This window comes from Coffea arabica, chromosome 2c (genome assembly GCF_036785885.1).
Source record: "Coffea arabica cultivar ET-39 chromosome 2c, Coffea Arabica ET-39 HiFi, whole genome shotgun sequence".
Taxonomy (NCBI): domain Eukaryota; kingdom Viridiplantae; phylum Streptophyta; class Magnoliopsida; order Gentianales; family Rubiaceae; genus Coffea; species Coffea arabica.
The window spans coordinates 59363830-59435918 of record NC_092312.1 but is presented as its reverse complement, the minus strand read 5'-3'; the positions used below and the strand labels follow the sequence as shown (position 1 = coordinate 59435918).

The 72089-nt window shown below is 39.6% G+C and overlaps 3 protein-coding genes across 3 annotated transcripts; all 3 read right to left on the bottom strand.

Moving 5' to 3' along the window:
- Positions 1–46335: 46335 nt before the first annotated feature.
- Positions 46336–47448, bottom strand: LOC140035717 (uncharacterized). Its single transcript, XM_072077056.1, has 2 exons — positions 47364–47448; positions 46336–46874 (listed from the first exon to the last, which is right to left on the bottom strand). The coding sequence occupies exons 1-2, from the start codon at positions 47446–47448 to the stop codon at positions 46336–46338; spliced, it is 624 nt and encodes a 207-aa protein (XP_071933157.1).
- A 2408-nt stretch (positions 47449–49856) lies between these two features.
- Positions 49857–50405, bottom strand: LOC140035716 (uncharacterized). The gene has a single exon (XM_072077055.1). It carries the CDS (start codon positions 50403–50405, stop codon positions 49857–49859), a length of 549 nt encoding a protein of 182 aa, XP_071933156.1.
- Positions 50406–50612: 207 nt separating this feature from the next.
- LOC113722472 (uncharacterized) lies at positions 50613–51464 on the bottom strand. Its single transcript, XM_027245780.2, has one exon. The coding sequence runs from the start codon at positions 51462–51464 to the stop codon at positions 50613–50615; it is 852 nt and encodes a 283-aa protein (XP_027101581.2).
- Between the last annotated feature and the right edge of the window lie 20625 nt (positions 51465–72089).

Here is a 72089-nt window from a genome sequence, read left to right as displayed (position 1 = left end):
ACAGAGAGTTTGAGGAATCATCTTATTTCTATCGGACGTCCAGTGCAAGCTCTTTATGCATCTGACAGCAAACAAAGAGATTTGAGAAATCATCTTGTTTCTATTGGACGTCCGGTGGGGACATATTCAGCGTCCGATGGTTTCGTCAACTTTGAAGATCCTATCGGACGTCCGATCCTGTCTTCTTGAGCGTCCGATAGCTTCAGCATACTTTGTTCCTTTCAAATGTGCTTAATTTTTGAATCTGATTTGTTTCATAACTGAAAGTATTTCTTGAAGAGATATTAGTATTATCCATTATTTTGTAAACATAAAATACTAGGGACCAAGGTCAATATTCTCCCCCTTTTTTATGATAACAAAACAATGGATGGAAGAAAAAAAAAGATTGAGCATATGAGCATAAGCTTCCCCTCACTCATTGCATCCAACCTTATAATTTCAAAATAACTCCTCCTTACACATAGCATCCATTTCTCCCCCTTTTTATCATCATAAGATGAGAGTACAAATCTCATACTGTAATCCAACAACAATAACAGAAAATCCAATATTCCAAACAAAAACAAAGAAATGATACCATAATTCAGCAATCACCAACATACCAACATATCACAAAGACTTGATACCAAAAGAAGTACCAACATATCACAGAGAATTTAACAAAGCAAATCATCATTAGATCAGAATTGTTCTTTTCTCTCCCTTTTTAGCATCATACAAATTCAGTAATATTCAAAAACATCAAGGAAAACTTAGTTCAAAGCATCAGAAACATCAAAAAAGAATTACAAAAAAACATTATGAACAAGAATCTCACAAATCTTACCAATATCTCCTACTTGTTAGAGTTAGCATCATGTCTAATTATCCATATGCATTTCATGCTTCTTCTCATATTTTTTCTCATATAGCACTCATTTTTCATGTGACTTTTTTGACAACAAAAATTACACATAACCAAAGTGTTATTTACATGAATAGGTTTAGTAAATCTTACTTGTTTTCTCTTATAAATAGCAATTTCATTTGCATCAGAATTTAACTTCTTCTCATGAGTGTCAAGATGAACCTTTGATTTATTACCTTGAAAACAGTCTTATTTTTTATGTTGGAGCAACTCATTTAAATTATCCATTTTTCTTTTCAAATCACATTGTTCCTTTTTGAACATTTCACAAAGTCTTATTTTTTAATCAAGCTAAAAGTGTAAAACAATCTCACTCTTTTTTAAGAAATCACTTTTAGTTTTCAGCTTTTTGTTTTCTTGAAAAAGATGTACATTGTCCTAAAAAAGAAAGTTAATTTTATATTTTAATTCCTTGTTTCTAATATAAGATTCTGTCAAACTATCATGCAATTTTATAATGAAACATTTAATATCATCATCAGTTTCATCATTACTTTCAAATTGAGAGTTAGAAGATGTTATCTCATCATCTCCAATGGCCATAAAAGCCAATTGAGCAGATTCTTCTTCCTCTTCAATTTCACCATCGAAATTGCACTCATTCCATGTGAATTGGAAGTTATTGAATCTTGATTTTCTTCCTTCTTTCTTTTTCATCATTGGACACTCACTCATGTAGCGTCCAAGTTGACCGCATTCATAGCATTTGTCACCTTATTTTTTGTTGGGCTCATACTTTTCTTTGTTTCTTGCATTGTTGAATTGATTAGAATCTGAATAGCTAGGTCCTCCTCTTCAACATCTCGTTTTGTTGAGAATCCTTTTGAAATGTCTTGTGATGAGAGCAAGATCACTGTCATCAACTTTCACATCTTCTCCATCCAAGGAGGCCAAATCATCTTCATCTTAAGATGCTTTTAGAGCAATGCTCCTTCTTACCTTTGCATCTTCTTTCTCTTGTACTTTAGTCTTAAGTTTCAGCTCATAAGAGGTAAGAAAATTAATAAGTGATTCAATAGGCATAGTATTCAAATCTTTAGCCTCTTCAATAGCAGTCACTTTACTTTCCCAATCTTTGAACAAGGCATTCCGAATTTTTCTATTTTTCTCACCTAGAGAGTATTCTTTTTCCAACACTTCTAAATCCTTAATGAAATCATTGAATTTACAATACATTTGATCAATATTTTCATGAGGTTCCATTTTAAACGACTCATATTTAGTAACTAAAATAGATTTCTTTTGTTCTCTAACATTCTCACTACCTTCATGAATTTCTTTCAATTTGTCCCAAATTTCTTTAGCTGACTTGCAACCCTTGACTCTAATAAATTTATTTAAGTCTAAAGCACAATATAACGCATTCATGACTTTTGCATTTAAGGTGAGATGAGCTCTATCCACAGCAGTCAGTTCACTTCTTGTTTTTGGTCTAGATCTATGAGTATTTTCATCTATAAAAGAGGTATCATATGGACCTTCACTAATAATAAACCACAATTCAATATCAATAGATTGCAAAAAGATAATCATTCTTTCTTTCCAACTCATATAATTTGACACATTAAACATAGGTGGTCTAATGACCGAATGTCCTTCAAAAAACATGGCATTGTTGGTTGTCATTTTTACTTCAAAATTGATTGAGTTTAATCTCTAGGAGACCAAACTCTGATATCAATTGTAAGGATTGAAGACAATCTAAGAGGGTGTGAATTAGGTTGATTAAAAATCTAATTAAATTATTTGCACTTTTTGTTCAATATGAAATTTATCCTCTTTTCTAAGTGATCACACAATGAATCAATTAATGAGTGAACAAAATAACTTAAGAGAAGTAGAAAAGATAAGCAATGTAAGGATCACAAAGTAACAATAAGTAAATAAAAATGAAAGAATTGCAAACCAATTAACTACCCAACTTCTCTTGAGTTTGTAGATTAATTCAAACAAATTTCTTCAAGTTGATGAATTACAATCACTCTTATGTACAAAGGAAGGTTCACCTCCTTCTTACCTCGAATTCCACTCGGTCAAGTTAGAAAGTTTTACTATCTCTCAGGACAACTCTTAGAGAGCTACACTCATGAAGTATTCACTCACAAATGAAAAGCTTACAAAGAACTTCACACTACCAAGACTACAAATCTTCTTTGGAGAGTGTTTTCTCACTAAAACTACTCTAGATTTTTTGTATCTTCAATGTGAAAAAGTTGTTTGAAGTTTCTGACCATGCTCTATTTATAGGAGACCAAGAAAGTGCTTCGTTAATGCTTTTAACGGATAGAAAATAGTTGAACAGTCAACTAGCCGTTGGGAGTATCGGACGTCCGATGCTTGCGTCTGACAGCAGACAGAGAGTTTGAGGAATCATCTTATTTCTATCGGACGTCCGGTACAAGCTCTTTGTGCGTCCGACAGCAAACAAAGAGATTTGAGAAATCATCTTGTTTCTATCGGATGTCCAGTGGAGACATATTCAGCGTCCGATGGTTTCGTCAACTTTGAAGGATCTTATCGGACGTCCGATCCTGTCTTCTTAAGCGTCTGACAGCTTCAGCATACTTTGTTCCTTTCAAATGTGTTTAATCTTTGAATCTGATTTGCTTCATAGTTGAAAGTATTTCTTGAAGAGATATTAGTATTATCCATTGTTTTGTAAATATCAAAAGTTAGGGACCAAAGTCAACATACTTGAATAGCCTAACATTTCAATAATGGCTTTGGTATCACTGCCTTAACAAGCAATGGCTTTTTAGTGTCAATTTTTCTTACTGTTTGTTACCAGAAATGTTTCTGAAATCTTCATTGTACAATCTTTCTAGCAGGGAATTGTCAGTTGTGGACTATGTGTGGCTGCAGTTTTCTAGAGCTCAATGATGAAAGGCCCTTTGTTCGTGTCTTCTTTCACTCATTTGGGACTAGTATTCACTGCCCTTGCCGGATCCCTCTTTCTAAAGAGGAGTTGTGTTTGGGAGGGTTATGATCTATAGCACATCTATATTTCCATTGAAACATTTTTATGTTTTAATCAAACTGTCATATCCAACTTGAATTCGATAATCTTGTATAACAGCTTGATAGGATCCATTATCATCACAATAGGCCTTTGCCTTGTGGTCTGGGGAAAAGGAAAGGAGGCAACTGCATCTCAAGATGGAGAAATTGGAAGCAGGAGGGATGAAGTAACTGATGGTAGCCAGGCTAGAATATACCAAAATAATTTTTGCTTCTGGGCACATTGTGTGGTTATACTTGGGCTGGTCTGCTACAAGGATGCCGTGCCTTAGTTTTGGAGGAGAAGTGTTAATGGTGAGAAGTCCCACTTTGGGAAGAGCACTTTTTCAATGGCTGCCAACTTGAGCCAGCATAATATTGTAAAAGAACTTGAGATATTTGTTTTGTTAGGTGAGGCTGGAAGATACCTCAAATAGTGCTTTTCTTTTGGTGGATCATAGTTGTATTATCAGGCTCACTTGGCTTATGGCATGCAAAGTATTTCCCTTCTGTGCATTTGTCCTTGGCAGATGTTAATTAATAACAGAGTCTTCTGGATTATTTTTGCCTTCATCAGCATCTCAGTTGTTGCAATTTATAAGCAAGTCTTGTCATCTTTGTTTAAATAAGGTAATCTAACATATTTAGAATGTGGAAACCAAATTGTAGCTTCTCTTATTTTAGGGGTCAAGCAAAGTTGTTCTGGTATAAAGAAAACCTTCGTTTCAAGTTTATGCATTGATTAACTTAAAGGCATGTATGAACTGACTACCGAGGGAATACGGTTTTAATTTTGGATCATTCTTTTTGCTTCCAGTTCAGAAGTGTTTGTTTATTTACAAAAGCTTTTAGAAGTCTAAAAAATATTAAAGAACAATAGGAAAGGTGTTACGCCTCGAAAGAATGAGTGTGAGAACTCGAAAATTTTTGTATATTTTCTAGACATTATTTTGTTTCCTTGTCTATAATTTTATACCTTTCTTCAATATATTAATTTCTTATACATTTTTATAAGGGAATATAGTTTTCAAATCATTTCCTTGATACAAGTTAGTCCACGTTAATTTTGAAGTGTATTATCAACGTGAGACCCGCTAGTGCGGTAAATGCGATATATTTTTGACAACTTGTTGGAGTTTTGTATTAAGTGATATTATTTTACAAGGTGCTAAGACATAATTAGAAGTTACCTATATGGATTAGTATTAGAGAGACAAAGAGATAAGCTTTAAGCAAAAGGTGACAAGTGTCACCATTCAATTCATCCTTGGACTTTTGACCAAGATATTTTTACTTTCTTAAATCTAATTTTGGCCAATTTATTTTTTCATTTTTAGCTCCTTTGGCCAGCCCTCTCAACAAAAAAGAAAAGAAAGCTCTCAACTTGTTTCTTCCATTTCTTGCCTTGATCTCACAAACCAACCATTAAAACTTTGATTTGCTCCATAAAAACCTTTCTCTTGGTAGGATTAAGGTGAGTGGCGAAGTGGTTTGAGAAGCAAAGGTGCTAAGTTGCTTGTTGTCTTGAGGTTACAAGGTGAGTTGTTAAGAATCTTTCCCTTTAGCTTTGATAATGTTCAATTGGTGGCTTTATTAGTTTAATATGATGATATATGGTGTGATTATGGTTTGTTTATGGTTGGAAGTGAAGGTTTGATGAATTTTGATTTATTATTGTTATTTTTCTATTTTGTATGAGGATCATGGTTTGATCATGGTATGATGGCTGGTAATGGTGTAAAATGAAGCTTGTATATATTAGTTGAAGTTGGTTGCGGAAAATTTCTGGTTTGATACGAAATTCCAGGTTTAGGGTTTACATTTGTCCTGTTCTGACCAGATTTATTCGGGAATGTTAGAGGCCGAATCAGGCTTAGGTTAAAACATGAAAGTTGTAGAAAATGGTGTTAGCTAGATGCCTACAAAATTTCAACTTGATCCGAGCACTGTAGCATGTGAAATGACCGAAATATCCTTGACTATCCATGAACCCTGTTCCGCGCCCAGATTTCTATTTTCGTGGAAATTTCCATTTTTGACCATGAAAATGCATGATTTGGCTTTGGAGGTCTTCATAAGAAATGTAGCTTTATGTCTTGGCTTCAAAACAACATAAGATTCGTTTCAATCCGATAAGGGTAGCTTCAGTTATGGATATTGTTCCGAAAGGTGTTAAACGAAACTTTTTACGTTAATTGCGATCGTTGCGGAAAATTTACGCTTGAGGGAATGAATTCCGATTTCTAGGGTTTAATTGGGGGTTTTTCTAATGGTGGCTCTTAAGCTTCTAATTGGATTTAATTGAGGGATATTGTGGCCTAATTGGGTGCATTTTATTGCTTATTAACCGTATGTGTGATTGGTGATATATTTTAGGTTGGAAATGAAGCATTTATGGGGAAATGCTGTCCGAACTTTGAGAATGTATGATTGCTTTGAGTTTGTGATTTAGGGCTTGGACTCGGGCAAGGTAATGATATATGATGGATGGTTTCTGAGCCGTGGAGGTGAGTGACCCTAAACTATTTCCAAAGTACTTTTGAAATGTTTATTGCATTATTTACTCGACTGCATATCATGTGTGCGTGCATGTGAGTTCATGACATGATTTGGCTTAAATGAGTTCTTGGGGAGTCTTGTGCTGAACACCAACGTCTCCACTCCTGTTTATTGTTCATGACATGATCTGGGGCACCAACGTTGCTCCCCCTTATTGTTTAACGTTAAGTAATCTATTTGAGCGTTGGGTGTTTAAGTACAATGATTTCACTGGCTCATGAGAGCAATAAACGTACATTTGATTACTGATTCATGACATCGTTGAAATGAACGATTGTGAAATATATTTCATTACTGATTTTACTGGTTACTCACTGAGCTTCTAGCTCACCCCAAAACTATTTTATTTCCCTCCACAGGGCTCGTGGCGAAGGAAGGCTTGTTGTAGTTATTCATGTGGCTGAATGGATTATCTCCTGTATAGTTTGAGTGTTAGATTTCTCTTGTGTAATAGTTGGGTTTGTATGAATGTTTGGACTTGAATGGATGTACGTGTACGTTCCACGCTTGGGAATTAGTTTCCGCTGCGTTTGTGATATGTAATTCTTGGAGAATTTGATGTAAATTTGAGATATATCTTGTAATTTAATTGAGGACTTTAGTGAACGACTGAGTCCTGGCGAGAGTTGGGCAGGCGGCTCGCCGAACCCTTAGGCAGTTGCCTTAGGGGGAGATGGGGCCGTCACAGTTGGTATTAGAGCTTAGGCTTCCGATCTCTGTAGTGTATTCTAGGCTTGAAGTTTAGGATGCCGGACTGTGGGTTTGGTTTGAAATATTAGTGATTCTTGCGGGATGTCTCGACTTGATTGGTACAAGATGGAATGTCGAGGACGACATTCTTTTAAGGAGGGGAGTTTGTGACGCCTCGAAAGAATGAGTGTGAGAACCCGAAAATTTTTGTATATTTTCTAGACATTATTTTGTTTCCTTGTCTATAATTTTATACCTTTCTTCAATATATTAATTTATTATACATTTTTATAAGGGAATATAGTTTTCAAATCATTTCCTTGATACAAGTTAGTCCACGTTAAGTTTGAAGTGTATTATCAACGTGGGACCTGCTAGTGCGGTAAATGCGATATATTTTTGACAACTTGTTGGAGTTTTGTATTAAGTGATATTATTTTACAAGGTGCTAAGACATAATTAGAAGTTACCTATATGGATTAGTATTAGAGAGACAGAGATAAGCTTTAAGCAAAAGGTGACAAGTGTCACCATTCAATTCATCCTTGGACTTTTGACCAAGATATTTTTACTTTCTTAAAGCTAATTTTGGCCAATTTATTTCTTCATTTTTAGCTCCTTTGGCCAGCCCTCTCAACAAGAAAAGAAAAGAAAGCTCTCAACTTGTTTCTTCCATTTCTTGCCTTGATCTCACAAACCAACCATTAAAACTTTGATTTGCTCCATAAAAACCTTTCTCTTGGTAGGATTAAGGTGAGTGGCGAAGTGGTTTGAGAAGCAAAGGTGCTAAGTTGCTTGTTGTCCTGAGGGTACAAGGTGAGTTGTTAAGAATCTTTCCCTTTAGCTTTGATAATGTTCAATTGGTGGCTTTATTGGTTTAATATGATGACATATGGTGTGATTATGGTTTGTTTATGGTTGGAAGTGAAGGTTTGATGAATTTTGATTTATTATTGTTATTTTTCTATTTTGTATGAGGATCATGGTTTGATCATGGTATGATGGCTGGTAATGGTGTAAAATGAAGCTTGTATATATTAGTTGAAGTTGGTTGCGGAAAATTTCTGGTTTGATACGAAATTCCAGGTTTAGGGTTTACATTTGTCCTGTTCTGACAAGATTTATTCGGGCATGTTAGAGGCCGAATCAGGCTTAGGTTAAAACATGAAAGTTGTAGAAAATGGTGTTAGCTAGATGCCTACAAAATTTCAACTCGATCCGAGCACTGTAGCATGTGAAATGACCGAAATATCCTTGACTATCCATGAACCCTGTTCCGCGCCCAGATTTCTATTTTCGTGGAAATTTCCATTTTTGACCATGAAAATGCATGATTTGGCTTTGGAGGTCTTCATAAGAAATGTAGCTTTATGTCTTGGCTTCAAAACAACATAAGATTCGTTTCAATCCGATAAGGGTAGCTTCAGTTATGGATATTGTTCCGAAAGGTGTTAAACGAAACTTTTTACGTTAATTGCGATCGTTGCGGAAAATTTACGCTTGAGGGAATGAATTCCGATTTCTAGGGTTTAATTGGGGGTTTTTCTAATGGTGGCTCTTAAGCTTCTAATTGGATTTAATTGAGGGATATTGTGGCCTAATTGGGTGCATTTTATTGCTTATTAACCGTATGTGTGATTGGTGATATATTTTAGGTTGGAAATGAAGCATTTATGGGGAAATGCTGTCCGAACTTTGAGAATGTATGATTGCTTTGAGTTTGTGATTTAGGGCTTGGACTCGGGCAAGGTAATGATATATGATGGATGGTTTCTGAGCCGTGGAGGTGAGTGACCCTAAACTATTTCCAAAGTACTTTTGAAATGTTTATTGCATTATTTACTCGACTGCATATCATGTGTGCGTGCATGTGAGTTCATGACATGATTTGGCTTAAATGAGTTCTTGGGGAGTCTTGTGCTGAACACCAACGTCTCCACTCCTGTTTATTGTTCATGACATGATCTGGAGCACCAACGTTGCTCCCCCTTATTGTTTAACGTTAAGTAATCTATTTGAGCGTTGGGTGTTTAAGTACAATGATTTCACTGGCTCATGAGAGCAATAAACGTACATTTGATTACTGATTCATGACATCGTTGAAATGAACGATTGTGAAATATATTTCATTACTGATTTTACTGGTTACTCACTGAGCTTCTAGCTCACCCCAAAACTATTTTATTTCCCTCCACAGGGCTCGTGGCGAAGGAAGGCTTGTTGTAGTTATTCATGTGGCTGAATGGATTATCTCCTGTATAGTTTGAGTGTTAGATTTCTCTTGTGTAATAGTTGGGTTTGTATGAATGTTTGGACTTGAATGGATGTACGTGTACGTTCCACGCTTGGGAATTAGTTTCCGCTGCGTTTGTGATATGTAATTCTTGGAGAATTTGATGTAAATTTGAGATATATCTTGTAATTTAATTGAGGACTTTAGTGAACGACTGAGTCCTGGCGAGAGTTGGGCAGGCGGCTCGCCGAACCCTTAGGCAGTTGCCTTAGGGGGAGATGGGGCCGTCACAGTTGGTATTAGAGCTTAGGCTTCCGATCTCTGTAGTGTATTCTAGGCTTGAAGTTTAGGATGCCGGACTGTGGGTTTGGTTTGAAATATTAGTGATTCTTGCGGGATGTCTCGACTTGATTGGTACAAGATGGAATGTCGAGGACGACATTCTTTTAAGGAGGGGAGTTTGTGACGCCTCGAAAGAATGAGTGTGAGAACCCGAAAATTTTTGTATATTTTCTAGACATTATTTTGTTTCCTTGTCTATAATTTTATACCTTTCTTCAATATATTAATTTATTATACATTTTTATAAGGGAATATAGTTTTCAAATCATTTCCTTGATACAAGTTAGTCCACGTTAAGTTTGAAGTGTATTATCAACGTGGGACCTGCTAGTGCGGTAAATGCGATATATTTTTGACAACTTGTTGGAGTTTTGTATTAAGTGATATTATTTTACAAGGTGCTAAGACATAATTAGAAGTTACCTATATGGATTAGTATTAGAGAGACAGAGATAAGCTTTAAGCAAAAGGTGACAAGTGTCACCATTCAATTCATCCTTGGACTTTTGACCAAGATATTTTTACTTTCTTAAAGCTAATTTTGGCCAATTTATTTCTTCATTTTTAGCTCCTTTGGCCAGCCCTCTCAACAAGAAAAGAAAAGAAAGCTCTCAACTTGTTTCTTCCATTTCTTGCCTTGATCTCACAAACCAACCATTAAAACTTTGATTTGCTCCATAAAAACCTTTCTCTTGGTAGGATTAAGGTGAGTGGCGAAGTGGTTTGAGAAGCAAAGGTGCTAAGTTGCTTATTGTCCTGAGGGTACAAGGTGAGTTGTTAAGAATCTTTCCCTTTAGCTTTGATAATGTTCAATTGGTGGCTTTATTGGTTTAATATGATGACATATGGTGTGATTATGGTTTGTTTATGGTTGGAAGTGAAGGTTTGATGAATTTTGATTTATTATTGTTATTTTTCTATTTTGTATGAGGATCATGGTTTGATCATGGTATGATGGCTGGTAATGGTGTAAAATGAAGCTTGTATATATTAGTTGAAGTTGGTTGCGGAAAATTTCTGGTTTGATACGAAATTCCAGGTTTAGGGTTTACATTTGTCCTGTTCTGACCAGATTTATTCGGGCATGTTAGAGGCCGAATCAGGCTTAGGTTAAAACATGAAAGTTGTATAAAATGGTGTTAGCTAGAGGCCTACAAAATTTCAACTCGATCCGAGAACTGTAGCATGTGAAATGACCGAAATATCCTTGACTATCCATGAACCCTGTTCCGCGCCCAGATTTCTATTTTCGTGGAAATTTCCATTTTTGACCATGAAAATGCATGATTTGGCTTTGGAGGTCTTCATAAGAAATGTAGCTTTATGTCTTGGCTTCAAAACAACATAAGATTCGTTTCAATCCGATAAGGGTAGCTTCAGTTATGGATATTGTTCCGAAAGGTGTTAAACGAAACTTTTTACGTTAATTGCGATCGTTGCGGAAAATTTACGCTTGAGGGAATGAATTCCGATTTCTAGGGTTTAATTGGGGGTTTTTCTAATGGTGGCTCTTAAGCTTCTAATTGGATTTAATTGAGGGATATTGTGGCCTAATTGGGTGCATTTTATTGCTTATTAACCGTATGTGTGATTGGTGATATATTTTAGGTTGGAAATGAAGCATTTATGGGGAAATGCTGTCCGAACTTTGAGAATGTATGATTGCTTTGAGTTTGTGATTTAGGGCTTGGACTCGGGCAAGGTAATGATATATGATGGATGGTTTCTGAGCCGTGGAGGTGAGTGACCCTAAACTATTTCCAAAGTACTTTTGAAATGTTTATTGCATTATTTACTCGACTGCATATCATGTGTGCGTGCATGTGAGTTCATGACATGATTTGGCTTAAATGAGTTCTTGGGGAGTCTTGTGCTGAACACCAACGTCTCCACTCCTGTTTATTGTTCATGACATGATCTGGGGCACCAACGTTGCTCCCCCTTATTGTTTAACGTTAAGTAATCTATTTGAGCGTTGGGTGTTTAAGTACAATGATTTCACTGGCTCATGAGAGCAATAAACGTACATTTGATTACTGATTCATGACATCGTTGAAATGAACGATTGTGAAATATATTTCATTACTGATTTTACTGGTTACTCACTGAGCTTCTAGCTCACCCCAAAACTATTTTATTTCCCTCCACAGGGCTCGTGGCGAAGGAAGGCTTGTTGTAGTTATTCATGTGGCTGAATGGATTATCTCCTGTATAGTTTGAGTGTTAGATTTCTCTTGTGTAATAGTTGGGTTTGTATGAATGTTTGGACTTGAATGGATGTACGTGTACGTTCCACGCTTGGGAATTAGTTTCCGCTGCGTTTGTGATATGTAATTCTTGGAGAATTTGATGTAAATTTGAGATATATCTTGTAATTTAATTGAGGACTTTAGTGAACGACTGAGTCCTGGCGAGAGTTGGGCAGGCGGCTCGCCGAACCCTTAGGCAGTTGCCTTAGGGGGAGATGGGGCCGTCACAGTTGGTATTAGAGCTTAGGCTTCCGATCTCTGTAGTGTATTCTAGGCTTGAAGTTTAGGATGCCGGACTGTGGGTTTGGTTTGAAATATTAGTGATTCTTGCGGGATGTCTCGACTTGATTGGTACAAGATGGAATGTCGAGGACGACATTCTTTTAAAGAGGGGAGTTTGTGACGCCTCGAAAGCTTTGACTAAAATCTGCAAAGTTGGATTACCTGCATCTGACTGTTAATGTTATCCGACTTAAAGCATTTGGTGCTATTACATTGGGATGAACTCAATCCTACAGAAAAAAGGAACTTTGCTAAATGGCAGTTGATTTGATGTTTGAAATGGCAAATCCTTCTGAAGAGTGGGCCTTGAAGAGTCAGACAGCTGCTCTTGTTTCTGAGGTGTTAATTTAGTTTCTATCTTCATTTTTACAAATTGATGTTAAATCTATAACAAGAAAAGGTAATACAAAAAAAAGTAACAAAAATATTTAAATGGATTATAAATGGATAATTGATTTTTATTTAATCCATTTTGATCCATCCTTTTAGATTCATTTATTAATCCTTTATTAAAGGGTTAAATGCAATTTGCACCCCTCAACTATTCTAGAATAAGACTTTGCACCTTATACATTCAATTTCCGCAATTAACTATCCTTAACTTTCAATTTTTGGCAATCCACTACAGTCCACTAAATTTAAGCACAATTTATGCATTTACTCTTTTTTTGTCCCAAAAATACCCTTTCTTGTCCACATAATAAATAGACAGAATTTGTACAAAGAATTAGCAAATAAATGCCATAAAAAATATATAATTAGCTAATAAATAGATGCTTTCACTTGGAAAAAAAGATTTACTTCCCTGCAAAAATCACTTCATTAACCGGTACATTGTATATTGAGAAGATAACAGCAACACCAACCGTTCCTCCCGTTTCGCCCTACTATCCTTTTGACCCATTGTCCCGGAGAAGAGCTTCATGCCCCCTAAACCAATGCCAAGGAACAAATCGATGGTGATGTTAAATGCCTAGTAGAAGGAGGGTGTCATAGACTTTTTTTCTGCCCAAAAAAATTGGAGTTTGGATTACAATCTGGAAAGTTGAAATAAAAAAAATAGTTTTCACAAAAAATGAAAAAATAGTTTCATTTTTGCTATAGGGGAGATGGCCATATTGATGGGTTTTTAAAAGGTAAAGCGATGTTATGGTGGTAATGTTACGACTATTATGGCGGGATTTGGATTTTCCTATGCATTTGTTTTGTCTCTTTTTCTTTAAATGATTTTGGTATTGATCTATCTGATAGCGACTAAGAGGTTATGCTGGTGGAGGTGGTGATAGTCCAATTGTTGAGGCCATGGTGATAGCTCAGCTATTGAAAATTTGTTGAGTTGTAGCATGTTTATTGATTTTGTTTAAAATTTTTGAGTTGGAATCAATGGGCTCGAGGTGATTGGTTTTAAGAGGTTATAATGTTACTGGAGCTAAAAGGTTATGGCGGTAGTGTTATGATTGTTGAGGGTGGTGAGTTCTGGATTCAAGATAATTTTTAAAGCTTTTGTTTTTTTTTTTGGTCTTATAGTTTTGGTGTTAATTTGTGGTGATTGTTAAAGCATGTTACAGCAGCGTGGATGTCAAAGGATGTGGTGGTGGTGACTCGGTGGCTGAGGGTGGTGATATGTGGATTTGGAAATTTTTTTTCTTTTGGAGGGTCTTTTGTTTTGAGGCACACTTGTGACCTTAAAGAATTTTGACATTATTAAGAAATGAGAAAATGAATACGAAGGTAGAGTATTTTGAGGAACTTAAGTAGGGTTGTCAACGGTCCGGGTCTGGATCCGGACCTCTCAACATTTTCCAGGTACGGGTAGATGTATAGATCCGCGACCCGGACCCGGACCCGGACCCGGATCCATTTTATCTAATAGAAAAGAGGGTCGGATACGGGATATACCATTCCAACCCGTATTAGACCTGAACTCGTTTTAATTAATTAATAATTAGAAAAATATACCAATCTAACAGAAATCACCAAAAGACATACACGTTCTTTCATTCCCAGATTTTTCCAACCCTAATACCCCCCGCCGCCGCATATCCCTTATTGTCTCTCACTCTCTTTTCTCTTTTGCTCTGCCTCCGCCCTCCACCCGTCCGCCGTGGAACAGGCGAAGCCAAATCCATCTCTAACGCCTGACGCTGACGGTTGCAGATCCAAAGAAGCCCAGCTCTCAATGGTGCTACTTCTTGTGCTCTGATTGAAGGATGCCCTTTTCATGGGGTTGAAATTGTTACTAATAGTTAACTGGTACAAATGGGAGATGCATAAAGAAATGCAGCTTCTTCCGGTATAACGTAACCCAACGATTGGTAGGTTTGGTAAATGAATGCAGTCTTTTTTTTTTCTTTTTGTACAGTCAGTCAGTTTGGTGAAATGGATATAGACTTTGAAGGTGAAATGTATACATTTTTTTCTTCTTTCCTCCCATCAGATGTTTTGCCGCCTATGTTTTGCTATCCTGATTTGAGAGGCTAAAAATGAAGATGCTTTTTGGAAAAAGCCTCTTGTTGCAATAGCTTATTCTTTGTCGTCGTTGTTATCTTCTCTTTGGTGCGTATTAGCAGAGGCGCAGAAAGTCTTTTTCCCTGAACTTTTGCATTTGAAATGTTTTGATAGAGTGAGCAGGGCAAACTTTTCTTTGCCTTCATTATATGGATGTTTCAAATTTCCGTCACATTTGAATCATCAATTTCTTATTAATTAATTACTGGATAAGAAGCATCTTAAACTTGAAGGGATGGATGTTCTTGTGTGACTTGCTGATGGAGCAGCTTTAGTTGCTACGATAGTATTACGTATGTTCCGTGAATTATGGAGCATAGCAATTTCACATCTCAGCTCACTGGGGTTTGTTAGTTAAAATATTGATAGTACTTAATACGTAGAGTCATTATTAATTCTTCGTACGTAATATGGTTGCAGCACCATTTTAGTGTAGCAAAGTTCCATTCTGATGATGTAGCAAAATCAGGCTTTTTGACTGGCCTTATCTGGGTAGGCCCAACCCAGACTCGGACTCGGACCCGGACTCGAGACCTGTCGGGTGCGGTTCCGGAAAAAAGATTAAGAGATCTATTGGGTATTTGGGCCGGGTCCGTAATTAATACAGTATGACAGATCCGGGTTCGGATTTATTAATTTCGGCCCGAACCCGTCCCGTTGATAGAACTAAACTTAAGAAAGAAATTGAGGCTAAACTGGTACAATCACTCATTTTTGGATCAGGTTTAGTTGGATTTGTAAATTGTACAAAAAAAATAAAAGATCAAAGTAGTAGATTGCTTAAATTGAAAGTTTACAATGTAAAGTTCCATTGCAATATAGTTGAGGGGTGCAAACTGCAATTAATCCTGTATTAAATGGATCTAAATGGATTGGATAAATTTCATCCACGATCCATTAAGTCAGAACCAATTATGAACCATTTATCCATATTGCCACCCCTACTCACAACCATTTGGCTTTGCTCCTAGCAACAAGTGTACTTGTAAATTGCAATTGTAAATTAAAAAATTTATTGCTGATTTTTATATGAAAATTTATGTATTATTCGGATGGATAACAATGATTAATTAAAAGTAAAAGATTTTGTATGTCCTAAATGCATGTATGATGGTTGAAAAAGAAACATAGAGAAAACCAATATCTCTATTTTATCCTTCATACAAAAGTCATGTTCCAGCATTTGATATTCCAACAAACCATTTTAGAATTTAAAACTAGAGACGTATCTAATATATTTTAAGCATATCACTTGAAGAGTATTTTGCTAGCTAGTTAAATATCAATTTTTTAAATCAATTCATGTTAAGCGCGTTGGTTATCAAACAATATATAAAATGGAATCTCTACTATAGAGTTCAAATCCTTACACCTGTAGTAATTAAAATCTAGAGGGTGCTTAATAGTGCATTCTCTTATGGTCTTCGGTGAGTTTATTTTTTCCAACCCTAGGGTTTCTTTTCCTCTAACTTGGGCTTCTCTTAACCCTCCCTCTCTTTACCCAAGTGGATTATCCTTGAGTAGCAATTGAATATCTGGCTCCTGCAATTGTAGTTTGCATGGTGTGAACCCAGTAGCCTCCTCGAAAAAAGGTCACAAATCGGAGTTCAATCACATCCGTTATAAATGGTAGTAAATAGCTCCCCTATTAAAGAGATACTGTATTTATGATGTAATTGATGTGACCTACACTACCTTACACTGACACTAACACTAGGGGGTGTGACGCCCCGAAAAAAAAAGAGTTTGAGAACCCGGAAATTTTCTAATTTTCTAGGGTTTATTTTTTTTAACACCCGCCTTTTCTACATTTTCTTGATTAGAAAAATTTTCCAGATAAAGTTTATGAGCAAAAATAGTTTTAAAATGATTTTTCTAGTATCGGTTAGTTTTTGAGAAATTAAGAGTGTATAATGGACGTGGGACCCACTAGTGCGAAAAGTTCGGAAAAATTCGGCCAATAAGGTTAAGTTTCGGATACTGTGTAAAATTTATCGGGTGTTAAGAGATAAGTAGAGTGGGTGAAATGATTGATGTGAGAGGTAAAAGAAAAGATAAGATTGCATTTATGATAGTGACAAGTGTCACAATATCATTGGTTTTGACTTAAGAACACTATTCACTATTTTGACTTTTGACCCAATTAAGTAAATATCTCAAAAATTCACAAAAAATTACCATTTTCTTACCTTGTGTTGGCCGGCTCTCTCTCTTGCAAGAAGGAAGGAAGTTCTTCAACATTTCAAGCTTCCAAGTGGCTCAAATCAACCAAACTAAGGGTTTGAATTAGTTTTTACTCCATACAATCTTTCCTTTTAGTGATAGTGAGTGCTTTAGTGAAGTTTTTTGGAAGAGCTAAGGTGTCCAACATCTTCCCCTCTCTTGTTTACTTGGTAAGTGAAGCTTAAACTTCCACCTACACCTATTGATGCTTAAGATATGATTAGTAGTGATTAAAGTGCTGAAATTTCTGGTTTTATCTTGGTTTGAAGTGATTTGATGAAGTTTTGATTTTATTGATGATTTTTCTGGTTTAATTGGATTATGGTGTTGTGGTTGTTTATGATGATTGATAATGAGGGGTTATGACTCTAGTGGATGGAAATGATTGATATTTGCAACCAATTTTGGATTTGGAATAAATTTTGGAAAGTTAGGGTTCATGAAGCTACATTCTGCCCGAATTTATTGCACCATGTTAGAGGCCGAATTGACCTTGGCTTAAAACATGAAAGTTGTAGGTATTGATGTGTTTGAAGTTCCTGTAAAATTTCAGGTCATTTGGACTAGTGTAGAGTGAGATATGTCGATTTTACTGTTGCTGTTCTGGGTTGATCAGAATGCGAAAACTGCACTTGTAATTGGCCATTTTGACTGGAATTGCTTTGGATTTGGATGTTGGTGTCTTCTGATGAAATGTAGCTGGATGTCTTAGCTTCCATATGCCTTTGGAATCAATGCATTTGGACCTGTACAGACCGAGTTATACCAATTACAGCATAGTGGGATTTGTGAACCTGTTTTAGTGGTTCTGGTTTGGTATTTTTGGCATATTTGACCTAGTTGTGCTAGGAACTGGACTGAGTGACCTTCTACATTGTTGTAGCCCTGGTTCTTAGCTTCGAAACGGTGGGTCTTACACCCCCATCCGACAATCGTAACGCCTTTGGTACCATTACCGCAAAATGACGTCAAAACTATTTTTCTGGTTTTGAGCTTAACTTTCATTTCCAGACTTTTCCCTAGCTTGACTTGTGCTAGTACTACTTGGAGCTTGCTGAATGGCTATTGGATGAACTTGTTGTTGTGTGTGTACCTTTGGGACTGGCTGAGGAAATAATGAAGCCATGATGGCTGGAAAAGTAAGCAAATTTGGGGGAAGTGCTGTCCGAACTTTTAAAGGACTTGTTTGCATTGAGTTTGTGATCTAAGACTTGGATTTGAGCAAGGCAATGTTATATGATGGATGATTTCTGAGCCATGGAGGTGAGTGACCTCAAACTACTTCTAAAGTTATTTATGAACCGTTTCTTACGTTATTTACTTTTGAACTGTTTCCAAAGTTACTTTTGAAAGGTTTTCTTGCATATCATGTGTGCTGGCATTTGAGTGTGCCTTGTTTGCTATATTTCTTGACTTCATGACTTGTATTTTGGTTGATAACGTGTTAAGCGCTTATAATGATTTCTAAAACGAGTTTTCGAGGCGAGTGTGTACTTTATCGCACTCGACCTCGATAAATGTGAAATTTTCGATTGAAATGTTACTTGCGCATGAATGTAAGCCTTTTGGGCTGAATTGGCCATTGCCCCTTGTTACCGGTCGTCTTGAGCCAGAAGCGGACTCGGTCAGGCAATTAGGAACTTGGGTGAACGTTTGGTATACTCGAGTATTACCTATGTAGGTTGGTGGAGCCTGGCCAAAAGCCAGGGACGGGGTGAATGAAATGAAATGAATGACCAAATGAGCGAGGAAATGTCAGGAGAATGAATGTATCCTTTAATGAATGTTACTATCGCTTTCCATTGTAAATGTTTCTTGAATTATTGATAATCCATATTTACTGTTTTGCAAATGATGTAGTTGTTTCCGGATTTATCATTTAATTTATGACAACATTGCTATATGACATCATTGAAATGAACTATTGTGAAACCGATTTGATTAATGATTTTCTGGTTACTCGCTGAGCTTTTAGCTCACCCCAAAAACTATTTTATTCCCCTCCACAGGGCTCGTGGCGAAGGAAGGACTTGTAGTACTTGTGCACGTGTATGGATGGCCTAAACTTTGTACAATTTTGGATTTTGAATTATTTTATGTATATTTGGGATTAGTTTCCGCTGCATTTGTGACATGTAATTATTGGAGACGGATGTGTATTTGTGGACCATTTGATGTATACTTGAGATTTATATTGTAATCTGTTTGAGGAATGTAGTGAACGACTGAGTCCCGGCGAGAGCTGGGCAGGCGGCCCGCCGAACCCTTTGGTTCGCCTTAGGGGGAGGTGGGGCCGTCACAGGGGGCCTATCTGACACACCTATAACTAGTTTGTAACCTTTATACGATCATAAAAGCAGTGTGACTTCCAAGAACCAGAACAATTCTCCATTTATAAATACACCCTCCCTCAGGGCATTTGAGATAATAGATATTTTCCTATGTGGTTCATTATTCCTTTTTTGAACCTTCTTGCTATGTCTTCAATCTCTGACTTAAGCATTAGATGTACAATGGGGAATTAATCCCCATTTGTCCTTTTCTCTTTTTAGTTGTTGTGAGTGCAAGATCCGACCCATTGACGTGAAGAACTAACTCAGTTAGATCCGTGCTCACACAATTGGCTCCATGTATGGAAAAGACATGTTCCAGTGTTGAAGCCATGGTCCAATAGAAACAAGCAGGTTCCTTAAATCCCTGAAGGGCAAATGGCTGATCCTTGAGATGAGAACCATACTATCTAAGAGGAACCTTCATGTCCAAGTGTTGAAGCCATCACCAAGTTGGCAAAGTTTGTTGTCTCAAATCCCGAGGTCTTCGATGAAATACCGAGATACATAAAAGGGAAAGAGAAAACTAAGACCTCCAGGCACAAGCCTGAGGCTTCACCTGCTTGATACTCCTCTGAGGGTGAATCAGATGATCACCACTAGAAGAAGAAGAGGGATAGCCCTCTGAGGCTTAAAGAAAAGCTGAATTCAAGGATAGAAGTCTCCAAGACTTTGATACGCAATCCCTTCAAGAAGAGGGAGGTTAATAAAAGTACAAAACGAGAGTCAGGCCTCTATCAGGACTACATGACCGCTCCTCCCTTTACGCTTGATACTAATAACGAGGTCATTTTGTTGAATTTTAAGTTGTCCAGTGTCTCCTCCTAGGATAGTAAGAAGGATCCCAAGGACCATGTCTATGCTTTCTTCTCTGGATTTTGGGCTATATGGAGTCTCTGCTTTCTTGATGTGTTGAGCCTTCCCTCACTTTCTACAGGCATATACTTGAAAATGGTTCTGGAAGTTAGAACCAGAGAATATCTCCCATCTAGAAGAACTAGTGAATAAGTTTGTCCACAAATTTGTTTTTTCCTGACCCATAACCAAGACCTCGGCCTAATTCATAAATATCAAACTGCAACCTAACAAGTCGTTGAGGTTGCACTTGGTCTAGTTTTTCGAGGAGAGTATTTAGACTGCTAACCCAGATGAACAAGTCACCACGGATGCTTTCGTTCATAGGCTCAGGCCTAGGACCTTCAATATGGAACTTTATCAAAATTCCTTTTCTCCTTGGACAAGTTCTAGGAACGAATGGATAAGTTCATCCAGACACCTTGGCAAGATCAATGTAGGACTACTGAAATGTCTTTGAAAGTATTGCTAAAGGCAAACCTTCCATGTCAGACAAAGATCTCACTCTTTAAAATGTTACCTAATCCTATATTTTAGCCATTATGGAGCAGTAAAATCTAGGCTGACCTGCTGTTAAGATGATTAGAAGAGAGAGAAAAGAAATGCTAATCTGTATTGTGCTTATCATCGGGATATCTGTCGCAAGACCGAAAACTGTAATGACCTCAAAAAGAATTGTTCCAACCGAAGTGGGTGTTCCCAGTGCGCAGTTGCAAAGCTATGTAGCCGAAGTCAATGATCATAAGATGAGGATTGATCTTGATTTCTCGAAGAAAAGATTGGAGCTCTCTGCAATCCATACTACTGAATACAAGAGTGCTCTAGCTCAGTGCTACAACAGTCGAGTCAGGGAAATCCAGTTCAATGTGGGAGACTTGGTACTCGGGAAGAACTCCATTAGTCGAGTCCAAAGTCAAGGCAAACTGGACCCTAAATGGAAAGGCCCTTACCAAGTCGTCAAAGCTGGTAATGCCAGACACTATAAACTAGCTTACCAAGGTAGCACCATCTTATCTTAGATATGGCATGCTACTAGCCTTAAGAAATTTCATGAGTAACTGTTTTATTGACTTGGCTAGATCAGTTCATTTAAAACCGAAGAGACGACTAATTACCAAAAATTATAGACTTGATGAATAAAATTCAGGTCTTTTGCTTTCCCGAAGTGAAAATATTCTTTTAACTGACTGGAATATTAACTTCTAGGCAATCCTATATAACTGATTGGAATGTTAATTGGCAATTTTATTCAACTAGTTGAAATTTTAGCAGATCGGCAACCTTAACTGGCTGGATTTTTGGTTCAATAACTTATTGCACTAAAAAAGGGAGACAAGGAAAGAGGGTTCAACAAGCATAGGACAAATAAATGACTTGGGAAAATGGAAAGCTTTCATTAATAATAAGTACAAATTTTTACTAAGTTACAAATTTCAAAGTCAGATTCTTCTTTTGCACAAGTGATAGAATTGCTCTTTAGTTTGGTTGATCTCCTAATCACACAAAATAGTTCTCATTTGTTAAAAATTTTTACCATAGGTTAGAGATTCAGTACTTTTAAAAAGTTTAGTTTGGCCAACAGAAACAATAGCAATTGGAGTGCTTCAAAGCATTGACCCACCAAAAGAAGTAGGTGGTGAAGAACTTGGTCCAAATTTTTAGAAAATATTTGTTCATGTTGCAATAAAACCAAATGAACATTTGATTAGATCATATGGACAAGTTAAAAGAATTGGAGGAGTTGTTGGAGCATTGGCTTGCACCATTTGTGGTATAAAGTAATTACAATTATATTATTTTTTATGCATGTTTTACATTTTTCTATCATATAAGCTTGTAATCTAATTATCATAAATATATATATGTATATATGTATATATATTTCTTGCAGTTCAAATCTACCAATTAATGGTTAATGTGTTCTTTTTAATTCTCTTGAAGATTTGAAGGCGCACGAAAGAAGTAGAAATAAGGTCAAATGGTTTAAATAAAGCAATGCATTGATTGCTGCTATCTTATCATGTTAGATTTTAATAAGATTATTGTTAAGATTTTTGAGCTTACCACTTTTACATTTTCATATAAATCAGATGGATTTTGTAGAATCTAATTATTACTCTTTAGTTCCATGAATATGTTCATCAAATGAAAGATTTAATCTATTTTATTGGAACAAGTATCTTATATCTCTTGTTATGAAAATATTTTCTATTTTATTTTTTGGTGATTGTTAAGACTAAAACAAAAATTCATATTTGGTTATTCTAAATTCGCTTTACTATTAGTTTCTCTCTAATTAGTTTAAAGGATTGCATGTGATCAATGACATGTGAGTTTTGTTATTAAATGACTAGTCACTGGCTTGAGAATTGAGTATAATCTAATGGTTTACATAGCTTTGGAAAGGGGATTATGATCTCCAATCATTAACTATATACCACTACGAGAAGATTTTGGGTTCCAACATTTGTTCTAAAGAAGAAAAAAAATTATGACTTTACTATCAATTTTGCAAGCAACAAAACTAGGTGAAAATTCTAAATATGAAAGAAATTTAAAAATTACAAATTAAATGGCATCCAAAAGTGCCACGGCATATTACATATTGAATTTAAAATATTCAAATTTATGATTTCCTTGCATTTCAAATTATCAAGAAATTAGCATATAATGGCATTAGTCATGCCACTAAAGGTAATATAGATGCCAATATTTCATCATTTTCATGACGTTATGCAGTGCCACCAAAGAAATATTTTGTGGCATTATGAATGTCAGGAAAAGCATATTTAATGGCATTTTGTAATGCATTTCTTTAAAGTGCCACTAAAAACTAGTTTTAATGACATTTTTAAGTGCCATTTAGGGAGTCGTAGATCCCAGTCTCTAGCTCTACCCCATTCCTTTGCACCTGACTTGTCTCCTTTGCCAGTGTCTTTCCTGAGCTCTCTGATCACCCATTCGACATCCTCCTAGGACCTGTGTTTTAAAAATTGGATCGGATCGGCCGGTTCGACCAATTGAACCAGGAACCAGCCAAGTATTCGGTCCGAATTATGCTAAAAAATCGGGTAAGTAAAAATCCGGTCAAATCCGGTCAAAAATCGGGTTTGACCTGGAAAAAACCAGATTTTCCGGTTCAATCAGCATTTAAAAAAAAAAAACTCAAACTTTTTCAATATTGTATTTTGACCCTTAGATTGTTAAAAATTATTAATATATCTCAAATATTTCATACTTTATCAATATTTTCTTAAAGTTTGATGCTATTTTTCAATTAAATCCATAATTTTAATTCTAAACTTGTTATTACTCATTATATAATATAAATTGCTACTTGATTGTTCTAATTTCTTTGTATTTTTTTGTTAAATATATTTGAAACATCAAATATATATGAATATACCTTTATTAATATTAACATGTTATTAGGTATTTTACATATAATATTTTAATTTTTAAATAATTTTTATTTATGATGTCATCCGGTTCAACTCCTATCGAACCAAATTGAACTCATTGACCCTTAACCCCTGAGTTTGACCGAGTCGATATCCGGTCCGGTTCTGAAAACATAGCCTAGGACTCGATATCTTCAATGAATTCGGTAGCAGCTTCTTTATTATATTCTTGAATTCTTAAATAATTTTGACTACATGTTTCTTGGAACACATCCCACCGAGAACTCAGTTAACTAGGGCCTTAGCGTCCCAATTAAAAACCTCACATTTCTGTTGTCGGTTGAGATCCAGATTCGGGTACTCAAGAGAAATGATTCAATTGTTGTAGAGAAATCGAAGGAGAAGACCAGCTTTTGTGCATTAACCAGGTTGTCCAAGAACTCCTTGGACTTCAAGAGTTAATTTGGCCTCTGCCTCTACCTCGACAAGAAAAAGATCAATTTTTATGCTGCTTTTCTAACTCTTTGATCCTTTCCTTGACCTTTTGGAGAGCAACCTCTAGAGAGCTATACATGGCCTTGATTTCCTAACCATTTTGGAGTTTAATCTTGGCATATCTAGAAGATCTAGCCAACCTTGTTCATTTTTATTGCTTTCTCATATCGAGATATGGTCTCGATGAAAAAGCCATTATTTTGACAATGTAGCAAAGTCAACAACAAGGTGAGAGAGAGAGAGAGAGCTGACACTTATTACATCCTTGGAGGTAAACAAGTCCTCTATGAGCTCAGCAATGCTCTCCCTCTTCAAGTACTCTCGATCTCGGGAGAGGATTGGGCCTAGGCAAAGTTTTCAAGCTACTGAGAGCATTTCACCCCGATTGTTAATATTTATCTCACATTCTGGTAGAATTGCTTAGGGAATGGATTCCTAGATCCAAAAAGAGAGTAGCCCCTAGGCAATCATCGGCCATTCGCCCTTTAGGCTCGATGGGGAGATTTTGATAGACTTAGATCCCATGTCCTCCACCTCATCTGATACTATGATTGGCTCTTAAGATCCTGGGACAATTGGAGTACAGGCAGGAACTGCTATCTCAGAGTGAGTCAGCCTCTTGATAATTCTTCCCGAAGTGCCTTTCCTAACTTTTCTCTTCCTCTCGGTAACTTCAACCCAAGCTGAGCCACCATGTCGGCAATTTCTTGCACTGTAAAGTAAAAGACAATATTAGTTACCAAGCCTATTACTCGATAAAAAGCAATAAAGCAAGAAAGTACAATTTTTCCCAAGCCTCTTTCTGCAAAAAGGCTTGTAGTTTGGATCAAGCTTTGCTTGGCTAAGACTCGTTTGCACCAACACAGCATTGGATACATCGTATAGATAGATGATCAAGTGGGAGCTATTCGATTTATGAAAGGCCTCCTCTTTTGCATTTTCGAGCTCTGGATTGCCAGGCACATTGGTTGGCCTCCACTAGAAGCCCTTTGGAAAATGCCTAGTCAGGGCATTGAAAAATCCATGTTTTTATCCCTTTATGGAAGTAACGGCATCTATCATGAGGGTCTTCATTAGGAGTCCTTCCATGCTTTGCAGCTCGAAATAAAACCAGCCATCTTTATGGGTGATCCTTTTCTAGGTGTAAAATCTTCGAAATAGGTTCATCGAGGTAGACATGTCTAATTGCTTACATAGCAACTCAAAGCTGACCAAGGTCGGTACAACATTCGGCATCAGTTGAGTTATCCAAACTTTTCAATAATGTACATTGGCTTAAAAAAATGGAGAGAGAGGAATTCATAGTCTAGCCTTGATTTGTTCATAGTAGATGGTCGCTGATGCAACAGCCAAGAATGTAGTTCGAGCTGAGCCACTACAAACCGAGCTGGTTGGGAGCCGCCGAGCTTAGAGGGGAAGGCCGAGCTAAATATCCTGTGAAGAAAGAATGAAGGCGGGACTAGAGTCCCCGGAATAGCTCCGACGATCAAGTCAGTAGAGCTTAAGAGTAGGACAACAGTAGAGAGTACTATAGATGGCGTACCTTGTATTGTCGTGTGATGCCATATTTATAGACTTCAGGGTAGTGGTTTCCATATAAGAGTAGGAGTCTCCTTAGGGTTCGGAGTCCTTCTAGGGTTTCGTATGACAACCCCTAAAGGTTCGGAAGCAGCGGCCCACTAGGCCCACTCTAGGGAGAGGCGGCGGCCGTGGCCGAGCTGATCTCCTTCTAAACCGAGCTGAGGCGTCCGAGCTGGGAGACCTCTATTGCCGACCTCGCATGTGCCAGAGCCGAGCTGACACGTGTCATATATGGATTGGCCCCACTACACTAGCCCCCCTTTGAGTCTAGAGTCACCAAAAGGTCGCGTGAGTCTGGACCAATTCACGAGGCGTCGGCTCGGCTCGGCGTGGGCCCATGATCCCATTTCCGTGCCCCTTGTTCGAGTAACTGCCACGTCTACTGTCGTAATTGTCGCTTCAAAGGTCACGTCCTCTCACAATGGCGGTCGTCAGCTCAACCATCTCCCCAGGTGACAGTTTCTTAGCAATAAATTTGAAATTTCAATTTGGGACTCTTCGTCTTCCCGCCCAGGTGGCCTATAATTAGATCCCACCAAATGTCACTTTCAAGCTTCCTTCCTCACTTTTTCTCCTTCCAAATCTTCACCAGCTCGCTCCGCGCTTAGTGAATTCGTTCGAGAGTAGCATCTCCTTCTTAGCACCTACCAGCTTTTCTTCCTTATCCGCTAGTAAGTCTTCTTTTCCTTTTATGTCTTCTTCTTCCACACACTCGGACATCACTAGCTCGGCACCTAAGCGTAGAGTAGCCCGACCTGCCCCCATAGAGATAATTTCTTCTTCTTCTTCTAGTTCATCTGGATCTGAATACCTTCCTACTCCAATCCATTCCCCAGCCCGAGATATGAACCAGCCCTTGTCAACCTGCCCAGCCTGATGTTGGAGCTGTCGCGCCCCATTTTTTGATAAATAAATAAAATGGTTTAAAAACGTATTTTTTGATTCAATTTGTGATTGGAAAATGAATTGTGATTTAAAAGAAAAGTGGGTCTAAATGGGGGTTTGAGAATGCGACGATTTGACCCAAAATTACAGTTTAAAAAGGGTTTTTTGAAATAAAAAATTGGAGTCGCCACTTGGTAATGAGTTAAGGTGTACCAAGTCACCTAAAAATGAATTTTTAAAGGAAAAATAGGAAAAAGTAGTAAGAAACCCCTTTTAAACGACTCCTAGTCCACGTAAACCAGCGAAAAAGGTTCGGGAGTCACATTTGACGAAGGGGAAGGCAAGGATAAGAATCCAAGGCACCCCTTCGACCTAGCCAAGGCTAGTTGCGTGATTTAATCAAAGATTTTCTTGTTTTAACCAAAGAATTTATTATATTTGGATGTGCTACATGAATGCAAACCCTAGACCTAGGGGGAGATGGGGGAAATTTCTCTTCAAAGGTTGAGTGGTGCCAATCACATTAATTGTGAAGCCCAATAACGATCCTTTGAAGAAGTCACTAATAATGCGAGTGGGATGCAAATGAATGGAATGCATGTATGCAATGTGAGGATATGAGTTTGAAAAAGTAATAAAAGACAATAAATATGTAAATGAAAATGTGCACGTGAGTGGGCAAGGTACGGTATGTGAAATGATAATATGAAGTGCATGTGTGCAAGTGATGATAAAAGTGTTCGTGTGCAAGTGAAGAAACATAAAGGTGCACGTGTGCGAAATGGGAGGAAAAATGAAAGTGTGATGAGGGTATAAAATGGTAGAGTGGATTTAAAAATGCATGAGCCTAAGGAATTCATGCATATTGGGTACGGGGAGACCTAAATCGTGACTCAATTTGCCCTTTTATAGAGGGAATACAAGCGTGCTAAGGCTTAGAAAAAGCCACACTCGTCTATATCCCATATTTAAGGGAACTCTCAAGCAAATGAACCCTATAACTAGCATGAAATGCAAAAATCCTAAAATGGAGAGAAAACGGGTTCGAGGGGCATGCAAAATGATAAAACTAAAAAGAATGCATGACATGTAATGAACATGCAAACATGTACTAACGAGGGGAAATCCCTAAGGGTCTAGCGTTGGACTAGCCCATTCTATGAATTCCGACTAGCGTTGGACTAGCGGAAACGTACATTCATCCATCACATTCATTCATGGCTATGGAAAGCGAGTAGACATGCCAAACACTCATAAACACATAGCACATAACATTTAGCATGCTCGACTAGATGCAAGGCCCTAACAAAGCAAATTAACACATAGCAACTAAGCATGCAAGACACATAAGACGATTAAAGCCCTAACTATTACATTTGCTAGCTAGGCACATGACTTCGATAGGTCTTCATTGAATGCTCCTCCAATCCCTATCTATTACATTAGGGAGACCCTACTACAATCTAAAGGGGGGAAAGGAATAAAATAATTAAATCCCTAACTATTACAAGCCAAGAGGTGTACACATACCCCATAAAGAATAACTTAAATAAAAAGCAAAAATAAATGACATAAATAAAAGAAATTAAAGAAAGGCTAGGAAAGCAAAGTAGACATGTATTTCTCACGTAGCACGTTGGTTCACATAAGAGAGACAAAAAAGATAAAAGAAGTTATACCTCCCTTGAGTTGAAGCTCTAACGTAGTGAAGTTACTAATGTACCCTCCAAAATAATAAAAGGGTCAAGGTACCACAAATAGTAAAGTATGACAAAGTCACCAAAGAAAAGGGTGGCTTGGGCTAAGACTATCAAAACAAAAAGGTAATAAGACAAATCGGAATCCATCAAACATTGAATGTTTCCTCACTTTGCAACTTAGAAATGATCAAATAATGTATGAATTCCGAACAAAGGTGGAACATTGATCAAATTTCTAAAATAGCAAAACGACTAAAGACCCAATAGCAATCATTGATCAACCAATCAAGGTTACTTGAAAACATTTTTAGGAATTTTACAGGTCCAATGAGCAAGAAATGGTCAAGTAACCAATTTATTTCAGAAAATTCAAGAAAATAGGCAACCACATACTCATTTAGACACCAAGTTTCACCATCCATGCATTAAGCATCACCTTAGCAAAACATGATAACCAATGAAGGCAAGCAAGCAATTGAATTGAAACATTAGTGCTGCCAAAGACTCAATTGTGAACACTAACCAAGCATTCAAGCCTAATCAAACACTTTTAGGAATTTCAAGGGTCCAAGGGCCAAAAAAGATCAAGTAATGATTCAAATGCAAAAATTTCACAAGGAAAAGAATCAGGGACCATTTCCAATGTTAAACGATGAAAATTCCAAACTTTGCTAAAAAGGAAATTCAAGTTAGGGCTACATAAAAATTACCAAAAACATCAAATCTCCAAAATCTTATTCCAAGACTCATAATTATTCAATGCAACAAACCAATTGAAACATACCGATCAAAACCAGATTTTTATGCGACCCAAAAGTAATCCTTAACCAATCATCCAAGTCTAATTGAAGCAATTTGGAAACACCAAAGGCCCAAGAGCCAAGAAAAGGACAAGTAATGGGTGAAGATGCAAATACTTTAGGACTCAATTGCAATAAATTAAAACGTAATTGGGCCACAGTGCAACAAAGGGAGACTTGGGGGATTAAAGAGCAATTTTCAGAATTATTTCATGCATGCAACATATGCGGAAGAGAAGTTTTCTGCAATTTTCATAGCCGCAGCTTCCATTTCATCACGCAGACCAGATTTTCAATTCAAAAACACATCTTTGATCAAATGTTTTTCAGCCCAACATCACGACTCTAAACTAAGTAACAAACTACCTGGTGATCACAATCCAAATGACCAGAAAACTTGGGAAAAGATCATGCAAAAATTCTGAGAAAGAAAACAAAACTGATTCGGCAAAATGATTGCTAATTTCAGCAAAGTACTAGAAAATGATTCAGACACTTCAACCCCTAAACATACACACCCAAACCTCTTGTCCAATTCCTTTTCAACCCGTACCCCAACACCTCAAACATGCAAACCCAGCTAGCAAAACAGATGGCCGAAACTTATGATGAACAATTGCAGGTAAGAGAACAGCAAAGGAAATGCGAGAGCTATCTTTCTTCATTCTGCTGCAGATTTGCAGCTTCAACTTATTATCTAACATGCCTAAGCATGATCATCTAATCTCCATAAACTGAATGAAAAAGCAGGGCATGGAATGCAGCAAAAGAGAAGTTGAAACTTGCTGTACTCTAAGGAAAAGGGGGAAAGGGCTGCGCATGTAGATAACACATAGCAGCACAATATCCAGCCAGGATGAACCTTTCAAGTATGTCAAAACTTCAATGCAACAAAAGAAAAGGAAACGATGACATGGTATTCCAAAATGGCTGGAAAATCAAAACCTCAAACAAAACAATATCAGCGATGAAAAGGAGAGAAATCTGCCCGTGCGTGTTGTTTTTCCTTTTGTTCTTATTCCTCACATGGACAGAAGCAATACTCAAATAAGAATCTATGACACTAGCTTACAAGAAAAATCTAGACTTGCATCCCAAAACTCAACCTAAGACAAACCACCAACCAAAGTTGGAAACTTTAGGCAATTTTTCTCTCGGCCAAAAACACCAATATGTAAGATATCAACTCCTTACCCAAACTCCAGATTTTAACAAACCCAAAACAAGAAACCTTAGTCATATTGAAGCCAGACCAGAATCAACAAGGACACAGAAATGCAAACTAATAACTAAAGAAAAGAGCTTTCACCTTTAAAAGAAGAAATCGATACCTGAAATGGAGAAAGAGCTTGAACGATTCGGCAAACACTCAACGGAAAAGCGATGATGATGCGGTTGTCTTCTTCCAATCCCAAATCCCTTTTTGTTCTTACGGTTGAAAACCCTTCTTGTTTTGCTTTCTTCAGCAGTCTGCAGCCTTTCCCAGCAATCTTCCTTTCGTTTTCTCTATCAAGCTTACAGCTTTTCCTAGCCTTTTCTCTTCTTTCTTCCTGAAATTTCTCTCCTTTTCTATCAGATCTCCCCCCCCCCTTAGAGATTTCCAGACACAACCTTTTTCTCAAAGACTCTCTACCCTGATGCTATCTTCTCTCTTTTCCTTTCGCCGATCTTTTTTTGTCAAAAAGAAAGAAAGAAAAACTCTTCCCGTAGCCTTTTCTTCCTCTCTCGACCCCTTTTCCCCAGCTCTCTTGTAACTCTCCCCTTTCTTCCAGCCGTCAACTCTCGATTTTTCTCTCCTAGACGTTCCAGATTTTCTCCCCTGTCCGACCTTCTTGCGGCTGCCTTTTCTTTTTGCTCTTTTTATATGGAACCCAAGGTTCCTAAACCCTCACCCCAATGGTGAGGATGAAAGGCCTTCTCATCTGGAAAATCCAGCCATCCGATGGTATCTGTGGCTGTCCTTGCAAGCTGCATGCATGCCGCAGTTTGCTTCTTTTTTTTTTAAAGTAATTTAACAAAAATGATAATAAAAATTAAGTAAAAATCAACAATTTAATTAACATCAGATAAAAATAAATAAACTAGAAATAATAAACAGCAAAAATAGCAATTTTTTATTTTTCTTTTCATTTTTTCATTATTTTCCTCTTTTTCATCATTTTTCAAATTAATAGATAAAATAAATGCTTGTAAACTAATTAAAATAGAGTAAGAGACACGAAATAGGAATCAACCAAAATAAATCTAAAATCGAAACAAATAAATCCAAAATTAATTAAGAATAAAAATCAAATTTGAAACCAAAAATTTGGTGTCTACAGTTTGCCCCTCTTTGTCCGAGTTTTGAAAAAACTTGAGACAAAGAAGTAGACACCAAATACTTACCTGTGTTATTTGGCTGCAAAATGATTCCAACGAATAAGAATTTAAAACGGGACTGACCCGAACATGAATTTAAAACGGGACTGACCCGAACAGGAATTTAAAACGGGATTGACCCGAACAGAAATTTAAAACGGGACTGACCCGAACAGAAATGTAAATGGGATAGACCCACGGGATAGACCCGGACAGAAATTTAAATGGGATAGACCCACGGGATAGACCCGGACAGAAATTTAAATGGGATAGATCCAAACAGAAATTTAAATGGGATAGACCCACGGGATAGACCCGGACAGAAATTTAAATGGGATAGACCCAAACAAAAATTTAAATGGGATAGACCCGGACAGAAATGTAAATGGGATAGACCCACGGGATAGACCCGAATAGAAACGTAAATGGGATAGACCCATGGGATAGACCCGGACAGAAATGTAAATGGGATAGACCCAAACAGAAATTTAAATGGGATAGACCCACGGGATAGACCCGGACAGAAATTTAAATGGGATAGACCCAAAGAGAAATTTAAATGGGATAGACCCACGGGATAGACCCGGACAGAAATGTAAATGGGATAGATCCGGACAGAAACGTAAATGGGATAGACCCAGACAGAAATTTAAATGGGATAGACCCACGGGATAGACCCGGACAGAAATTTAAATGGGATAGACCCAAACAGAAATTTAAATGGGATAGACTCACGGGATAGACCCGGACAGAAATGTAAATGGGATTTCACTGGGGAAGTTTTAACAATGAATTGAGTTTTTACCTAGGAGCAGCTCAAACTTTTATACCAAGAGAAAGATTTTGATCTCTGTAGCTGGAGCGATTGCCGATGTTATTTCTTATGATCAATCTGTGCCAAATTATCATTTCGTCTTTGCTTACTGGGGAACTTTTTTTTTGACGTCGATTTAGGTGCGAAAAGAAGTGTGGTTGTTTTTGTTTGCAAATGCGACGTTCCTGCAAGAAAAGAAGAAATAATGGACTTGCCACCATCATTTGACCCGGTTTACCTTAAGAATCGTGTAAACATGAGTCTTATGATGCTTTTGCTTCTGTTCTGTGACCTCTGGCTTAGTCGACCTTGTAATTTTGAACCCTTTCGATTCTGGAGACCAATAAAGTGCGCATTTACCATGTCACCAAATCCATGTAGCAGCTTTGTTGCATTTTACTCACTTTAATATATGATTGAATCCCATATCCATGCACAAACCTTAGGGTTTATCATTCATTCGAATCCAATGGTGAAAGAATGATGCATGAAAAATCAATAATATATGCAAAATGATTTCCTATGTTATGCAGGAATTAATATGCCAAAGAATGTAAAACACCACCAACTGTGGTTAATCCTACAAAATACCATGAATACAAGCAAATGAGGAAAGATGAGTTTCATAAGAATGTATTTGGAAAAGAATATTTTTACAAAGCGACACAGTTTTGGCCAACAGATGTCATATTCAAATCTCTGGATATCTTTGTTCTGGAATTTAATATTGGCAGAAGTATGACAAAAAATGAGGAGAAATCCAAATGAATCAAGTCACCCGCTGTTCCTCCTCGTGCTTGCTCGTTGTAAAAAACCTGCCTTGGCGCCCTTTCGGGTTTTCACCAAGGTTGCCCCCACCCCTTTTTGTTTTTGTTTTGTCTTTTCTTTTTTCTTTTCTTTTCCTTTTTTTCTTTTTTCTTCTTTTTTTCGAGGTGCCCTTTCGGGTTTTCACCTATAGAATAGCAGAAACTACCTTATTCCCGATCAACTGAGAAATGTGGTTAAAAGATTGTTGGTATCAGTAAAATGCACTTCCCTTATGAATTTTAGGTGAAGGCATTATGGACATCACTTGCCAATTAATTAGCAAACTTTCAAGTAAAAATGCAACAAGTGACGAAAGCCAGGACTTTGGGCTTTTGTAATGAGGTCCGGTGGGGTGTTTTTGAAAAGGTTGAGGCTTGAAAGCAAATTTTGATGAAAGGTGTGCAATTACCTGAGATTGCATCATTTTGAAATTATCTCCAATTTTTAACTAAACCAAGGAATTTTTTTTGCCCCAGTTTGATTGGATTTTCTCTCTTTGCATCTTGTATTGCATTTTCTTATTTTTGCATTTTTTTTTCAAAAGACTAAATTTGCCCCAGTGAGGGGTTCTTTCTTTTCTTTTACCATCTTTCTTTCAGAATAAATTTTGCCCCAGTGTGAGGTTTTCCTTTTCTTTCCGATCATCTCTTTTCAAAATGAATTTGCCCCAGTGTGGGGTTTGCAATTCTCAGGGGTTGCGAAACGAAAATTTGTCAATTCTGATGGCTCAAAGGGGACAAGTAGGGATAAAATGCTTTAAATGTAAAAGAAGAGGGCCTGACTTGCATTTCGTCATTTGCATGAATTTCTAAGGAAAATTTGCATGATCAAATGAAAATCTTCTTGCACATGTCTGATTTGATGGGTTGAGGGAATGTTTGACCATCCATTTCCGCCAAAATGAGTGTTACGCCAGGTAATACCTTTTGGACAACGAACGGCCCTTTCTGATTTTGAGCGAATTTGTCTCTGCCTTCGTCTTGTATTGGCAAAGTTCGCTTGAGTGCTTTGTCGCCTTCCTCAAAATATATGCTGATGAAACTTCTTGTCGTAGGCTCAGGCCAGGCATGTTTGTAACATTTCATGACAAACGGCATTCTTGGCTGAACTCCCATTAGAGTGTGCAAAGATTGAATTTCTGCTACTGCAAACGAGACTGCCTCCAACCATCTGTACACCTTGACACATAGTCAAACTCTTAATCATCTCCTTTTCTGTTTTTGTCCAAACGAATGCTGATTTATGTCCTTTTGACCTCATTCTCAGTGCCAATGTGAACAATTGCTATGGCTTCTAGGTTTGGTTCGAATTTCTCCTTATTTTGTTTAAGATTTTTGAAAAAGAATCAAATACTTTCTCTTTATCACTCTCGCTTTGAAATCTGGGTTCCAAAATTCTCAAGTCGTGAGTGAGATAGAGATTGCCATTATTGAATTCCAGAAAAGTGATATCCAAAGGGTCAAATAATTTCATCTTTGGCCATTTGAAAGAATTAACGAATTTGGAATAATAAGCAAACAAGTATACAACAAACAAGCAATATGACCGAAATATAAACAAATGAATAAACAAAATAACCTGACAAGAATGACTTGTGCATTTTCATAAAACATTTGATTGAAAGCAAATGGAAATGAAATAAAAAATTAAAAAATATTTACATGCGCAAATTTTAGTCAAAAGTAAAGATGCTTTCATTAGCTAATTACAGATGCAAAAGTATTTTTCATGAATTCGCATAAATGACAAACCCCTTGGTTTACCGGAACTCCTTCTGAATGGGTAGAAATTTGGCTGTCCAATTTACAAACACCTCAGCCTCACTTGACGAGTTTTTAACAGGCTCCTTAAATTCCGTATTGTCCATAATAACCCCAATGGTGTTATCGTACTCTGGCAGGGGGTTCTTATCCACATTTGGCACTTGTGCCTCTTTTCTTCTAATTACAATCTCTCCAGCTTCAATCATGTCTTGAATTTTATGCTTGAGTGCTTTACACTCAGCAATCGGATGGCCGGGTGCCCCTGAATGATAAGCACAGACAGCTTGTGGGTTATACCCAACGGGTATCCCATACGGATAGGTTGGAGGGAGAATGACACCTATTTTCCCGGCAGCCTTCAATTGATCATATAATTGGTCCAAAGGCCTGTCGAAATTGGTGAATGTGCGGTTACGTCCCAGGTTGTTGGCTTTAGGGGGTTGAGGATAGTTGTAAACGGGTCTGCTTGGTGGAGGCATTCTTGGATTGAATGGAGGCCGATGACGATTTTGGTGAGGATTTGGTTGAGAAATTTGAAAAGGAGCTAAAGGTGGGTTAGGATAGCTTGGGCGAGGTCGAGGGTGAGTGGTATTGATGTGATAAACAGGATGAAGGTTTGAATAGTAAGGGTAAGGGTTTGAGTAGGTAGGGTATTGTCGAGGTCTGGGCTTCGAGACAGGGTTTCGATCCCAGGCAAAAGCGATTTCCCCCTCTTTCTTTTGGAATTGCTTCTTCCCATTACTACCTTGGCTTTGCAAAGCATCCAACTGTGATTTGAGGGCAGACACATTAACAATCTTTCCAGCCTTCACGAAATCATCAAATTCCTCAAGCTTATTAACAATTGTGGCAAATGAGCATCCAGTCATGCGAAAAATTTCTTCAAAGTACGGCGGATCATGTGCCTTAATGAAAGTGCGTATGATTTCGTCCTCCGTCATTGGTGGCTCGACTTTTGCAGCTATTTTCCTCCACCTCTTGGCATAAGTCTTGTGATCTTCAGATGGCTTCCTCTTTGTCCCTTCCAACGTGGTTCGTGTTGGAGCCAGCTCGCAATTATACTCGTACTGCTTTACAAAAGCGTTGGACAAGTCAAGCCAGGTCTTCGCTTCTTCGGGTTTCAGCTTGGAATACCAGTCGAGCGCATCCCCCTCCAGACTTTCTGGGAATAGCCTCAAAGGCAGATTTTCATCATCTGTTGGCCTACCCAACTTGTTGGCGAACAATCGGAGGTGTGTCTTGGGATTGCCTGTCCCATCATACTTGTTAAACTTCGGAGTTTTGAACCCCTCAGGCAATTGCACATTCGGGAAAAGGCAAAGCTCGTCGTAATCCAAGACTCCTTGTTTGTTCAACCCCTGACTTTTCCTCATAAACTCATCGAAACGGTCCAGGCGTTTGAGAAGCTTCGTATCAACAGGGGCAGAACATTCTCCTATCTCCGGCTTGTTTTGAATGGTATGGTCTGGCAAGAAAGGCTCAACAGTAGCGTGGTAAAAAGTGTGTGGCTCAGGTGGTATATTTGAGGTGATGTGAGGTTTTGGGCCTTGCATGTAAGTAGGGAAAAATGAAGGATCAGGAGGGTAAGTGTATGGCAAATGTATGGTGGGATATGTGAAAGTTCCTTCGGGTGGAATAGGAAAAGATGGAGTAACGGTGACTTGAGTTGAAGGGATGACAAACGGTTCTGGCTCAGCCTGCTTGACGGGTGTAGGTTCGGGTTGAACTCCGCTGCTGATTAGCTCGTCAATCAATTTCCTTTGGGCCGCCATCTCAGATGCCATTTCACCAAACTTAGTAAGCATCTCGGTTAACTGAACCCCTAAACTTGTAGTCTCAGGTTGGGCGATAGTAGTAGACCTATCTGCTTGTTCCGGTTGTGAACTCATGTTTACACGACTCCTCTGAGCTTGACTACGGGATCGTGTTATGATGGGGCTTCGACGAGAAGCTATGTTTAAATATTACCTGAGAATTTTGAAAGGAATTGCCTTTAGATTTAACCCTTGCTTAGTTATTCGAATAAAATAAAGAAAAAGAAAAGAAAAAGGCAAGAGTTAGTAGATATTCAGAAAATTCGGATGCATGTCCTATGGGGGAGCCCTTTTTGTGCCAAGGGTAGGCCTAGAATGAAAATGCAATCCTCTAGGGTAGGCACTATACCATACCTGACGAATCCGATCAATTGATTGAGTGAAAAATAATTTTGAGAAATTTGGTCAATTGGAGAGACGAAAGACATTTGTCAAAATAAGGACAACGTCCGAGTGAATTGATCACTTTTGATCCATACAAGAATTTGTAAAAACGCACGGGTTTGACCTTGACGAAACTCCTATCAAAGAGATTGGAATTCGTTGACAAAATTTTCTCAGTGAAGCACGGGTCAAAACTCCAACTGATCAAATGTCTGGATGCAATGAATGGTTTTCTCAAAATCGACTAGATTTCCCAATTTGGAATTCGACATTGAAACCCTAATTGGTCAAACGGGTTGAATGAAATTTATTTAAAATCGACCAGATCACCCTAAAAAGGGTAAATTGGACAAATGAATTGAATGAAATTTGATTTATTTCAAAAAATCGACCAGATCACCCTAAAAGGATAAATTGGTCAGATGAATTGAATGAAATTTGATTTATTTCAAAAATCGACCAGATCACCCTAAAAAGGGTAAATTGGTCAAATGAATCGGACAAAATTGATGATTTATCAAAAATAGACAAAATTGCCCTAACTAATCAAATGACATTGGTGATTTATTCAAAAATCGACTAGATTGCCCAAAAAATGAACAAATTGATAAAATGGACTGGATGAAATTGATGAATGAAATGGTCCAATGGATTGAATGGAATTGGGAGATTATTAAAAAATCAAGCTATCCACTGGTAGTTTCAAAAATGCATTTAGCCTATGAGCCTTCTAAAAATCAAATTTTGGCCCCAATTTATTTATCGTCTCAATAGGAGGGATCATTTGTGAATTTTCTTCAAATTAATGTCCTTTGCACAAGGGATTTTTACCAACTTTGATAAAATGGTCAAAAAGTGATTATTAGACGCTCATATTCCAAAAATCGCTCTATGAAAATGATTGGATCCTACCTTACCTTGTGCACTACCCCTTTGGATGGTACAAAATGTAAACGTGCAAGTCTCATTGGATTATATATCCGAGACACAGGGCGGTTTATTTCTAGTACGAGATCCCCTAAATGGCATTCCCTTTCTAAGGCTTATGCATGATGCCATTCTTATCAAAGCAAGGAAAAATGCAATTTGAAATGAGACGTGACCTAAGGAGCCCTTTGTTTGCCAGGATAAGCCTAAAAAAGGTATGGCATTAATTTATGAACAAAATATACCACAATTTTCAAACGTGCACTAGCCTATCTACAAGGGTAGGTCATAAAAGAAGGTCATGCCAGACCTCTTATTTGCTAATGTTTGTGAATGCAATGGGGGCACAAAATCAAGAAAAGTTAGCCCAGTCAGATAAATACATATAACACATTGTAGCAACGAAATCAACACAAGGAAATAAAGCAATAAAAACGAGAAAGGGGTCGGACCCCTCCCCTCGTGAATAGTGTCCCTAGTTCAGGATAAGGCCGACTCTACCCTAGGCAATTCTATCATGGATGCATGAGGTTAGGGCTCACTAATGCATCTAGACTCGATAGGTCATAGGTCCCCGAGCCTTCAGACTTAGAAACCAAGGGTCATCAATCCCAAGGTTCTTTGTCGGTGGCTCGAGCGATTCCCCAGACGTTGCTACGCACACGTCGTGTCACGGCTACCCGTCTGGGCGAATCTAAAAAGAATCCTCAACCTTCGACTAAAAACTAATAGGTCATTAACCTAAAGTTTAAAGCAGAAGATCGAGTGACCCCTCGGATCATGCTACGCGCATGTCGTGTCACGATCACATGTCCAAGTGGGTCGCCTAAAATCCTAATAGGGTGGAGTGGCGTGACAAGCCACTAAAAGGAAAAAAAATGAGGGGTGAAAAATTAAAGCGTATGCACGTATGCTAGTGCTCGTTTGGAGGGGAGGGATCAAGAACCCACGCGAGGCTCTAAGGTGATGTCCCCCACCCAAATGCAATGCAAGCGCGAGATAAGCAAATAAACATACATCCAATCAACCAATCATACATTCGCGAGCGAGGGAGTAGTTGGATACGCGTGAAATGTAAAATCCTAAAAAGGAAAAAATGCAACCCTAAAACACCCAAATGTGATATATGAAAAGGTTAAAAGAAGAAAAAGGTTGATTAAATCAAATTTGCTCGGACTCTCGAATAGTCCCCAGTGGAGTCGCCAACTGTCGCGCCCCATTTTTTGATAAATAAAAAAAATGGTTTAAAAACGTATTTTTTGATTCAATTTGTGATTGGAAAATAAATTGTGATTTAAAAGAAAAGTAGGTCTAAATGGGGGTTTGAGAATGCAACGATTTGACCCAAAATTACAGTTTAAAAAGGGTTTTTTGAAATAAAAAATTGGAGTCACCACTTGGTAATGAGTTAAGGTGTACCAATTCACCTAAAAAATGAATTTTTAAAGGAAAAATAGGAAAAAGTAGTAAGAAACCCCTTTTAAACGACTCCTAGTCCACGTAAACCAGCGAAAAAGGTTCGGGAGTCACATTTGACGAAGGGGAAGGCAAGGATAAGAATCCAAGGCACCCCTTCGACCTAGCCAAGGCTAGTTGCGTGATTTAATCAAAGATTTTCTTGTTTTAACCAAAGAATTTATTACATTTGGATGTGCTACATGAATGCAAACCCTAGACTTAGGGGGAGATGGGGGAAATTTCTCTTCAAAGGTTGAGTGGTGCCAATCACATTAATTGTGAAGCCCAATAACGATCCTTTGAAGAAGTCACGAATAATGCGAGTGGGATGCAAATGAATGGAATGCATGTATGCAATGTGAGGATATGAGTTTGAAAAAGTAATAAAAGACAATAAATATGTAAATGAAAATGTGCACGTGAGTGGGCAAGGTACGGTATGTGAAATGATAATATGAAGTGCATGTGTGCAAGTGATGATAAAAGTGTTCGTGTGCAAGTGAAGAAACATAAAGGTGCACGTGTGCGAAATGGGAGGAAAAATGAAAGTGTGATGAGGGTATAAAATGGTAGAGTGGATTTAAAAATGCATGAGCCTAAGGAATTCATGCATATTGGGTACGGGGAGACCTAAATCGTGACTCAATTTGCCCTTTTATAGAGGGAATACAAGCGTGCTAAGGTTTAGAAAAAGCCACACTCGTCTATATCCCATATTTAAGGGGACTCTCAAGCAAATGAACCCTATAACTAGCATGAAATGTAAAAATCCTAAAATGGAGGGAAAAGGGGTTCGAGGGGCATGCAAAATGATAAAACTAAAAAGAATGCATGACATGTAATGAACATGCAAACATGTACTAACGAGGGGAAATCCCTAAGGGTCTAGCGTTGGACTAGCCCATTCTATGAATTCCGACTAGCGTTGGACTAGCGGAAACGCACATTCATCCATCACATTCATTCATGGCTATGGAAAGCGAGTAGACATGCCAAACACTCATAAACACATAGCACATAACATTTAGCATGCTCGACTAGATGCAAGGCCCTAACAAAGCAAATTAACACATAGCAACTAAGCATGCAAGACACATAAGACGATTAAAGCACTGACTATTACATTTTCTAGCTAAGCACATGACTTCGATAGGTCTTCATTGAATGCTCCTCCAAGCCCTATCTATTACATTAGGGAGACCCTACTACAATCTAAAGGGGGTAAAGGAATAAAATAATTAAATCCCTAACTATTACAAGCCAAGAGGTGTACACATACCCCATAAAGAATAACTTAAATAAAAAGCAAAAATAAATGACATAAATAAAAGAAATTAAAGAAAGGCTAGGAAAGCAAAGTAGACATGTATTTCTCACGTAGCACGTTGGTTCACATAGGAGAGACAAAAAAGATAAAAGAAGTTATACCTCCCTTGAGTTGAAGCTCTAACGTAGTGAAGTTACTAATGTACCCTCCAAAATAATAAAAGGGTCAAGGTACCACAAATAGTAAAGTATGACAAAGTCACCAAAGAAAAGGGTGGCTTGGGCTAAGACTATCAAAACAAAAAGGTAATAAGACAAATCGGAATCCATCAAACATTGAATGTTTCCTCACTTTGCAACTTAGAAATGATCAAATAATGTATGAATTCCAAACAAAGGTGGAACATTGATCAAATTTCTAAAATAGCAAAATGACTAAAGACCCAATAGCAATCATTGATCAACCAATCAAGGTTACTTGAAAACATTTTTAGGAATTTTACAGGTCCAATGAGCAAGAAATGGTCAAGTAACCAATTTATTTCAGAAAATTCAAGAAAATAGGCAACCACATACTCATTTAGACACCAAGTTTCACCATCCATGCATTAAGCATCACCTTAGCAAAACATGATAACCAATGAAGGCAAGCAAGCAATTGAATTGAAACATTAGTGCTGCCAAAGACTCAATTGTGAACACTAACCAAGCATTCAAGCCTAATCAAACACTTTTAGGAACTTCAAGGGTCCAAGGGTCAAAAAAGATCAAGTAATGATTCAAATGCAAAAATTTCACAAGGAAAAGAATCAGGGACCATTTCCAATGTTAAACGATGAAAATTCCAAACTTTGCTAAAAAGGAAATTCAAGTTAGGGCTACATAAAAATTACCAAAAACATCAAATCTCCAAAATCTTATTCCAAGACTCATAATTATTCAATGCAACAAACCAATTGAAACATACCGATCAAAACCAGATTTTTATGCGACCCAAAAGTAATCCTTAACCAATCATCCAAGTCTAATTGAAGCAATTTGGAAACACCAAAGGCCCAAGAGCCAAGAAAAGGACAAGTAATGGGTGAAGATGCAAATACTTTAGGACTCAATTGCAATAAATTAAAACGTAATTGGGCCACAGTGCAACAAAGGGAGACTTGGGGGATTAAGAGCAATTTTCAGAATTATTTCATGCATGCAACATATGCGGAAGAGAAGTTTTCTGCAATTTTCATAGCCGCGGCTTCCATTTCATCACGCAGACCAGATTTTCAATTCAAAAACACATCTTTGATCAAATGTTTTTCAGCCCAACATCACGACTCTAAACTAAGTAACAAACTACCTGGTGATCACAATCCAAATGACCAGAAAACTTGGGAAAAGATCATGCAAAAATTCTGAGAAAGAAAACAAAACTGATTCGGCAAAATGATTGCTAATTTCAGCAAAGTACTAGAAAATGATTCAGACACTTCAACCCCTAAACATACACACCCAAACCTCTTGTCCAATTCCTTTTCAACCCGTACCCCAACACCTCAAACATGCAAACCCAGCTAGCAAAACAGATGGCCGAAACTTATGATGAACAATTGCAGGTAAGAGAACAGCAAAGGAAATGCGAGAGCTATCTTTCTTCATTCTGCTGCAGATTTGCAGCTTCAACTTATTATCTAACATGCCTAAGCATGATCATCTAATCTCCATAAACTGAATGCAAAAGCAGGGCATGGAATGCAGCAAAAGAGAAGTTGAAACTTGCTGTACTCTAAGGAAAAGGGGGAAAGGGCTGCGCATGTAGATAACTCATAGCAGCACAATATCCAGCCAGGATGAACCTTTCAAGTATGTCAAAACTTCAATGCAACAAAAGAAAAGGAAACGATGACATGGTATTCCAAAATGGCTGGAAAATCAAAACCTCAAACAAAACAATATCAGCGATGAAAAGGAGAGAAATCTGCCCGTGCGTGTTGTTTTTCCTTTTGTTCTTATTCCTCACATGGACAGAAGCAATACTCAAATAAGAATCTATGACACTAGCTTACAAGAAAAATCTAGACTTGCATCCCAAAACTCAACCTAAGACAAACCACCAACCAAAGTTGGAAACTTTAGGCAATTTTTCTCTCGGCCAAAAACACCAATATGTAAGATATCAACTCCTTACCCAAACTCCAGATTTTAACAAACCCAAAACAAGAAACCTTAGTCATATTGAAGCCAGACCAGAATCAACAAGGACACAGAAATGCAAACAAATAACTAAAGAAAAGAGCTTTCACCTTTAAAAGAAGAAATCGATACCTGAAATGGAGAAAGAGCTTGAACGATTCGGCAAACACTCAACGGAAAAGCGATGATGATGCGGTTGTCTTCTTCCAATCCCAAATCCCTTTTTGTTCTTACGGTTGAAAACCCTTCTTGTTTTGCTTTCTTCAGCAGTCTGCAGCCTTTCCCAGCAATCTTCCTTTCGTTTTCTCTATCAAGCTTACAGCTTTTCCTAGCCTTTTCTCTTCTTTCTTCCTGAAATTTCTCTCCTTTTCTATCAGACCTCCCCCCCTAGAGATTTCCAGACACAACCTTTTTCTCAAAGACTCTCTACCCTGATGCTATCTTCTCTCTTTTCCTTTCACCGATCTTTTTTTGTCAAAAAGAAAGAAAGAAAAACTCTTCCCGTAGCCTTTTCTTCCTCTCTCGACCCCTTTTCCCCAGCTCTCTTGTAACTCTCCCCTTTCTTCCAGCCGTCAACTCTCGGTTTTTCTCTCCTAGACGTTCCAGATTTTCTCCCCTGTCCGACCTCCTTGCGGCTGCCTTTTCTTTTTGCTCTTTTTATATGGAACCCAAGATTCCTAAACCCTCACCCCAATGGTGAGGATGAAAGGCCTTCTCATCTGGAAAATCCAGCCATCCGATGGTATCTGTGGCTGTCCTTGCAAGCTGCATGCATGCCGCAGTTTGCTTCTTTTTTTTTTAAAGTAATTTAACAAAAATGATAATAAAAATTAAGTAAAAATCAACAATTTAATTAACATCAGATAAAAATAAATAAACTAGAAATAATAAACAACAAAAATGGCAATTTTTTATTTTTCTTTTCATTATTTTCCTCTTTTTCATCATTTTTCAAATTAATAGATAAAATAAATGCTTGTAAACTAATTAAAATAGAGTAAGAGACACGAAATAGGAATCAACCAAAATAAATCTAAAATCGAAACAAATAAATCCAAAATTAATTAAGAATAAAAATCAAATTTGAAACCAAAAATTTGGTGTCTACAGGAGCTGCTGCCCCAGAGATTCCTCTGGAGGCAGTTCCAGCTCGCGCCCGGGCAGGACCCTCCAGGGGGCCAGATATCGATTTCGGGGAAGTTGAGATCATTCCCCCCCTTCTGGACCAGGGGGATGTAGATGAACTAGTGGGGAGATATGACATTCCTCCCCAGTTTGAGGCTAGGGCTGCCTGGCCAGGGGAGTACGCTTGCCGACCTCCTCCTGAGTTCGTGGCTATTTATAGAGATCAGCTCGTGGCTGGTCTCCGTCTTCCCATCCCTCAGTTTCTTTACCAAATCCTGACCTTCTGGGGAATTCGGATTACCCAACTCGTCCCCAATGCCATTCGGTCAATCCTCGGCTTCTTTATTTTGTGTCGCATCCTTGAGATCCCTTATTCTTTGGACCTGTTCAGGTCATTTTTTCAAATGAAAGTGAGCGGCCCGGTCCACGATTGGTTCTACTTTGCTCGCAGGAGCGGGGGGCAGCTCCCTACCCGTGAGCTGTTCTCACATATGCCTTCTTCTATCAAGGGCTGGAAAGCCTAGTTCTTTTTTGTGAAGAACACAGGGTTTCCTCCTTGACTTGGAGGGAGGAGATCCAAGTGTCTGACCCCATTCCTTCGCCCCTGCCCGCGGCTGAGCTGGACCGCCTGGTCAGTTCACCAACTCGGCTGAAGGTGAAGGAATTTAATAATGCACAACTCTGGTCGGCGGGGCTAATCCAGCCAGAGGTGAACGACCCTGCACCGGATCTCCGACCTCTAACCCCTGAGGAGCTAACAGCTTGTAAATTCTTGATCTCATTCTTTTTACAAGTTCTTCTATGTTGTCCGAACTAACCTTTTTCCTTTGTCAACAGTGAAGAGATTCTCTCAGCTGCTGAATATTGGGAGAACTGGCAGCACGAGTACGCCTGCCCCAGCTCCCTCCACCGTTCCAAGCAGCAAGACTCCTCCCCCTCCTCTAGTGCCCCAATCCTCATATTGCAGCTCAGTCATCACTTGAGGAGGAGCCTAAGAAGAAAAGGAAGAAGACGGTGGCCAAGAAGGCCCAGACCGAAGTGATTTCCCCTCACCCCAGGAAGGGCCACCAGCTGCCTTCACCACTCACTATGGGGTGAACACTGTTGAGCAGCAGGCCTCGTCAGAGTCGCCACCAGCTATGTGGCGTATGAGGAACGTGATTCCTCTGAAGCCCCCTACTGAACTGGGCTCACACCCACAACCCCTGCACTTCTGCCCAAAGTGGGGACTGTCGGTGAATGACTGAGCTCAGTTCCCAAAAGCAGCTCGAGAGCTTATCAGGGGCACGGTGCTCCCACGTGATCACCACTTCATCCAACTCGCGTCCAACTCTGAGCTGCTGGAGCACTATTACCTGAGTGCAGCTCAGGTAACTCAACTAGCTGTGCCTCAGTGAAATTTCTTTAACTCGTTGGTTTCTTATTCTGTGTTTGATCTGCAGCTCAAAGTCGCTGGTGCCGAACTGGCGCAACAGTACGAGAACATAGGGGAGAATCTTTCCCAGGCCGACGCTGCCAAGGACAGGTTGTCCAACCAGCTGGAGGCCGCCGAGGCAGAGCTGGAGTCTTTGAAGAAGCAGCTCGCCGAGTCTCAGGCCTCTTGCGAGCTGGAAAAGAAGAAATCGGCTGAGCTGACCACGCAGCTGGAAGCAGAACAGAAGAAATCCGCTGAGCTACCTGGTCAGATTGAAGCAGCTTGCGAAGAGGGCCGCCAGCTGGGCATCAGGGACTTCAAGAAGTCTGAGGATTTCATGAAGGACCTGACCATTCTTAACGGGCCGATCCTGCAGGTTGGGTACACCCAGGCCATGCACGATGTGCAATCTCTGAACTTGCCTGGGTTTGACCTGAGCAGATGGCCTGACAACAACCCCCAAGCAGTTCATCAAATTGATAGGCTCGTGGAGGGCTATACGCATGGACGCGACCTGGCCGCGCTGGTCACGGACCCCTCTCTGCCTGCAACCTCCCCCGAGCCTGAGCAAGAGCAGCAGGGGAAAATTAGAAAGGGCGTAGCGCAGGAATAGATAAGAATTAGAACAGGGTAGGAACCGAGCTGGCCAACTCGTTTTTGTATAGCCCCCCTCTTGTATATCTTTTTGAATTGAATAGACAATTTTCTTGTTCAATACTTAGCCAAAAATTCTTTATTTCTTCATAGAATCTTGAATACATTCTCACAAGCCCAAGTATCGATCTAACAAATTGCCGAGCTGACCTCCTCAGCTGTTATCACGTAAAAAACTTCCTAGCTCTCCCCTTTTCAGCTCGGGCAGATCTCTAACGAAAGAGTCTTAAATTCAAATTGTGCCAAGTGCGCGGGACTTCATCCCCATTGGAATGAGTTAGCTTACAGTACCCCACCCCGATCAGCTTCTTTCACCACGTAGGGACCCTCCTAATTTGGGTCCAGCTTGCTCGTGCCCCCAACTCGGCTCACGGAGTTTCTGCGCAATACCAGATCCCTTGGTTTGAAGGAGAGGTGCCTGACCCTAACGTTGTAATACCGTACGACCTGACCCTTGCACTTAGCCATTCTTATGCACGCTTCTTCCCTACGGTGCTCGAGCAGGTCTAGATTGAGCCGCATCTCCTCCTCGTTGTTCTGGGCCACAAAATGCTGCACCCTACCTGAGGGTACTCCAATTTTTGCTGGGATTACTGCTTCAACCCCATATGTCAAGACAAACGGGGTTTCTTGGGTGGCCGTTTGAGGTGTAGTTCGGTAAGCCCACAGTATGGTAGACAGCTCATCTAGCCACCCTATATGGGCAGGCTCTATTCGTGTCTTCAAGCCGTGCAGGATGGTTCTGTTGGCATTCTCGACCTGTCCATTAGCTTGTGGGTGCCCCACGGAGGTGAAGTGCTGCTGGATGCCGAGCTCAGAGCACCATTCCTGGAGGGAACTGTCCGCGAACGGATGGCCATTATCCGAGACTAGGACCCAGGGTATGCCAAATCGGCAGACTATGCTTTTCCAGAGGAACTTCTGGATCGACCTGCTATTGATCGTGCCGAGTGGCTCGGCCTCTATCCATTTGATAAAGTGATAAAGTAGTCAATCGCCACTACCAGATGCTCATAACCTCCTGGAGCTCGGGTGAATGGGTCTAGCAGGTCAATTCCCCATTGGAAGAACGGTCACAGGTTATGGAGAGGAATTATCTCCTGAGTTGGGGCATGGTCAATTGGAGCGTGCAATTGGGAAGACTTACATCTTGCCACAAGTTCGGCCAAGTCCCGGAAGACGGGCCAATAGTATCCAGATAACATTCCCTCTTGGCCAGTACCCTTGGTCCGACGTGATTGCCACAGATGCCCTCATACAGCTCGCGCAAGACATAGCTCCCTTCCTCCGGTGTTACGCACCTCAGTCATGACTGCAAGTAGGACTTCCTATATAGTACTCCTTCCGTAAGCACGTACTTCTGTGACTTGAGAAGGATTTTTCGGGCCTCTGTCCTGCTCGGGGGAGCTCTCCCTGAGCTAGGTACAGGACAATGGGGTCCATCCAAGAGCTTACCACCTGAATGACTGTGGCGTCTAACTGTTCATACGCCTGACTTTTAACGACCTCCACTAATATCTCTCGATTTAGGGTGCTAAACAAGGTAGAGGCCAGCTTGGATAAGGCATCAGCTCTCTTATTTTGGCTCCGTGGGATCTGTTCGAGGATGAACTACTCGAACTGGTCCCTCAGCTCATGCGTCTTGGCGACGTACTTCCTCAGAGGCTCTTCTTTGACCTCGTAGCTTCCCCATACTTGGTTCACTATCAGCTGTGAATCACTGTAGACTTTTATTGATTCAGCCCCTAATTTTCGAGCCATGTCCATCCCCGCAATCAGAGCCTCATACTCAGATTCATTATTAGAGGCTCTAAAATTGAACCTAAGGGCGTAGGCCAGCTCTTCCCCAATAGGGCTGATTAGGAGGAGACCTGCTCCATATCCTTCCTTACTTGATGCGTCGTCTACGTACAGCGTCCAGACCGGATCTGTTCGTCCTGCAGCCTCTATAGTCTTTCTGGTCTGGGCAGCCTCTCTGGCCAGTTCGGCCTTGACTGCTCCCCCAGAATGCGTGACCTTGGCAGCCTCTCCGGCCAGTCCTACCTTAGCTACCTCTTTGGCCTCTCTGACCTCGGCAGCTTCTTGAGCCTGTTCGGTCTCAGCTGCTTCCCTGGCCTGTTCGACCTCGACAGCTTCTCTGGCCTATCCGGCCTCAGCTATTTCTCCGACCTGTTCGACCTCTGCTACCTTATTGGTCTGGGCAACCTCGGCAGTGTCTTCAGCCTGCAAGACCTCGACTGTCTCTTGGGTCTGTGTGACCTTGGTAGGTTCTTGGGCCTGTAGGGCTTCGGCTGCTCGTCTGGCGCATGCGTCCTTAGCAATTTCTTTGTCCTCCCCGACTTTTCCTGCTTCTCTGGTCTAGTCGACCTTAGTTTCGGATGATCCAAAAGAAATGCCTTCTACTATGAAGTCTGCCAGGGCTTGGGCTTTGATGGCTGTCCTTGACTGGTATCCAAGATCATACTCCGACAGCTCTACAGCCCACTTCACCATTCGTCCCGAGACATTAGGCTTAGAGAGGATCTACTTTAGGGGTTGATCCGTCACCACTACTATGGGGTGAGCTTGGAAGTATGACCTGACTTTCCGAACTGTATGAACTAATGTCAGGACATATCGTTCTACCGCCGAATACCTCGCTTCGGCCCCCTATAGGGCGCGACTAACTTAGTATACGGGCTTCTGGACCTTGTCTTCCTCTCGTACTAGCACAACGCTAACAGCTTCCTGCCCCACAGCTAGGTAGATGAATAGGGTTTCACCCTATTCAGGAGATATTAAGGCTGGCAGCAGAGCAAGGTGGGCCTTTAGCTCGTCGAACGCTTTCTAGCACTCTGAGTTCCACTCGAATTACGGACCTCTTCTCAAGGTCTTGAAGAAAGAGGAGCCCCAAACTGCTGATTTGGACAAGAACCTGTTCAGAGCTACCATCCTTCAGCCAGGCGCTGTACCTCCTTAATATTTCTGGGCAGAGCCATGTCCATGATGACCTTGATTTTGTCCGGGTTAGCTCTTACTCCTTTGGAAATCATGTAGCCTAGAAATTTTTCCGACCTGACCCTAAAGGTGCATTTCTTGGGATTTAGCCGCATCCGTGAGTTTCGAAGGACATTGAAGATTTTCCTGAGATCAGCAATGAACTGCTCCTAATTCCGGCTCTTTACTAGCATGTCATGCACTTAGATCTCCATATTTCGACCGATCTGGTCCTTAAATAGTCTATTGACCAGCTTTTGGTAGGTCGCGCCTGCATTCTTCAGCCCAAACAGCATGGTGACGTAGCAATAAGTGCTGTTCTCGGTGATAAAGGAGGTCTTCTCCTGATCCTCCTCATCCAGGGCTATTTGGTGATACTCTTTGAAAGCGTCCAAAAAGCATCCCGAGGTGGAATCCACGAGCTGGTCTATTCGTGGAAGGGGGTAGCAGTCCCTTGGACAAGCCTTGTTCAGGTCAGTGAAATCCACGCAAATCCTCCAAACTCGTTCTTCCTTCTTGACCAACACTGGGTTAGCCAGCCAGGTCGGGTAATGGTGCTCTTTCACGATCTTAGTCTCCAACAGCTTGCATGCCTCACTTTTGACGACTTCGTTTCGCTCTGGCGCAAAGTTTTTCTTTTTCTGTTTCACAGGTCGGGCGTTGGGGTCCACGTGCAGCTTGTGAACCGCTAGTTCGGTGGGGATCCCTGGCATGTCATCAGCACTCCAAGCAAAGATCTCCGCGTATTCCTCTAAAAGGGATTCTAACTTGTTCCGGGTCAGCTCGCTTAGGCAGGTGCCAACCTTGACCGTTCGCTCAGGTCGCTCCGGGCGGACCGGCAGCTCGGCTAGCCCTTCATCCGTCTCCAGTCTCTCTCATTTCTCTATAGGCTCCCAGGGCTCCAAACAAGCTGTTTGAGCCACCAATTTCTCCTTACCCTTGAGAGTTGCAATGTAATAGGCTCTAGCTACCTCTGGATCTCCGAGCATTTCAGCTACCCTAGCAGGGATAGGGAATTTCATGCTGAAGTGCAAGGTGGAGCAGACAGCCTGGAGGGCGTTCAGGGTGGGCCGTCCCAGAATCATATTGTACGATGAAGGCTCTCTTACCACTGCAAAATTCACTGGCACAGTTTGGCACTTTGGTGACACCCCCACCGTAAGCATGAGAGTTATCATTCCCTCCAACCTCACCGAAGGACCAACAAAACCGATCAATGGGGTTCGGACCGGGATGAGCTGTCTGTCCTCCTGCTGCAGCTCTTTAAAGGTCTTGTAGTACAGCACATCGATGGCACTGCCATTGTCAATGTATACCTTCTTCACCTTATAGTTACAGGTGATGACCTCTATCACGATGGTTTCGTAGTTATTAGAAGCCAGAGGGACTGCATCTTCAGGTCCATAAATGATTTTCTCGTACATTTTTAATCATTTGCTCGAACTCTCTCCACTGGGAGGAGGGCGGTTGTGCTGCCGAACTGTATGGTTATCCCCTTCAACCGGTCCTCCTGTAATAGTATTGACCACCCCGGCCAGATTCTGAGCTTCCTGCTTGGGAGTTCGACCACAGGGCCTCTGAGGTCGGTCACGGGAATAGCTCAGGTACTCTGGTTTGGGCCTCCCTCGCCGTTAGTCAGTTCGTTCATCACGTATGAACTGTCCGATGTGGCATCGTCTGATCAGTTTTTCGATGTCTTTCTTGAGGTGACGACAATCATCCGTATCGTGTCCCACATCTCGGTGGTACGTACAGTACAAACCCTGGTCCCGTCTGCTCTTGTCCCCGGCCAAGGGTCGGGGAGGTCGGGAGAGCCCCTCTTGTTCCATTACAGCAAGGACCCGAGCTCGAGGTGCGGTGAGGGCAGTCCATGACTTGTCTCCTCCCAGGGGCCGACTCCTAGGCAGGCGGTCATAGGCATTCTTCTGCCCCTGGCCGGGCCGCGCGTCTATCTGGTCAGTGCTTCTTCTGCGCTTATCGTCCCTTAATCTCTCCTGCGCGCTCTTTAGACGATTGGCCTCCTCAGCGTTGGCCTTCTCGTGAGCTCGGTCCAACATCTCCCAAACTGACTTGGGAGGTCTTTCCACGTGTTCGGTGTAGATCTTCTGTTTACGCAACCCGTTAATGAAGACGGCCATGACCACCTTGTCATCCCGATCAGGGACCTGGAGGGACTCGTTATTGAAATGCACCATGTACTCGCGCAAGGACTCCTCAGGCTTCTGCTGGATGGTCATTAGGTGAGCAGTGCTTTTGGAAAAGGTTCGCGACGAAACGAACTGTGCTGAGAACAGTCGTGCGAGTTGGGCGAAGGATCGGATAGACCTGGGGGGAAACCCCTGGAACCATTGACGTGCCTTTCTCTCCTGGAACATTGGAAAGATCTTGCATCTGACCGCATCTGCGGCCGTTTGTAGGCGCATTTGCGTCATGAAAGCGAACAGGTGATCCTCCAGATCCGTGGTTGCATCATAAGATTTCATGTTGGGTATTTTGAACTTTGCGGGCAATGGGTAGTCCTCAATATCGGTACAAAAGGGAAAGCAATGTACCTGTCTGCCTCGGAGTCCAACAGTAGGTCCAGCTCGTCCTGCACCTGGTGCTGCTCTCGCCACGGGGAGAGCTCTCCCCTGGAGTACTTCCGGAAGGGCTCCGGATGCTCAGTTCAGGAGTGCTTGTGGGATGGCTCCACGACCTCGATCTGTTCACGTGTGAGCTCTCAACGCATCTGCTTAGGCCGGGGGTTAGGGCTCCCTGATCGGGATTCTGTCAGCCCAACTCCTTCCACCCCTTGGGTCTTAGGCTCCTGGTCATGAGGACCCTCCGTCTGCCCTTTGAGGTAGTCCATGATCGCCTCGAAAGTAGGTAGGTTTTCCGCCACCGTTTGAACCAGCTGTTTAGGTGGGATTCGTGAGAGCCCCGTTCCCTCGTCTCCAGGAGTCGGACCCCCAGGGAAGTTATGAGGGCCGTTTCGCTCGTTCCTCTTAGATCCGTCAACATTCCTTTGAGACCTAGTCCTTGGCATGATTCGCAAGAGGAGAATTTACGTGTTTCCCACAGACAGTGCCAATTGATGCGAAAGCCAAGAACGCAGTCCGAGTTGAGCCGCTACAAACCGAGCTGGTTGGGAGCCATCGAGCTTAGAGGGGAAGGCCGAGCTGAATATCCTACGAAGAAAGAATGAAGGTGGGACTAGAGTCCCCGGAATAACTTCGACGATCAAATCAGAGAGCTTAAGAGTAGGACAACAGTAGAGAGTACTGTAGATGGCGTACCTTTTATTGTCATGTGGTACCATATTTATAGGCTTCAGGGTAGTGGTTTCCATATAGCAGTAGGAGTCTTCTTAGGGTTCGGAGTCCTTCTAGGGTTTCGTATGACAACCCCTAAAGGTTCGGAGGCAGCGGCCCACTAGGCCCACTCTAGGGAGAGGCGGCGGGCATGGCTGAGCTGACCTCCTTCTAAACCGAGCTGAGGCGTCCGAGCTGGGAAACCTCTATTGCCGACCTCGCATATGCCAGAGCCGAGCTGACACGTGTCATATGTGGATTAGCCCCACTACAGTCGCGTAATTCCTCAAGGGTCGGCAGGCCTATGACTTCCCAGTGGGGTCTTTGCAATCATCCCCGATGGCCAAAGGTATCCATTGCGGTACTATGTCCTTTTTGTTTTTTCGAATCACATGGCTCTCAAAATTGGGTATTATGCTGAAGTTGAAGTTGTTGAGGTTCTTCGACTTAGGAGGCACTCTAGGAGGATTGGGAAACTTGAAGGTTTTGATGAGGACAAAAGGCATGCCTGTACCTTCCCATTCTATTTTTCCTACCCCTATTTCAGGAGCCAATGAAGTACTACCAGACTCAGCCTGCTCCTTGACATCCTATCTCACTATTGGTTCGGCCATATCTCTTGAGGCATGTGTGGTGTTATGGGCTCTATGAGTCTTGCTTCTACTTACTCTGATCTACAGATGAAGGAATGAATGAATTAGGTGCTACGTACGAGCCTTCTTTAGACAAGATATATTGAAACTGTATGTTGAAAATTTTTAACTAACCTACTACTTAGAATTGCAGAAGTGGTCCAAAAGGAACTTGAGACCCCTATTTATAGGGTTAAAACTTAAAATGAAGCAAAGAGACAGTTCGGTTAACCTATTTCGAGATTCAAAATTTAAACAAGCTCAAATTTGTGCCTCTCATTAATTATATCTCGAAACCCTCACAAGTCCCATCTAATAACCATTCCATCAAAATTTAGTCAAACATGCAACCTCCCAAGGATGATCACGTGTCTTGGCCTGATCCATTTAAAAGTGGGATCCACTATTCATCTCTAGGCTTGCTGACCTGGGAGGCTAATTATGGGACCTAATACAGTCCTCAGAAAAAGTTTGCGAATTCAAGTCCCATAATGTCTGTTATAATAGCAGTTGATAGCTCAAGAAACCTTAGCCGAAAAAATACTCTGATCATGATACGATTGATGTGACATGTTCTGCCTAATATTGACACTAGTGGGCATATCTGACATACTTATAGTTGGCCTACAGCTCATCTACGGTCATGAAAGTGGTCTAGCTTCCAAGAACCAGAGCAATTCTCTACCTATAAATACCCCCTCCCTCCAGGCATTTGAGGTAATAGATGTTTTCCTACTTGGCTAATTATTCTTTTCCCAAACCTTCTTCCCATTCTTTAATCTCTGACTGAAGCATTGGAAGTACAATGGGGGATCAACCCCTATTCTTTTTGCACTTTACTGTTGTTATGAGTACAAGATCCAACATGTTGACATGAAGAACCTACTTGACTAGATCAATACCAATGAACAGTTTTGGTCGGGTTAGAAGAGCCTAGCTCTATATGGACTATTTATTTTAGCAAGTTGCATAGTGTAAGGGATGGCCTTGATCGGACCAAAGGAATCTTACTTGATCTAAACCATTAATTTTTACGCAGCGCGCTTGATACTACCAACAACATCAAATGCCCTTGATTAGGCTAGAGGAGTGTTGCTTCATCTAGATCATTGATTTTTTTTTTTGTGGGTTGATTGGTGTAATAGATGGTTTTCATTGGATGGAAAGAGCTTGCCTAGGGATGGCAACGGGACAAGGTTGAGGTGGGGAATCCTTTCCTCACTCCTCACCCCGTTGCCAAATAACTCTTCCCAACCCTTTCCTTGTGCCCTGCCCCTACCCCTCTTGTCCCGTTTTTCTTGTGGTCCCCCAATAAGCCAACAATGGAAATATATGCACACAATGGTGAATTTTATAAGAAATCATAAAATAGAGTAAAATCATGAATATACATGAAAAAATGGACTGCTGATGCTTTAATAGTACAAACAGCAAAGAAAATAGTAGATAACAAAATATCATCAAATTCTCCATTCAAAAAAGCATCACCTAATAAGAAAGCATGCATTCTAGTCTCAAAATATATAAAAAAAAGCATGCATTCTAGTCTCAAAATTGTTAACGATTCAACCGGCCAAGAAATAAGAGATAAGATACATATGATTCTACTTTAATTTATTTCAAATCAATCCAATAGATTAATGGCCATATAGCTAAATTAAAAGCAAATTTGGAGTGAGAACAGTAGTTAAAGAAACATTTGAGAATAAGAAAGACTTTAGGGTTGTTTTGTATTTTGTGTCTTAGTGAGTTAGTGTTAGTGTGAATAGATATTAGAGAAAGATAATCGGGTTATTTTATATATGTATTCATATATGTATGTAGGTAGGTAGGCATGTATATGTATGTATGTATGTACGTATGTATATACAATTTTTTTTTTATAATTTAATATACGGGAGACAAGATTGGGGATGGGGCTAGGGCCAGGAGGAACGGCCCTCGCCCAATTACTCCTCTCACAGGATAGATGCCCGTGTTGCCATCCCTAAGCCCGCCTTGATTTAAACTATTGAATTTTTGCACAGTGTACTTGCTACTACCAATCATACCAAATCCCTTCCATTTGAGTAAGTGAAAATGTTACTAATTGACAAACATTTACATGTGAATGTCTCTTTTACTTTATTTTTATCAGACCTAGTAAAGCAAAAAAATGTGAAAAAAGAACAAAGATAAAAAGCAATTGTAAATCCATAACAATCTATAGGCCTAAAATGACAAAAATCGCTTGAGCCTTTGTTGAAAGTCCTTGTGTTTTACAGTCCCATGATCAAATCCAAAAAAAAAGTAAAGGCTTACGTGACCTTTATTACTATTACTTTCTACAACACAAATTAGTACGATAACGAGGGAGTTAGGAATGAAAGTGAGAAAAGTACTTTTAGAAAGCCTTTCTACCAAATCTTTAGCCACTTAGATAAATCTCTTAACCCTATCTGGTAATCCTACGAGTTTAATTCTCATTACCAAACCCTTTTACTAATAGGTTCAAATTAACTATTAGGTATTCACTACTTGTTACTTAAAGTTCTCAAATCATTTACAAAACCAAATTACATGTATCTAACTAGTTCAAACAAATTTGGAAACAAACTTTTATTAATCTAAATATTTAGCACACCAAGAAAAAATATCCTATTAAAAATAAAAACATAAAGTAAAACCATGATTTATAATCCTATCACATAAAATAATCCTACCACATACAATTTAGAAAAAATTAATTCAAAAATTGGTCCAAATGGTCAAAATGAAATAAGAACAAATGTTGTCATTCTTTTTTTTAACTCCATATCATTAAATGTTACATTCTTTATATATACTAGTACTTTTGGTACACCAAAGTGTGTGTTTATTTCAAAAAATGTATAATTATTTTTTCATATTAAGTTATTACATTTCATGGTAGACATGTTTATTTTAGAAAAAATCGTTCAAAACGTCCCTCACATTTTGTAAAATAACTTTTTTTGTCCCTCACTTTTAAAAGTGTAATTTTACATCCTTTACAAATTCACATTGGTCAAATTTAGTCCCTACCTATATTTTCGACTAGTTTTTGACTGGAATTCATCACGTACCCTGCATGTGATCATTTTTTAGGGGTAAAATTGTCAAATCAAATTTTACATAATCCAATCTATAATCTCTTATATTTCACAAAATAAAGTGTTTCCTCCCTTATATTTAACAAAATGAATTTTTTCATCCCTCATTGACCGTGTATACGAATAAATTTTTTTAAAAAAATTCATATATATATCTATTTTTTTAATAGTTTTTTATTATTTCTTAGCAGAAAGGGTACACATTATTTTTAAGCGAAAAACAAGGAGTACTACTCCCTTACACGCATTAGACAAAAATATGGAAACTGCTGAGTATCCAAGGCCGAGATGCCTTTCACCCGTGGTGGCAAAATAGTTGCGTCATAAGTGGCTGATTTGCGGCTTGAGGCCGCTCCTTTCGCCAGGATGTCTGCTGCCGAGTTAACCTCCCTGTAGCAATGCTCCACAATGCAATCTGCAGAGCATAGAACTTGGCGGATTTGCCTGATGATGGTGTCGAGCTGCCAAGGCACTGCTGAAGTTTGTTGCACCATATTAAGCAATTGTTTGGAGTCCATCTGCACTATCAGTTTTGGTAACCCCAGAGAGATGCACAGCCAGAGTCTCTCCAAGAGAGCCATGGCCTCCGATTCCATGTTGGTACGTGGCCCATAGAAGGTGGAGAAAGCCTGTAGGACCCAACCAGTGTGGTCACGTATAATCCCTCCTTCCCCTAAGAAGCCTGGGTTGCAAAGTGAGGATCCATCCACATTCAATTTTGCGTAAGGGAGAGGCGGCAACGACTAGGAGAGTGAAACGCATGCTCGATGCCGCAGTAGTGCTACTAGCGGTTTCAACCCCAGGTGCTGGAAAGTGGAATCCTGAGGAGCTGAATAAGGTAAGGGGTAAGCTTCTCCAATGCTATTCAGTAACGCCGCAACCTGATGGCGGACATGAGCTGGTGAAAGCACGATATCCTCAAACACTGCCTTGTTTCTAGCCTTCCACAGCTCCCAACAAATAAGCACAGGCAATAGGTTGGCAAGAGTGGCCAAGAGCATCTTCCCAGAGGAGTGCATCCACCAGCCCAGCAGCTTAAGTAGAAGCGTGTCTGAGGCACCGATGTGTAGACGGAGGCCTTGTTCAAACCAGGCCCAGACTTGGCTCGATGCGTGGCAGGTGACTAGGCAATGGGTTAGAGAGTCTTCATTGGGGTAGAAAGGACATTTGGCCTGTAGGTGGAGGCCAAACTGTCTAAGGATATCTAGAAACGGAAGCAGGTTATTAAGCAGGTGCCACATGAAGATGGAGATCTTGATCGGAATACATTGATTCCAAATGAGTTTGCGAGATATTAGGGGGTTGGAAAGAGGCCGAATCTGTTCCAACGCCGAAGAAACCGTGAAAGTGCCTGCTGTGAAGGGCTGCCAGACCACGCGGTCCATGCTTTGCAAGGGGGGAATCGTGAAGGCTAGGATGCATTGCCTTTCTTCCCTGGTGAGAAACTCTCCAACCCGATCCAAACACCATACGCCCTTCGCTACCAGCTCGGCAATTCTGATAGTGGGTAGAAGGAGAGCTTGTTTGCCGTTGGCAAGCAGACCGGTACCCAACCAATTATCAAACCAGAAGCATGCACTACCATCATGAACCAGAGTCTGCATGTGATCCTCCATGAAAGCTCGAACGCCCACCTGACGTTTCCAGACCCGCGAGCTTGAGGGCCTTACCGGTGCTTCCGTCACATGCTCATGGGCTGTCTCCACCACAGCTTGCACCCAAAAGCATATAGAATGTCTTCAAGCCTCTGAAGCCCTAGGCCATTTTGTAAAGTGGGATGACAAAGTGCATTCTAGTTTCTCCAGTGTCGTTTCTCACGCCCCTCTGCTTCCTCCCAAAAAAATTGGGCCATAATCTATCTAATTTGGTATAGAACGGTTTTTGGGGGCTCTTGAACTGCAAAAGTGTATTGAGGTATTGCGGCCAGAATGTGTTTGATCAAGATTAAGCGGCCCCCAGCAGAAAGCATCCTATTCTTCCAGCCCGCAAACTTGCACTGCATTCTACTAATCAAGGGTTGGTAGTACTCCTTTTTTGCCCTACCCTTGTAAAGACAACAACCAAGGTATGTGAACGGAAGCTGTTGCTGACGGAAGCCCGTTAATCTAGTTATTAAATATTTCTGCACTGCGGAACATCGAGCCGAAGGAATGAAGAAACTCTTGGCTGTGTTAATCCCCTGCCCTGAGCCGCGTTGGCAGACCTCTAAAAAATCCATTAAGCATCGCACTGATTGGCAATCCCCCTGGTGAAAATGACTATATCGTCCGTAAAAGTTAGGTGGGAGATCGTCACAGTGCCCCGCGGTTGTGCATAGGCTTGAGCTTGCCCAACGAGAATAGGGAGCTGAGCCCACGGCTTAGCGCTTCCGATACCAAAATGAACAGAATACGTGACAGGGGATCCCCTTGCTTTACGCCACAGCTTGCTTGGAAAAATCCATGTGGTTTCCCGTTAATGAGCATGGAGAACCAAGAGGACCGCAGGTTATTAAGCACCAAATCCACAATATGAGGGTGAAACCCGAAGCAGAGGAGGATACGGGATAGAAATTACCAGGACACTCGGTCAAAAGCCTTTATCATGTCCAGTTTGAAGATTATGTTGTGGCTGCGAGTTCTTCTGTCTAGTCCCGAGACCATATCCTGGGTTATCAAAATATTGTCAGAGATCTCCCTGTCCTAGACAAACGCCGACTGCTCTGGGGAGATAACTAAAGGCATGACTGATTTGAGCCGATTGCTAAGTATTTTGGTGAAGACTTTGTTGATGAAGGTGTATAAGCTAATGGGCCGAAAGTCAGAGAAAGTTTGCAGAGCTTCAACCTTTGGAAGAAGCACAATGAGGGTACTTGCGTGCTTCTCGGTATAGGGACGCTACATATAAACTCCTTTGCTGCTTGATAAACATCTTACCCAATAATCTCCCAACAATGAGTGAAGAAAAGTCCCGTGAAGCCATCAGTTCCTACCACGCTTTGCCCGTCTAACTGGAAAACCGCTTATTTCATCTCGTCAAAAGAAAGCTCCTGGACTAGGCAGTCATTTTCTGTTTGGGGTATCAAAGCGGGAATGTGCCCCAGTAAGGTCTGCATTACGTGCTTATCCCCAGCTGACAAGAGATCACGAAAAAAAGTGCAAGCTTCTTCTCCGATCGCATTCTTCTCCGTTAGTGCAGTACCATGCGCACCTTTAATTTGGCAGATGGAGAGCTTAGCTCTCTTGTCCAGCACCTTCGAGTGAAAGAATCGGGTGTTAGAGTCACTCTTGCGTAGCTATTTAATATGACTTTTCTATCTCCAACAGATTTCCTCAGTGGCAAGGCACCTGTTCACGGGAGCCGTGGCCTGAGCCCATTGCAACCTCGTCTCCTTCGTGTCACTGTCCTCTAGACATAGCTCCGCTTGTCTGACCCTTTCCTCCGCCTCCAAGATCTTGTCAAAGATGTTCCTAAAAAACTTCTTATTCCATACGCCGGCTCCTTTCGCAGCCACTTCAGCCTTTGCGCAAAGCAGAACATTCTGTATCCTTCCACCGGCTGCATCCAAGTCTGGCAAACAAAATCCAGGAACCCCGGGTGTTTTAACCACATATACCGAAACCTGAAAGAACCGTGTCTAGGTCTACTCCCTTTAGCAAACTGCACTAGCAAGGGGCTGTGGTCCGAGCCTGCTCTATTAAGATGTTGCAGCATCGAACCAAAAAAATGTTGTTGCCAAACCGCGTTCATCAACACACGATTCAAGGGTTTCCAGACGCGACGGCCTTGACGAATACCAGTCCAAGTGAAACGATTCCCCAAGGCCGTCATAGTTTTCAACCCGCAGTCTGAGACACATTCAGCGAACTCATTTATGGCCATCAAATTCTGAGGCGCATGGCCCAAGTATTCTTCTATGTCTGCAATTGTGTTAAAATCGCCTCCGACCAGCCACGATTTGGAGGTTAGTGTCCCTAACAGCGAGAGCAAGCTGGACCAGAGATGTTGCCTGCCAACCTGGAAACAGCTAGTGTAAGCAAAGGAGTAAAAGACCTCCCCCGTCCATGTCGCAGGAGTGATTGCTAAGTGAATAAGCTGGTCCTCGTTGAGGAGGACATTGACAGTGAAATCAGCTTTTCATAAAATCCAGATTTTATTGGAAGCATTGCAAACCGCAAGGTAAAAACCAAATCTATTTTTGAAAGTGTCAAGCTAAAATGGGTCAACCATCAGCTCCAAAACTACTAAGAAGGTGATAGCATGGAAGTGTAAAAGTTTCCTCAGGCGCCTGGTCGTAGCACGGCCAGCCACCCCCGAATATTCCATATAAGCGCATTAATCATCAGACTGCAGCATGGGGACATGAGCAGAAGCCGTCTTTGATGATTGCCTGGTTACCACTGTCTTTGATAAGCTTACGAAACCCCATTTCTGTCCCCGTTTCGCTGCTGCCTCCAGGCTCATGATGGGGAAGAGGTGGTCAATTTTCTGTTTCAACAAAACAAAATTCTCTAACACAAGCTCCCTGGGTTTATCCTGTGGTAAGTCCTCCGTGTCAGAAAAAGAGTTTGGGATAGGCCTTCTGCGTTTAGGTAGCACGCACTGGTCGTCTAGAATATGGGCGGCTAAATTGTTGGATTTCAAAATGGCTGGGCTAGCCTTTTGTGGCAGCACCATACCAGTCTCCTTTGCTTGTCCCTAAGGGTTAGGGCTTTGCAGTCTTCGTGACTGGCCGTCACGCACGGTGACCCACATCTGGGGGCGTTGTGGTTGCTAATCGAGTTCCTTGTCACGAGTCGAGAGCCCAGATATACTCGGCAGCTCTCCAGCGTTCGTACTTGGGGATCCAGTGTTGTTCTGGCTTCTGCACCTCGGTCAGAGCAGGGGGAGTTCTTTTGTCTGAGTTTGCTGGATGATGGCAGCATCTCATCTCGGCGTGGCCTAGCCTAAGATAGAAATTGCAGAATTCTGGGAGGTTTTCATACTGGACCAGTTGCTAAAAGCTAGAGCTTCTAGTCCCTATCCAGACCTTGTTTGGGAGGTCACTGAGGACGTTCATTTCGACGCAGCAGTGGGCCACTTCGGGTTTGGACAACGATGCTGTTGAGGCATCAATTTTGAGGGGCCCTCCAAGGAGCCGGCCAATGGAGAAAGCGGCCCTTTGGCAAAGACGTGGACTGGGAGATGAGGGAGAGAAATCCATACCGGGACCAGTGGTGATTCAGAATCTACTGTAAAAGAAGGCGTCCACTTGAATCTGCGCATGGAAAAACCTTGGAAGTTCCATACTCCACATAGCCAGTAGCGAAGGTAGTCTTTCTCCTGGTCAAACCGTATCAGGATGTGGCGGGGGTCCAAAAGGCTAATGGTGAACTCCTCCTTGAATCCAATCGTACGAAAATCCTTCCACAAGGCCTCCAGATTAGGGCGACCTTTTGAAAATTTCCCAACAAGAGCAAACCTGAAGGGAGTTGACAAGATTTCGACGTCTTCAGCAGTAAAGAAAACAGCGGGCCTGCCCTTGTACAAGGATGGCTCTCGCACGATAGAGGGGTGGCCTGTAGTTGTTAATCTTAGTCCCTGTCTTTTGATGTTTACAAAATATATGGATGATACTAATATCTCTTCAAGATATGCTTTCAGTTATGAAGCAAATCAAATTCAAAGATCAAGTGCTATTGAAAGAGACAAAGATTTCTGAAAGCTGTCGGACGCTTGTAATGATAGGATCGGACGTTCAATAATCATTGCGTAACTTTAGACGCATGAAGAACTCCACCACCCGACGTCCGAAGGAAATAAGACATTTTCCCTGGCTCACTGACCTCGATCGGACGCAAGCATCGGACGTCTGATAGGATCGTTCAAACTCGACGAAACCTGTCGGACGCTCACAAAGACAATACCGGACATCCGATAGAATTGAAGAAAATTTTGTAAATTCACCGCCTACTGTCAAACGCATGCTTGGGTAGTACCAGACGTCCAATACTCCAACAGTTAGTTGACTGTTCAACTACTTTCTATCCGTTGAAAATATAATGAAGCACTTTTTTGATTTGCTATAAATAGAGTATAGTCAGAATTTTCAAATAACTTTTGCACATTGAAAATTCAAAAGATCTAGAGTAGTTTTAGTGAGAAAATACTCTCCAAAGAAGATTTGTAGTCTTGGTGATGTGAAGTTCATTGTAAACTTTTCATTTTGTGAGTGAATACTTCAATAGTGTAGATTTGTGAGGGTTGTCCTAAGGGATATTAAAACTTCCTTATTTGACCGAGTGGAGCTTAGGGTAAAAAGGAAGTAAACCTTCCTTTGTATACAAAATTGGTTGTATTTCATCAACTTGAAGAACCTTGTTCTATAAATTGATTTACAAGTTCAAGAGGAGTTTGGTAGTCAATTGATTTGCAATTCTTCCCTTCTTATTTACTTATTGTTATATTGTGATCTTTTAATTGTTTATCTCTCCTACTCCCAAACAATTGTATTTTTTTACTAATTGCTACATTGTATGGTCACTTAAAAAAGAGGGTAAATTTTATTTTGAGTAAAAAGTGCCCATAACTTGATTAGCTTTTTAATCAACCTAATTCACCCCTCTTAGGTTGTTTTCGATCCTTACAATTGGTATCAGAGCTTGGTCTCCTTGAGATTAAGTTCAATCGGTTTAGGAGTAAAAATGACAACCAATAATGCCATATTTTTTGAAGGACATTCTGTCATTAGACTACCTATATTTAATTGATCAAATTATGTGAGTTGGAAAGAAAAATGATTATCTTTTTGCAATCAATTGATATTGAATTATTATTTATTATTAGTGAAGGTCCATATGATGTCTCTCTTATAGATGAAAATATTCATAGATCTAGACCAAAAATTAGAAATGAACTAATTGCTGTGGATAGAGTTCATCTCACCTTAAATACGAAAGCCATGAATGTATTATATTGTACTTTAAATTCAAATGAATCCATTAGAGTCAAAGGGTGTAAGTCCACTAAAGAAATTTGGGACAAACTTAGAGAAGTCTATGAAGGAAATGACAATGTGAGAGAACAAAAGAAGTCTATTTTGGTTACCAAGTATGAATCGTTCAAGATGGAATCTCATGAAAACATTGATAAGATGTATTGTAGATTCAATGACCTCATTAAGAATTTAGAGGTGTTGGAAAAGGAATACTCTCTAGGTGAGAAAAACAGAAAAATTCTAAATGTTTTATCAAAGGATTGGGAGAGCAAAGTGACTGTCATTGAAGAAACTAGATATCTAAATTCCTTGCCTATTGAATCTTTTATTAATTCTCTAACCTCTTATAAGTTGAAACTTAAGTCCAAAGTGCAAGAGGAAGAGGATGCGAAAGTAAGAAGGAGCATTGCTCTAAAGACATCTCAAGATGAAGATGATTCTGCCTCCCTAGATGAAAAAGATGCGGAAATTGATGATAGTGATCCAGCTCTCATCACAAAAAGTTTCAAGAGAATCTTCAACAAATAAAGGTTCAGAAAAAGAGGAAACAACAACTCATTCCCAAATGAGTTTAGCAATACAAGAAACAAAGGGAAGCAAGAATTCAATAAAAAATAAACTGATAAATGCTTTAAATGCGGCCAACTTGGACACTACGTGAGTGAGTGTCCAATAAAGAAGAGAAAAGTTGAAAGAAAACCAAGATTCAATAACTTTTAATTCACATGGAATGAGTGCAATTCTGATGGTGAAATTGAAAAGGAAGATGAATCTGCTCAATTAGCTTTCATGACCATTGGAGATAATGAGGTAACAACTTATAACTCTCAATTTGATAGTGATGATGAAACTAATGATGATCTTGAATCTTTCATTAAAAAATTGTATGATAGTTTGAAAGAATCTTATGTCAGAAACAACGAATTGAAACACAAAATTAGTTTTCTACTTCAAAACAATACATGCTTTTTTCAAGAAAACAAGAAGCTGAAAATTGAAAATGATTTCTTGAAAAAGAATGAGATTGATTTATAAAATAAGTTTGATAAAAAAACAAGGTCTTGTGAAATGTTCAAAGAAGAACAAGATGATCTGAAAAAAAGAATGGATAATTTACATGAATTACTCCAATATAAGAAACAAAATTGTTTTCAAGAATATGGAAAAAACCTCATTTTAGCACTTATGAGAAGAAGATAAATTCTGATGCAAATGATTTTGCGGTTTAAAAGAGAAAACAAGTAAGATTTATTAAAACTGTTCAAATAAATAACTCTTTGATTATGTGTGATTTTTGTTGCCAAAAAGATCACATGAAAAGTGATTACTATGTGAGAAAGAACATGAGAAAAGGCATGAAATGCATGTGGATAGTTTGACATGATTCTAACTCTCAAAAATTCAAAAATTAAAAGGTACCAAATATTAGTTTTTGAATTCTTGAATAGGTGAATCTGGTGAACATTACTAAAGAATCAATGTGGGTGCTCAAGATACATGACCGGTGATCCATCACATTTCATCAAGTTCAAACCAAAGTCTAGTGGCAAAGTAACATTTAAACTAAAACAATTGGAGTAGGAGATATTGGTAAGATCGGTGAGATTCTTGTTTATAATGTTCTTTTGCAATTTTCTTTTGATGTTTCTGATATTTTGAACTGAGTTTTCCTTGATATTTTTGAATATGACTGAATTTTTTGATGATAAAAAGAGGGAGAAATGAATGATACTGATCTAATGATGATTTGTTTTGATAATTATTTTAATTGTTATTTCTCTATTTGATACTTCTTTTGATATCAATTCTCTGTGATATGTTGGTAAATGTTGGTATGTTGATGATTGTTGAATTCTGATATCATTTCTCTAGAATACTTGATTCTCTATTATTGTTGCTGGATTATTATTATTGATTTTTACTCTCATTTTATGATGACAAAAATGGGGAGAAATTGATGCTATGTAAAAGGGGAAATTTTCTGAGATTATAAGTTTGACACTTAAAAACTTTTTTGATGCATTAAGTGAGGGGGAGCTTATGACTCAATTATTTCTTCTTCCATCCATTGTTTTGTCATCATCAAAAAGGGGGAGATTGTCAATCTTAGTCCCTATCTTTTGATGTTTACAAAACATTTGGATGATACTAATATTTCTTCAAGATATACTTTCAATTATGAAGCAAATCAAATTCAAAAATCAAGTGCTATTGAAAGGGACAAAAATTGCTGAAAGCTGTCGGACGCTTGTAATGACAGGATCGAACATCCGATAATGATTGCGGAATTTTAGACGCATGAAGAACTCCACCACCCGACGTCCGAAGGAAATAAGACATTTTCCCTGGCTCACTGACCTCGATCGGACGCAAGCATCGAACGTCCGATAGAATCGTTCAAACTCGACGAAACCCGTCTGGCGCTCACAAAGACAATACCGGACGTCCGATAGAATTGAAGAAGATTTTGTAAATTCATTGCTTGCTATCGGACACATGCTTTGGTAGTACCGGACATCCGATATTCCAACGGCTAGTTAACTGTTCAGCTATTTTCTATCCGTTGAAAACATTAATGAAGCACTTTTTTGGTCTCTTATAAATAGAGCATGGTCAGAATTTTCAAATAACTTTTGCATATTAAAGATACAAAAGATTTAGAGTAGTTTTAGTGAGAAAACACTCTCCAAAGAAGATTTGTAGTCTTGGTGGTGTGAAATTCTTTGTAAACTTTTCATTTGTGAGTGAATACTTCAATAATGTAGCTCTGTGAGTGTTGTCCTAAGAGATAGTAAAACTTTCTTACTTGACCGAGTGGAACTTGGGGGAAGGAGGAAGTGAATCTTCCTTTGTACACAAAATTGGTTGTACTTCATCAACTTGAAGAATCTTGTTCTATAAATTGATCTACAAGCTCAAGAGGAGTTTGGTAGTCAATTGGTTTGCAATTCTTCTTTTCTTATTTACTTATTGTTATATTGTGATCTTTTAATTGCTTATCTCTTCTACTCCTAAGCAATCGTGCTTTCTTACTAATTACTTTCTTACTAAGCAATCTTGTTCTACAAAAGAGGATAAATTTTATTTTGAGCAAAAAGTGCCCATAACTTAATTAGTTTTTTAATCAATCTAATTCACCCCCTCTTAGGTTGTCTTCGATCCTTACAATAGTAGGGGTTCGAAGGAGGTGAGCAGGTGGCGTAGGCTTGGGATGGTGGCAGAGGATGTTAGCGAAGGACTTGGAGGGCACTGGCGCCCTTCCTGTCCCCGACAGCCCTTGCAGGGCAAGTTATGGTGAAACCCTAGCAAAAAAGGAAGATTCGACCAAGCAAAAAAGGGCTACTCCAATCTAGAAATCAGGCTGAATTCATTCAAGGAAAGGTTAGTTTTCCATGACCTATATATCTATTTGATTTCACCTAAATAGTACGAATAGTATATAATATATCTCTATTTGATTTCATCTAAACAGACTAATTGTAGTTATACACATGCTATTCAATAGATATATAAATGGGTTTAAATCTAACAATTTTGTTTTAAACCCATATATATCTATTTGATTTCACCATGTGATTCTATTCAATATTTGTTGTGACGCCCCCACTTTTCCCTAAGACGAACCCAAGGGTATCGGCGGGACGCCTGCCCAACTCTCGTCAGGACTCACTACGAGACGAATTCAACTTATGGATAATCAATCGATACTAGAAGTCAAAAATATCAAAAAAGGTCGCTTCCTTAATAACATTCAAGTCTTACATCACAACATACCAGAAGTACATCAATATTTTCAAAATATATAATCTCCAAAAATTGTCTAAATAATTACATTCAAAATTCTAATCAAAAGTCCATCAAGTTGGTTTTTCCATAATTCCTTCCATTTTAACTCTTGTTAAGGAAAACAAAACTAATGGGGTGAGCGAATGCTCGTGAGACCAAGAAACACACATGCAAACACGTAATCCAAGTAGCAACAACATTTATACAGTATGTAAAACTGTAAAATTTGAGAAATCAGCATTTTAAACAATTCAAGGATACTGTAACTCTCAGGAGCTAATTTTCACGTAGCCGAGTCAAGGTCTTGATCAATTTCATGTTGACACTTCATCAACTATATAAGTATCAAATCCGTAGAAATACCACTTTCCTCAAATCCCGTCACCGTTACACCCCCTTACCGAACTCGCTCATCAAGGTTTTGATATTACTCGAGTATATCGTGGCAATACTACATGAGTATGCCAAGCAAGATCTCTCAAATAGATCAAGTTTCGTGTTTGCTCATGGTTTACTAAACTCCTCGACCAAGCCATGCTAAAGTTTGCGAAATTTTCAAAGCAAATCTGCCAAGCCACACTTTCTTTCTTTTCAAAAGTTTGGTACAATGAAATCAGCCCCAAATCGATCCATTTTTTAAACTAAGGTTCTAGAAACATTTAATAAACAATTTACAAACAATTGACACAAAAATTTGTGAGATATAACATTCCAAAACAAGTCTGACCATTCGGCTAGTAAGAAAGGAAAAACTTCCAATTTCCCAGCTTTGTTGCACTTTTGAAATCAGACCACATCTCACTCAATACAAGTTCAATTTAAGAATGGTTTATGGCATTGTAAACTAGGTTCAAAATGCTAGATTTCATCAGAAAGAGTCTTTTCCAAAATCAGTTCACAACTGAGAGGAAATCAAGCCACAAAATGCAACTTCTCCATTCCTCTCGGACAGACAGTCACAACAGGACAGTCAACTTTGCTAAATCACTACGGTTCACTCAATTCTAACTAGCGGGTGATTTTTATACCGTTAGAAAACTATAAATGTTTAGTTTCGAATGCCACAAACGGCACTCAATTTTGACTTTTGTACAAAGAGATATGTTCAGAAAACCACTACTGTTCGGCCCTCCTGATCACCATTTCCAGATTTCTTTCTTTTTCAAAAACCTTAGTTTTGAGCAACCAAATGAAATGATTTTTGGAAGACACATTCTACACACAATGCACAACATATATCACTCAATTTCACAGTCAAATAACCATCAAAATTTCGGATTAAAACAGAGCCACATAACCAGAATTTTCGGCCAACACAAATCTCACACCTTTCTCAACTTTCTCTTCATTATCTAGCTGTAAACTTCCATATAACACATAAACACAGCAATCAAGCATTTTAATCCTCAAGGTAGTTATCTATAATCCACCTTAAGACTGCTAGCCTAGAGATTAAAGCAAGAATTGAAACACCTCAAGTCCTCTAACTTATTTCTTGCTTAGGGTTTCAAACCCATGCAAAACCAATCATGATTCTTGAAGAAAATGCAAAGATTAGAGGAGATGAATGGTTACCTCCTAAACCCTTGAAGAAATCAGAATTTTTCACCAAAACTCTCCAAAAAAAAGTCCACAAGATGATGCCTTTCTCCAAGTTAGAACTAATCTCCAAGCAGTATGTGATTTGGTGGAAGATTTTCAAGTGAAATGGGACAAGATTTGGAGCAAGATGAAGAGGCTTTCTTTCTTCCTTCCTTTTCCTTTGCTGTTTTGGCCGACCAAAGAGAGGAGAGAGAGAGTGGTTTGAGTTGTGTGAATCTTGTCTTGGAAGCTTGAAGAAATTGTGGTCAAAAGCTTTGCAAAAGTCAACTTTGAATAGTGTTCGAATTGTGTCCCGTATTACGACTTTCTCTCTTGTTTGTTTCACTTGTGCACTAATCCTCAAATGTAATTCCTTAAACACTATAATTACTCACTCTTACTAGTCTAATATAAATTTATCAAATCTACACTTAGTCATTTTGATACGCAATACGCGAATTTTCGACTCGCGCGTGATAGGACGAAATTTAAAAACAATTCATGTAACGATAATATAATTAACTAACTTTAGGGTAAATGATTATAAAAATAACTATTTTATGAATAAAAATATGAGTTCTCACATCCTCCCCCCTTAAGAGAATTTCGTCCACGAAATTCATACCTTAATTTGAAAATAGATTTGGATATTTTCCTCGAATTTTTTCTTCAACTTCCTAAGTTGCTTCCTCTAATCCGTGGTTTCTCCATAGAACTTTCACCAACGGGATTCGCTTATTCCTCAGTTCTTTTACCTTACGATCTAGAAGCTTTATCGGTTCCTCCTCATAGGTCAGTGCCTCATCGATCTCAATATTTTCCAGTTGCAGAACATGAGACGGATCTAGATGATATTTCTTGAACATCGATACGTGGAAAACATTATGGATCCTAGATAAACTTGGGAGCATTATAAGCCACATTTCCTATACGTTGAATAATCTTATATGGTCCTACAAATTTTGGTTGTAATTTCTTTCCTTTTCCTGCCATTAAACTTGCTTTCAGATGAGTGATCTTAGGGAAAACTTTGTCTCCAATCGCAAACTCCAAATCCTTCTTTCGATTGTCTACATAGCTTTTCTGATGAATCTGCTCGGTTTGAATCCTCTAGTGGATTAACTTCACTTTTTCTCATGCCTCCTCAATCCAAGGCACTGCAGTGGGGTTTAAAATCTTTCTTTCACCTATTCCATCCCAACAAATCGAAAACCTACACTTCCGGCCATAAAGTGCTTCATACGGAACCATTTGAATGGATGCATGGAAACTATTATTATAAGCAAACTCCACCAACGTCAAGTATTTACTCTAATTTTCTCCAAAATCCAAAATACAGGTTCTCAACATGTTCTCAAGAGTTTGAATCGTCCTCTCAGACAGTTCATCAGTCTGTGGGTGGTAAGTAGTGCTAAAATTCAATTTAATCCCCAACACTTCTTTCATTTTCTGCTAGAACCGCGAAACAAACCTAGGGTCTCGATCGGACATGATACTTACAGGTATCCCATGCAGCCTTATAATCTCATCCAAGTATAATTTAGCTAACTTCTTCAATGGGTACTTCATACTAATCGGTGAAAGTGAGCAAATTTGGTCAGTCTATCCACTATTAGCCAAACTGCATCATGATCTCTTTATGTCCTAGGTAATCCAGATACAAAGTCCATAGTGATATTTTTCCACTTTCACTCGGGTATCTTTAAAGGTTGTAAAAGGCCAGATAGTTTCTGATGCTCGGCTTTAACTTGTTGGCAGATTATATAAGTCTGAACAAACTGAGCAATTTCCTTTTTCATGTTCTCCCACCAGTTCAAACTCTTCAAGTTCTGGTACATTTTTTTCCCTCCAAGATGTACCCTATACTTAGAACGGTGCGTTTTTTCCAAGATTTTCTTCTTAAGCCCTGTCGCGCCCCATTTTTGAAATAAATAAAGAAAAATAAAAGACGAGTTTAGAAAAATGACTTTTGATTCAATTTTTGATTGGAAAATGAATTTTTGATTTACAAAGAGAATGAAAAACATGGGTCTAAATGGGACTTGAAAATGCGACGATTTGACCCAAAATATAGTTTAAAAAGGGTTTTTGAGTGAAAAATGGACTCGCCACTTGGTATAGAGTTAAGGTGTACCAAGTCACCTAAAAATGAATTTTTAAAGAAAAAAGTAGAAAACCCTTTTTTAAACGACTCCAAGTCTACAAAAATCAGACAAAAAGATTCAAGAGTCACATTTGAAGAAAGGGAAGGCAAGAATAAGAATCCAAGGCACCCTTTCAACCTAGCCAAGACTAGTTGCGCGATTTAGTCAAAGATTTTCTTATTTTAACCTAAAAATTTATTACATTTGAATGTACTATATGAATGCAAACCCTAGACCTAAGAGAGTATCGGGGGGTCGAAATTTCTCTTCAAAGCTCAATTGGTGCCAATCACATTAATTATGATGCCCAATGCGGACTCTTTGGAGAGGTCACGAATAATGCAAAAATATGAGACTCTAAAAAAAGAAAAGGAAAATAAAAATAAAAATAATTATACAAATATACGTGACCTAAAGGAATGCATCATGTCGGGTACGGGGGACTAATGTTCGTGACTCAATTTTCCCTTTAATAGAGGGAATACGAGCGTGCTAAGGTTAGAAAGCCAAACTCGTCCATATCTCATACTTAAGGGATTGTTTCCCTATCTAATCAAGCAAATGCACTATCCTAATTCTATTTCTTAAATGAAATGCAAGTCTAATGTTATATTTTCATACAAAGGGGTAAGGAATATACATATAAGGAAAAATACGGGATAGGGAATATAAATAGAAGAGAATATGGGATAAAGGATAAGAAAGTGTCATGCATCATGGTAAAAACCCTAAAACGGTGAAAACATGCATGAAATGTAGTGATTCACACAAACATGATCTAACGTGTGGATGGTTCTTAAGGGTCTAGCGTTGGACTAGCCGTCAACTAACGTTCTCTCACAAGCATTGGACTTGTAAGAGCTCGAAGGGAAGACCATGACTAGCATTGGACTAGCCATGGTAACGTACATTCCATCCACATAATCAGATATAATACTAAAAGCAAATAGGCATGCAAAACACATAGTTTCACATAGCATGTAACACATAAGCATGCTTGTCTAGATGCAGAATCCTAGGAAAAGCGATTAAACACATAGGCATAGAGGCACACACACAAACACATAGCACACAAGCCCTATCTATTACAAAAGGGAATGCCTACTACAATCTAAGGGGGAAATAAATAAATAAATAAAATCATACCCTAGCTATTACAACTTTGGCATTAAATTGCCTTTCAAATGATCAAAATTGAACTAAAATAAATATACAAAACTAAAGCCAATAAAGCAAACAAATAAATAAATAAATAAAATAATAAAAAACATTCAAGAGGCATGCAATCAAACACATAAAATCACATAGGGCATGTAGGATCAAATAAAGTGAGAAATAAGGGTTAGGGTGTACCTCCCTTGAGTTGGGGCCCTAATGGAGTGAAATTACCTATTTACCCTCCAAAATACAAAGAAAAGGTCAAGGCATCACTTTAATTAATAAGTAATCACAAAAGATGGAGATAAACAGGAAATTGAATCATTAAAAGCATTTAAGTAACTAAACAGCCCATATTCACCAAATGAGGACCCAATTGAAAGGAAAAGAAAGTTTGAGGGGTCAAATTGATTGATTTTTCCAATTATTTGGGCCATAGTGAAATTAAACAC

Coding starts and splice junctions, on each gene's coding strand:
- LOC140035717 (XM_072077056.1), bottom strand. CDS start 47,448: ATGGACCCCATTGTCCTGTACCTAGCTCAGGGAGAGCTCCCCCGAGCA. Junction 46,875..47,363: donor ATCCTTCTCAAGTCACAGAA/GTACGTGCTTAC, acceptor CCTGGGTCCTAG/TCTCGGATAATGGCCATCCG.
- LOC140035716 (XM_072077055.1), bottom strand. CDS start 50,405: ATGTACGAGAAAATCATTTATGGACCTGAAGATGCAGTCCCTCTGGCT.
- LOC113722472 (XM_027245780.2), bottom strand. CDS start 51,464: ATGAAATCTTATGATGCAACCACGGATCTGGAGGATCACCTGTTCGCT.